The sequence below is a fragment of the Chenopodium quinoa genome, unplaced genomic scaffold (genome assembly GCF_001683475.1).
Source record: "Chenopodium quinoa cultivar QQ74 unplaced genomic scaffold, ASM168347v1, whole genome shotgun sequence".
NCBI classification, from domain to species: Eukaryota; Viridiplantae; Streptophyta; class Magnoliopsida; order Caryophyllales; family Amaranthaceae; genus Chenopodium; species Chenopodium quinoa.
The window spans coordinates 18,602,626-18,654,875 of NW_018742204.1; the positions used below are offsets into that span (position 1 = coordinate 18,602,626).

Here is a 52,250-nt window from a genome sequence, read left to right on the forward strand (position 1 = left end):
TAGTTTATTTATTTTACATGGCGCTTGAATTTAAAATTCCAAATCTTATTCTTTAATTTTGCTTAATAAAAAATAAATGACAAATCATTTTATTTATTGTTTCAAAATGTTAGTCTCATCTAAAATCTTTTAACTATTAAAAAAATGAGGGAAATCTTCTAAATTTCTCTTTGTATATAAGGAAAAACATAGTGATATGAGATTTAGTTTTATTCATTTCGATGAGTACATTTTTAATATCTAATTTTTATAATATTTGCTAGGGAGATATTAAAGATATTTACGATCAAAGGTTTACATCCATATATGTAAAAAAAATAATTATTAGTTTTTTAAATAATTTAAATTTTAATTGTTCACTATTCGTTATTTTTACCTAGGTGGCAAAATTCTTAAATCTTCGTCACTTTTTCTTAGGTGGTGAGTGAATTTTTTAATTCTAAAATAAATTATTAATCTAAAATTTCATTGGTCAAAATAATACTTTTTCTTATGTGGCGCGTCAAATGCTCCCGAAAAATGCCTACTTTATTTATATATATTAGATTAGATTGTGTCTATGATATCCTTTATTGGGTGGATGATATCCTTTATTGGTTATATAATGTCATGGCTAGATAATATCCTCTATTGGCTATATGATATATTTTTATAATTGTGTCTATGATATCTTTTATTGGATGAATGATATTATTTATTGACTATATGATATTATTTTTAATTGTATCTATAATAAAATCTATAGGCTGGGTGATGTCCTTTAATTTATTGGTTTATATAATGATATCCTCTAACAAATTATAGTATTCTCTACCAAAGATAAAATGTATATATCCTCTATCAAATACTACATACCCTATAACAAACAATACATATCCTATAACAAAATTATATGTATCCTATATTAAATAACACATATTTTCTATCAAATAATACATATCCTTATCAAATACTGCATATTATATGTACTTGATGCACGAATTGTTTGATGCGGCTTGCCATACCCAATACATTCTCTTTTTAAAAAAGTATGAGAAAATATTTATGGATAGTGTGAGGACAATTATATCCTTAAAATATTTGTTTATTTTTATATCCTTATTGATAAGATGCTAGTTGTTTGTAAGCTTTTCCTTATTATGTATTTTGATGATTTATTTCCTACGAATAATTTTTTTTGTTGGACACACAAACACAAGAAAGCTTTAGAAGAGAAGAAATCAGTTTACATCAAAAGCAACAACACTAGAAACACACACTACTAGAAATAGTCAAAATAGCGACGGACCTAATTTTCCGTCGCAAAATTCAAAAATTCCGACGGAATATATTTCGTCGCAATATATCGACGAATTTAACTTGTTTCGACGAATTTTCCGTCGTAATTATTCCGACGGAAATATTTTCCGTCGTGATTTTCTTTTTCCGACGGAATATTTCTTCGAAAATAGTTTTGCGACGGAAAATTCCGTCGGAAAAGGGAATTACGACGGAAATAAGTTCCGTCGGAAAATAAAAGCCTTTTTTTAAAAAATTACCCAAATTGATTTAACCTAAAAAAAAGAAGGGGAAAGGACGTTGCAACGCACAGAAGAAAGAGAAGGAGAGAGAAAGAGAGAGGGAAAGAGAAAAAGGTGACCACACACCGCCGCCGTCCGTCACGCTTCCGCCGCCGTTCGTCACGCATCCGTCGCCGACGAAGACCAAAACGCCGCAGACAATGTAATAGAGAAAGAGGACGAAAAGGAGAAAGAGAAAGAGGACGAGAAGGAGAAAGAGAAAGAGAAAGACAACGGTGGTCGAAGGGGCGACTTATTTTCCGTCGAGCCTCCGTTGACGCTGCTGGTTATTGTCGGCGCCGCGTCTAGGTCAGTTAACAACTTTTTTTTTCGTTTTTTTTATGACATTCAAATTTGACTTTCATCCTTGACCACCACAACCGAAGCCTCCGGCCTTCGGCCTCCTCCCTTCCCTCGTCGTGGCTGAAGCAGTATAGGAAGGCAGTTTTCATCTCTTTCTGGTAAGTTATCCTTTCCCCCACTTTTTATTTTATTTTTTATTTTTAATAATAAACCCTTATTTATTTAATTTAATTAATTTTTTTTTAATATTTTGTATGTAGGATTTGTACAATTAGATGGTTTAATTGTCAAAAAGAAGTGCAGATCTAAAGGTTAGTCACATTACAAACCCTAATATAATGTATGTATGTTAGTTCGGTTTGGTTTTGTTTAACATAACTTAGTTTAGTTAAGTTTATTCTAATATAACGTGTTTTAGTTTAGTTTAGTTACTTTTTTTTTTTTGTAAATATGTTAGTTTAGTTTAGTTTACTTTTTTGTAAGTATGTTAGTTTAGTTTAGTTTATTTTAATATAATGTGGTTTATTTAGTTTAGTTTTACTAAAGTATATTATATTAGTTTAATATTATGAAACTTTAGTTAGGTTTTGTTCGTTTTGTTTAATATGATGTATGTTAGATTACTTTAGTTCATTATAATCTAGTTTAGTTTTGTTTAGTTTAATATAATGTTTCTTACTTAAGTTTAATTTTATATAATGCATGTTACTAGATTTACTATTATGATATGTTAGTTTAGTTTGGTTTTGTTTGGTTTGATTTGTTTATATTAATGTTATGGTTTTATGATATGCTTGTTTATGTTAAGTTTAATTATGATATATTTGTATAATATTTTGTATGTTAGTTTAGTTTTAATATCTTAAAATAAATCATTTGCATAATCATATGCCTAGATACCTGTTCAAGGCATACACATTAGGAGTATGTCTTGAATAGTCCCCGGTTGGGACTGTCCTTGTACGTTTATTCTCACTTAGGTGTGAATGTATTCCTTTTTTTTAATTCTAAGGAAGATCCTTGCTTGTCATTTCTCTACAATGTTCTCTAGGTACATATATAGGTGCTTCTAATCATCTATATCGTGTACTTGGAGAACTGTAGGGAAATGCTGCTGGATTTTCCATAGAATTGAAAAAATCCTGGCATACATTCACTAGTGAGATTGAACGTCCAAGGATGGGTTAGGTTGGAGTGATAAGGACCCTTGGAAATCATTTCTCTTCTCATTTTCATTTCCATAACATTTTGATCTGTAATGAATATATATTGTGCTTTGTGACTAATGTGATTAATGGCATATGTGTTAGTTGTGTAGAACTTGTAATCATGAAACGAAAAGAACGTAGCTGGATGTACGAAAGGAAGGTTGGGAATTCTATTAATCCTGAGTTCTTGAAGGGGGTAGATGAATTCCTTAAATATGTGGAAGATCATCCCGAGAGTAGCAACCCGAATGAAGTTAGGTGTCCATGTTTTAAATGCAAAAACAAATGTCTTTGGGATGCGGATACGGTTAAACTTCATTTATATCGTAGTGGTCTTTTACCTAATTACTATGAGTGGATGTGTCATGGGGAAGGGTTTCCAGGAACTCGTGGAAGGCATTCAAATGAATATCGTGAAATGGTTTTGGATGCATTTGGTCAGTCTCAAGATCAAGGGCATTCCGAAGAGGCGGTTGTTTCATTAGAGGAGGAGCCTAATGCACAAGCCAAGCCATTTTTTTGATTTGTTAAGGGCTTCTGAACAACCGTTATACAAAGGGAGTTCATTGTCTGTGTTAGAGATGGCTTCTAGAATCACTAGCCTAAAGTGCGAGTATAATTTGCCGCACAGATGTGTTGATGGATTTGCTTCAATTCTTTGGTTAATGAAGCGATTCCTAACAACAACCACATGGCCGAGACATTCTATGAGGTCAAGAAAATTGTTAAGGGGTTAGAGCTGCCCCATGAAAAGATTCATGCATGCCTGAAAGGATGTATGTTGTTTTGGAAAGATCATGCTCAATTATCTACATGTAGGGTGTGTGGCAGCGACCGATACAAGAAGACTTCTAAAGGTAGCTTAGTGCCTTTGAATGTTCTATTTTATTTCCCTATCACACCTAGGTTGCAAAGGATTTTTGCAACTAAAAATATTTCCGAGAAAATGACATGGCATGCTAAAAATCCTCGAGTTCAAGGCACAATGGCACACCCTAGCGATAGTGAAGCGTGGAAACACCTTTATAGTTGCTTTCCTGAGTTTGCCTCTGAACCTCGTAATGTTCTACTTGGCCTATGTACGGATGGATTTGCTCCACATGGTAAGTTTGGGGGACAATATTCTTGTTGGCCTGTCATTTTGACCCCTTATAACTTGCCTCCGTCAATGTGTATGAAAAGACAGTTCATGTTTCTTTCGTTACTCGTTCCTGGTCCTAAAAACCCTAAGGGCAACTTGGATGTTTACATGCAACCGCTCATACACGAGTTGAAACAGTTGTGGGAAGTTGGGGCAAATACTTACGATATTTTGAGAAAACAGAATTTCAATCTTCGAGTAGCCAACCTATAGACCGTTAGTGACTTCCCGGCTTATGGTATGTTATCTGGTTGGACCACAGCCGGTAAGAAGGCTTGTCCATATTGCATGGAGAAAAGCAAAGCATTTTGGCTCGAACATGGTGGTAAGGTTTCTTGGTTTGATTGTCATCGTCAATTCCTTCCGACAAATCATCCTTTTTGAAATAGTAGAAATGCATTTTGTAAAAACCAAGTCAAAAAAGGTTCACCACCTCACATCATGTCAGGAGAGGAACTCTTGGAATGTGTGAAAAACCTCCCGAAAGCAACAGATCAGATGGCCCCGAGGCACTAAAACGTCTCAAGAATGCAAAAAAAGGGTGGTTCAAGCAAAGCACTCTATGGGACCTTCCATATTGGAAACATCTGCTTGTTCTTCACAACTTAGATGTCATGCACGTTGAAAATAACTTTTTTGATCAGTTGATTCACACTATAATGGACGTGAAAAAGCTATCTTGTGACACGCCATCAGCTCGGAATGACATTGCCAAATACTGTAAACGGCCCCAGCTAAATCTTCAAGAGGATGATAAAGGAAAAGAATTCATACCAAAGGCTCTATTTGCTCTTGACAAGGATCAAAGAAAGGTTTTGTGTGAGTGGGTCAAACAGCTGCGGTTTCCTGATGGTTACGCTTCCAATTTGAGCAGATGCGTTGATTTGCAATCAGGTAAGTTACATGGAATGAAAATCCATGATTGTCACGTGTTTATGGAGAGGTTGTTGCCCACTGCTTTGAGAGAATTGCTCCCTACCTATATATGGAATGCAATTACAGAGATAAGCCAATTCTTTCGCGATTTATGTTGCTACACAATTACAGTTAGCGACATGGAGCAATTGAAAAAAACATAGCTGAGATCCTGTGCAAGCTTGAGAAGGTTTTCCCTCCATCTTTCTTCAACTCCATGGAGCATTTACCAATTCATTTGACATATGAGGGAAAGTTATGTGGACCTGTTCAATACCTGTGAATGTATCCTTTCGAAAGGTAAATCAAAGGCCCTTTCTCAACTCTTACTTTCATCTCTTTCATTGTTTTTCGTTACTTATACTTCTACGGCTATATAAAAATAATTACAGGTTCCTCAATCACCTCAAACGAAAAATTGGTAATAAGGCTCGTGTTGAAGGTTCCATATGCAACGCTTATCTCACTGAAGAGATATCAAACTTCTGCTCCAATTACTTTCAGCTCTCAGTTGACACAAAAACACGAGATCTAGGTCAAAATGTGAATGTTGATGTGGAATCCACGGCTGACAACGATGAGTTGTTCACGGTGGATAAGGGTCGTGTGTCAAATGTGGATAAAACTCGGTATTTAGATGACAAGGAACTCAAACGTGCTCATTTGTTCGTTTTAAGAAATACCGGCATTCTTGGTGAATACGAAAGGTATATATGTTTAAGATAAACTTTTGAAAAACCCTTAAATTTAATATAATTGCTGCAATGATTAACCATGTGTCAATAATCTATTAGGCAGTTTGAGGACTACATTCTTAGTACTCGAACTTATTTGCGTCGAGAAGATGTCATGGAGAAATGCGAAAGTGAATTCCCTGATTGGTTTAATCACAAGGTGATAATACTTTTTGAACATTGCATATCTATTAACTTGTGATAATACAATATATTTCATTTCAATTAGTGTGACATTTTTATTCGTAACGGTTATAGGCGAGGGAACAGAAACCAAGTTCCAATGTGCTGCGAGCATTGTCTATGAGGCCTTTCAAGCCTGTTCGGACTTGGAACCAGATATTTGTCGGTGTCTTTAATTTCCACACACAGTCCTATGGCAAACACAAATCTACGATGAATTATGGGGTGTGTGTCTCAAGTGAGGACGGTGGAGAGTACTTTGGCATTTTAAACGACATAATTGAACTTGTCTACACCGGTCCCGAAAAAGAGTACAAGACTATTTTGTTTAGTTGTAATTAGATGGATTGTGGTAAAGGAATGAACATTCATGAACAATACAAGCTTGTCGAAGTAAATCATACTAAGAAATATCCCAAGTATGATCCATTTGTCTTATCTTACCAAGTGTCTCAAGTGTATTATGCATCTTACTCTAGCCTTAAACGTGATCGGGTTCAATGGTGGCTGTATTTAGAACTCAAGCAAGGCCGGTGATTGATGCTCCGGTGGATTTAGAGTTTTTGCAGGCTCCTTCACCATAAGTACATGCAACGCTTTGTCCACCAACTGACATTCCAGACTATGAACTTGATAGTGATGATGATGATGACGATGGCTTTGTTATCTCAAGCGATGAAGAAGAAGAAGAAAGCATTGACTCCAGTGATAGTGACGAAGAAGAGGACATCGATGTATTTTTAGATGACACTAGTGATAGTAATAATGATAGTGGTAGTAGTGATAAGAGTAATGAAGAGGAGAATATGTAGTTATTCCTTTAACTATTGTCTTCGAATGTTTAGTTTTAATGACTACTCGGACTTGTAATATTGCATTACATTTTTTGTCTCATTTTTTTTTTATGCCATATGGATCTAATTTATGAAATTACAATGTGCGATCATGGTACTAACAATTTTTTCAGGTGGTCATCACGGGAGGAGGAAATAAAGGAGAAACGTCCGAGAGGAGAAAGACTAAGGGGAAATCTCAGGTTGTACGTGATGACGAGGATGAGTCAATAGATGAAGAGAAGGCACATGATTTGGGGGCCTATCAAGAAATCATCAATCGGAGACAGATTCATAGGCATGTACAGGGGCAACAGGAGCAACATGAATAGGAGCTACAGGACCCGCAACCTAATGACTTGCTGGAGTTGGACCCTTCCACACTTTGGTGCGTATGTGTAGACACCCATTTCTGTCTCCCCAAAACCAAACCCAGTGATGAGTACCTTTCACGTCGAATCATAATCGAATGAAGCGAAAGTGTGGAAAGTTTAGTGTTGCGGATAGTTTTAATTTCTTTTCTCTTCTCTCTGTTTTTGAAAACTTATTTTAAGAAAACAATGAATTCAGTTTGGTTGGTCCATGATATGGGTCCAATAGTAGTGTAGTTGGATGGGGCTTGACAAGAGCTTTCCAACGATATATTATAAGCCCAATTCCGATGAATATTGAGGAAGTTATGGCCAATTTACCAAACTGGGCCCGGTTTGAGCCTTATATGTAGCCCAATGATCTAGGGGAGGGCCTAATATGATTTATCATTCCTAATGAAATTAGGAATGGTTTTAGTCTTCTAGATTCTTCAAGAAGGTTCTTTTCATTCCTAATTCAATTAGCATTGATAAATTGACTTTTGTTGACTTTTCAGAGTTTTAATTAAAATCAAAGAGCATTTTTGAGGGAAAGATACGATTTTATCCTCCTGTACGGCAAAATTTATCTGATTTTAGAAAACGCGTCAAAAACAGGATTAGCGCCCAACGCCAGCCATTGGCTCCTGGCGCTGGAATTGGCGCCTGGCGCTAGTACGTGTTGGCGCCTGGCGCCAATAAGCTGGTGCTGGCGCCAGCTCTGCTTTTCGTGCGCCAATGCTCTATTTTGTAATTTTATCTTTTTGGCTGATTTCTCTATAAATAGCGTATTAAAACCTCCGTTTTCATTCACCAATTCTCATCAATTCTTATACATTCACTAACAACCAGTTTTCATTCGCAATCATCAATTCTCTCATTCTCTCCATCTCTCTCTCCCTCATTCTCTCTCATTCTCGCTGGTGCTGGCGCCAGCTCTGTTTTTCGTGCGCCAATGCTCGGTTTTGTAATTTTATCTTTTTGGCTGATTTCTCTATAAATAACGTATTAAAAACTCCGTTTCCATTCACCAATTCTCATCAATTCTTATACATTCACTAACAACCAGTTTTCATTCGCAATCATCAATTCTCTCATTCTCTCCATCTCTCTCCCTTTTTCTAAACTTGCTTTTTACATACAAAATTCTGCATTCGCAAGATCTAGACACACCTAGCCAAATTCGAAGTTGCCTTCGCCCTAGACGTGAAAGGTTTAATTTCTGAGGGTTTGGTCCTAAATCTTTCTTTCAATTATTTAATTTAATTGTTTGTTTTATTATTTTCCTTGAAGTTACTAACGTGTGTATTTTGTTATTAGAAAGAGGTGCGAGGCATCAAAGTAAGTGCTTTAATGGTTTTTATTGATGTTATGATGTAGATATCATGTTTAGACTATTATTTTGATTCCTAGTATCATGTCTAGGGTAATTTTAATATTAAATATGATTGTTACGATCCTTCCTATGTTCTTCCTAATACTTATGATTACTAATATCATGTTAGGGTTAAAGATTTGATTTTTATTGCTTAGTGACACGCTAGGATTTGTTATTAATCTTGTTAGTATCATGCCTAGGATCTTGCTATTATTATGCTTTAACATGATTATTTTAATTATTAATATTTATAATTTTATTGTCATGATATTTATTATTTATTATGTTGCTTGATATTTTATTTTTATTGCTTGATCATGCCTTTTATGCATGTTTAAAGGGAATATTGGTACTTGTAATCACGATTAATAAGACAATTAATAATCTTGTTTAGGGTTAATTTGATTATAATTCAAGTGATCGCCAATAATAGATTTATTAGTGCATTAAAATTCAACCAACATAGATAAACAGGTTTAGGGTTAATCCTATCGATTGCATGTTAGTCAGAAAGCGCACATGAATACGATCAGAATAAAGTAGAGGCCTATTATTAGGGCAGGTTCAATCTCTTTTAGGTTGGATTTGTACCTTCATCCCCGAACCCTTATTTGGTTCTAGACCTTATGGAGTTGACGATCTCTTGGATCGTTAAGGGGTGTAACCTTCACCCTGTGAACGGTTTACAAGTTCCTAATAAAACTTGTTGGCGACTCTTTTGCTCCATCTTCTTCCCTTTTGGACGTCACCGTACTTTAGTGTATGATCACAGTGGGGTTCAAGCTAGGGGTTAACGCTTGAAATATTCCCTACCGTTTTTGGCGACTCCACTGGGGAGGATTTCTATTTTAATTCCTGAATTTGTTTCGGCAATGATTTAGAATAAGTGGATGAGACTCGAAACGTTCTAAGTATTTCATATGCGTAATTTTGATTAACATTATTGTCATATGCATAAAAAAGATCTCATTGGAAAGACCATCCGTAATGAGTTAAAAACATAGGATTTTACACGTAGGAAATTTGAGAAATATCTTTCACAACTAGGACCGAAATAACACCGCGCGAAACTGGAAAATTTTATCGATCATAGAAAGTTGTTGAGGCATGTGGGAAGTAGCGCCAGGGGCCAGAGCTTGGCGCCAGACTTTTAGCTGTAGCGCCAGACGCCAGCATTGGCGCCAGGGGCTACAGTTAAAAACTGGCGCCAGTCCCTGTTTGCTGGCGCCAACCTCCCCCAATACCGAGCCAGAAATATGCGTTCTAATTTTGACCGGTTTTCGTATTATTTACTCGATCCTACTTCCTGATTGAATTTTTTCTCATTTTTCTGAAACCCATATGTGTTCTACATATGGACATAACCCTCTGGGAATTCATGCTCCATCTACCTGATTGAACGCTCTGTGCAACAAAGGGTACATCCGAGAATGTTGAATTCACTAAACCATGGAAGCGAGTTTTTTCTAAAGCTCGTGGTGTCCCATCCACTCGCGCCAACCCTTCACGGTTAGGCTTCCGCGCGGTGCATCCGGAAAATTAACCATGGACCCTCTACTGACTAAACCATATCCCAAACTTTAGAGAACTAGAGCCATGGTTAGGTTGCAAACTCATTGCATCATATCGTGCCTACTTGACTAATTGTGCATTATTTGTTATGCATATTGTTTCGGGGTTTTTTGATGTGTCCTGCGGGAGAGTTACAATTCCAAGAATGCCCTTCGACGCCTGTGCCTGCAAAATCACGAAGACTCCTGGGGGTAGGAGCTCCGCCTCCGACGATCAAGTTAGTAAAGATACGGGAGGTAGAATGCACGTAATGTAGAAGTTACTTCTCGCGTAATGGGAGAATTCTGCAATTAATATTGCTCGGGGTAAGTGTTTTTCTTTTTGAGGAGTATTCAATGTGAACAACAAATGTTCCAGCCCCCCATTAATGAGGGTCCTTCCACTATTTATAGTGGGGAAGGGATGGTTTCCCTTTTAGGGTTTAGAGGACACGTGTCAGCAGAGGATTGGAGCCCTGCTGACCAACGGCTGGATGCCACGTGTCACTAGGCCATTGGGCCACGTGTTTAGGGTATTTTTACCCCAAACATTTGCCCCTCACTGGTGCTGACGTGGCAGGGTGCCACGTGGCGCCGGTGAAAGGTTTTTTTTTTTTTTTTTTTTTTTTTTTTTTTACAACTCTTCAGATTCTTTTTGAAGGATGGAAAAGCAGAAGGCGAAGAGTCACGACTTTTCACCTTCTGGGACAAATTCTATAAATAGGAGAAGATGTCCCCCGAGCTCTCATTTACAAACTTTGCCAAATTTCTGACAATTTGAGAGCAGCCGACAATTTGAGAGTTGAGAGCATTCGGAGTTGAGATTCGTTGAGAGCAACCGGTCTACAGACCGTCTGGGTCGTTGCAAGCTAGCCAGAGGTTTTCGAGAGGGTAATCAGAGAAACCCAGCCGGATTTTGAACCGCCTGCGTCTTCGCAAGCATCCCAAAGAATTTCCAGATTTTCTTCTAGGTACCGTCTCTATTCTTTCTAGCTTTTTCATGTATTTCCGTTTGAGTCTTTTACTCGCATTTTTGTTCATTGGTCCCATAAGTAGATGGACCCCTTATACCCATACCCGGAACCTAGCTGTGAACTCAGCCGGTTTATTAGTACGGCTGAGTCTAGAACTGGGTCTGCCGCCTCTATTCTTTGGGACAACCCTTTTTCAACACCCATATCGACCGACTCTGTGTCTGTGCAGGACACAATGGCCAGAATCCGGTCTACTGCCAGAGATCCCAACTACAGAAGTGGGAGCTCAGATGAGCAGCCGCCTGAGGTCCCAGCTTCAGGCGGTGAAGTAGAGCAAGGAGAGGTAGAGCAGAGAGGCTCACCCGGGGGCGCTCCTAGCACCCCGGGTGATAGCATTTTAAACGAAGAGAGTGCTCCCCTCCAGGAGACCAGAGAGCAGGTAGGCTCTGATAAGGAGGTCTCCAACTCCCCAGCCGGCTCTGATGCCGGTCACGTTCAAAGTAGCAGTAGCAGCTACTTAACCGAATCTGAGGATAGCGAGGAGGCGGAGAGGCCTTCTTAGGATAATAGGAACGATCCTCTCATGATCGCCGTCTCCTCTAAGGACCGCGAGCTCATGCGGGCTGCGCTGCCAGATTTTATCAAACGGCGGCCGCTAGGGGGTGACTATACAATAAAAGTCCCGGCTGCTCTGGGAACAATATGGTGGGAGGATGGACAACCGAACGCGAACGCTTGGTTCGGGTGCTACGAGGCGGCCTTCGTGGCTGGAGTCCGCTTCCCTCTCCACGACACAATAAAAGCCATACTTAGGGGGTATGGCCTAGGTCTCTGGCAACTAACCCCCAACTCATGGGTAAATATTTTAGGGTATATCGCCGCCTGCGAGATGCAGGGCCTCAACCCCGGCTGGGAGGCGTTTGCCCACATGCATTACTTGAGTAGGAGCCCAGGCGGCTGGAGAGCCTGGTATACCTTAACCACCCAGTCCAAATACCTTATGACCTTGGACAAGCCATCCAAATGGTCGGACTGGAAGCACCGGTTCTACTTGGTTAAGGCCCCAACTACGGCAGAGAACAGAGAATTCCGGATCTACAACCGGAAACCAGAACTCTTGGGGACCAAGTGTTGCCTGCCCCCTGTCCCGGAGGATGATAGAGAGACCATCCTTGACTCCGGGTTTTTTGAGTTAGTTCCTGACACCCTCTCATCCGGAGAGATAGTAAGGGTACCTAGAAACTGGGTGCCCAAACATGAATTTTTTAGGGACGAATGCTTCTTGTCCGCTTGTGGTCTAAGCAGCATGTTTAAAAAACGTATGTTTTCGGAACTCAGCCGGTTTCTTTCGAACCGGATGCTTTTATTTCCTTGCTTATTTATTATTCTAACCGTGTTCCTTCCTCTGCAGAAGAAGCCAAGAAAATGCTGCCCACCGAGAAGACACCGGCTAGGTCGGCTGCCGACATCCGGAAAGCCAATCTCGAGAAAAAACTTGCTGCCCAGGCGGCGAAGAAGGTATAACCGTCTGATCCTTCTCGTTTATTTCAATCCTTTTATCCCACAACTTATATTTTTCTCGTTTACAGGACGGGAAGCAGATGCCCCTGTCCCTTCAAAAACAGGTCAGGCCTCCGCCGACCCAACAAGAGTCTGCATCTAAGGTGCAGAAGACAGCCGACCGGCAAACTACCGGCGGCAAATCAATAAGGGTCCCAGACGGGCCTGGATCTGCGGATGTGCTTTCTGCCATCCCATTGAGGACCGCAACCGGTCCCTCTGAAGGCCGTTCGGGCCGCCAAGGTAACTTCGACCTTACACTGCTTGATCTGCCCATGCGGGTCAAGTCTTATTCACAGTCTCGATCGCAGCCAGGGGATTCTCCAATCAGCCGGCAATCTATAGGCAGAGCATATGCGAGTTTCTCACCGTCTGTTTCTAGTGCAGATAATTCTCCCCGCTGGCCGGACGGGGCACAATATGCCCGGGCCATGCTGAAAGCCGTCCCCAGGGACGAGAAGGAGGCGATCCCTGGGATCAACTCCTTTAATGCCGACCGGGTGCTGGTCGACCTGGCCGACGTATGCTCCAACAACCATGCGGTAATTTTCTTGACGTGCATTTTTAAATATGCAGTACTAACCGGCTGTATTTTTGCAGGCTATGCTGCGCGTAGAGGGGCTCAAACGAGCTTATACCCGCAAGTCTGAGGAGGTAAGGAGAAGCAAACGGGCTGTTGATGACGCCCATAATGTTGCTGACTACTCTTTGTACATGCATGGCTTAGAATCTAAATCTATACGCATGGAACAGGCGGAGAAGACCAAGGCCCTCCAACAGCAGATTGATCAGCTGAAAAACCAAGTTGACCAACTGCAGGCGTCCCTGGATGATGCCAATAAAAAGTTGGAGGAACAGATAGAGCCCCTCCAACGGCTGAGCAAGGCGGAGACTGAAAATGGCCGCCTTGCCAAAGAGAATGACCGACTGCGCAAAGAGGCGGCTGCTGCCAATGAGAACTTCAAGGCCACCTTGGAGTCAGAGCAGGAGAGGCTCATTGAAGAGAATGAGCATGACTGTGCAAACCGGATGCAACGGGCGTTTTCCCTTATCCACCCGGAGGCGGACTTCACCGTCTGGGAACTCGCCTTCAAATATTCTGATCTTGCCATTCTGGCCGAGGAGGCGAATGAGCCGGGGCCCGGACCCTATGACGCTTGGGTTAGGGAGGAGATTGCGCGACGGCAGGCGGAGGCTGCTGAAGAGGAAGAAGTTGTTCCTGAAGCCAACGCAGCCGCTCACCCTGATCCAACCCAAAACCAACCGGAATAGGACCGGTTCACTGTTCGCCTGGAGTAGCAACTACTTCCTGGCCTGCGCGCCTTGCATTATCTTGTAATAGCACCGGATGAGATGGGCTAAGCTGTAATAATTTTTATTTTGAATATTAACATTTTCACCGGCTGAGCCGACTTTTGAATGCTTTTTATGTTTCTGCACTTCAATACTAGAATTCTTGTTATTTTTTTATACATATTTCTGCGAGGATAACCAAAAGAACCCCGCCGGTAACACTACCGCTTGGGTCTTCGCCAACTAGGCGAAGAAATTTACTAGGGTTGCCAAGAAGACCCCACCGGAAACACTGCCGTCTGGGTCTTCGCAAACTAGGCGAAGAAATTTGCAAGGGTTGCCAAGAAGACCCCACCGGTAACACTGCCGTCTGGGTCTTCGCAAACTAGGCGAAGAAATTTGCAAGGGTTGCTAAGAAGACCCCACCGGTAACACTGCCGTCTGGGTCTTCGCAAACTAGGCGAAGAAATTTGCAAGGGTTGCCAAGAAGACCCCACCGGTAACACTGTCGTCTGGGTCTTCGCAAACTAGGCGAAGAAATTTGCAAGGGTTGCCAAGAAGACCCCACCGGTAACACTGCCGTCTGGGTCTTCGCAAACTAGGCGAAGAAATTTGCAAGGGTTGCCAAGAAGACCCCACCGGTAACACTTCCGTCTGGGTCTTCGCAAACTAGGCGAAGAAATTTGCAAGGGTTGCCAAGAAGACCCCACCGGTAACACTGCCGTCTGGGTCTTCGCAAACTAGGCGAAGAAATTTGCAAGGGTTGCCAAGAAGACCCCACCGGTAAGACTGCCGTCTGGGTCTTCACAAACTAGACGAAGAAATTTGCATGGGTTGCCAAGAAGACCCCACCGGTAAGACTGCCGTCTGGGTCTTCGCAAACTAGGCGAAGAAATTTCGACCCAAAACCAAACCGGATGGCGTCTGGGTAATTTCCCTTGGATAGCGGTCTGGGTCTTTGCAAGCCAGGCGACTATCCATATGATATAGCTCGAATTACCGGTTGGGACTTCGCAAAAGAATCACGCCAGATTAGGATGTCCATTCTCCGGTTGGGCTTTTACAAGCATACCCCTGAATGAATTATGGCCTAGACCAAATGTTTAGGCCTGCTCTTAGAGAGTCAGGCGGCGGTATTGAGTACCGGCTGTCCTTCCAAAAAGTGAGCCGGCTGCAAGTTTGGGGTTGCTAGCCTGCCCTTTTTTGGTGCGAAGGATCGTCAGGCGGATTTGTCCGCCTGTGTGATCGCTTAGAAAAATTTACCACCCAAATGGGAGATGTTCTCTTCGATGAATTCACCCGTATGGGTGTCACCAGATGAAAAAATTAATTACTGGTGCCGCTTGTGGTAGGCACAAGACATGGCGGCTGTATACAAAATTGAATGTAATTCTCATTAATCATTTGAAAATTTTCAAAAGATGTACAATACTTAGAAGTAGTATTTTTTGAGGTTATCTACATTCCAAGTTCTAGGCAACTTTCTTCCGTCTGGAGTTTCCAGGCGGTAAGTGCCGTCTCGTACTTCTTCAACGATCCGGTAGGGTCCCTCCCAATTTGGGGTTAATTTGCCTTGTTCATTGGCCCTACCGGTTGCCTCCATTTTGCGAAGCACAAAATCTCCTTCTTTCAAAGGTCTTTTACGAACCCGCTTGTTGTAGGCTCTAGTCATACGCAGACGGTAGATCTCATGACGCAAGGCAGCATTCCCCCTTCGCTCTGGAAGAGCGTCTAATGCCAACCGCATGGCTTCCCAGTTAGCCTCCTCATCATATAACATAATGCGTAGAGTAGGCTCATAATGTTCAATGGGAAGAACTGCTTCAGTGCCGTATGTCATGAGAAATGGGGTCTCACCGGTTGCCCCTTTTTCGGTTGTCCGGATAGCCCAAAGGACATGAGGTAATTCCTCTGCCCATAGTCCACCGGCTCTTTCTACTTTCTTCTTTATCCCGTCTGAGATCAACTTGTTAAAAGCCTCAACTTGACCGTTTGCCTGAGGACGGCCAACGGATGCAAAACAATGGGAAATTCCTTGGTCTCCCAACCAGATCTTCAGGACAGGCGTTTCGAACTGCGGTCCGTTGTCGAAAACCATGGACATTGGAACCCCGAACCGGGTGATGACGTTTCTCCAGATGAAAGAAATCACGTCTTTCGTTTTAATCCCTTTTACCGCCTCTGCCTCAACCCATTTGGTGAAGTAGTCTACTGCTACAAGAATGTAGCGGCGGCCGCCTGATGCAGGCGTATAAGGTCCCAAAATGTCCATGCCCCATTTAGCAAACGGAACCGGACTATGGATTGCCGTGAGTTCTGTTGCCGGTTGATGTATCAACTTAGCGAATTTTTGGCACTTGTCGCATCTCTTTACTAGATCCATGGCATCCGCTTCAAGAGTGGGCCAGAAGTACCCTTGCCGTCTGGTTCTTCTGGCCAGGGACCTGCCGCCAATATGCGAGGCACAAAACCCCGCGTGCAGATCTTCCAAAACTTCTCTCCCCCTATCCGGGGTTACACATTTCAAAAACGGCTACAGGTATCCCTTCCGGAGGAGTTCCCCTTGATGCATAACAAAACTTGAAGCACGCTTCTTGAGCGCTGATGCTTCTGAAGGGTCATCTGGCAAGGTACCATCCGTCAAAAAGGACCGGATGGGATCCATCCAGGTAGCAGTTCTGTCCAAGACTCCAATGGGATCATTCTGAATACTTCGTTTTTCAATGACTTCCCAAAAGACCGTCCTAGGAGCATCACCGGAGGCTGATGATGCCAACTTTGAGAGGGCATCCGCCTGATTGTTTTCAGACCGGGGCACCTGTCGCAGATGAAATTCATCAAAGGACCCAGCCTCCTCTTTGACCGCCTGCAAATATTTGATCATAGCCGGATGGGTGGCTTCGTAGTCACCAAGGTATTGGCTAACGATCAGCTGTGAATCTGAGCAGGCGTCGACCTTTCTTGCACCGGCTGCCTTACACATGCGCAATCCGGCTAGCAGGGCTTCATACTCTGCCTCATTGTTGGAGGCTTGGAACTTAAACCGTAGTGCATATTCAAACTTATCCCCTTCCGGGGAATGACAGATAACACCTGCACCACAGCCGTTCACCGTAGAGCTGCCGTCTACAAATAACTTCCAGACCTGATCAGGGTTTTCCGGGTGCACCGGCCTAGTCATCTCGACAATAAAGTCGGCAAACGCCTGACCTTTCACTGCCCGCCTGGGTTCAAAAGTTATCTCAAGGCCTTGTATTTCAACAGCCCACTTGATCATTCTACCGGATGACTCTATAGCAGTCATCGTACGCTTGAGCGGCTGATCTGTGTATACCACAACCGGATGTGCCAAAAAATAAGGCTTCAACCGCCTGACTGCTACGAATAAGGCCAACCCAAATTTTTCGATCATGGGGTACCGGAGCTCAGCATTTTTTAAGACATGGATGATGAAGTACACCGGCAGCTGAATGCCGTCTCTCTCAGCGAGGAGAACGGCACTAAGGGCGTGATCAGAGACGGCTAGGTACATGTACAGAACCTCCCGGGGTAGGGGGCTCACTAGCCTTGGCAAAGAATGCAAGTGCTGCTTAAGCCTCTGGAATGCCGCCTCTGCTTCTTCACCCCATTCAAACCTTGACCTCTTCCTGATTGCCTGGAAGAAATAGAGGCACTTGTCACCTGACCGGCTGAGGAACCTCCCCAATGCCGCCAGACAACCGGTCAACTTCTGGACCTCTTTTACAGTGCGGAGAGACTTCATGTCAATTACCGCCTGTATTTTCTCCGGATTAGCTTCGATGCCTCTTTGGTCAATCAAGAATCCGAGAAACTTCCCAGACTCAACACCAAATACGCATTTCTTTGGGTTAAGCATGACCCGGTGCCGCCTGAGTGTGGTGAAGGTTTCTCGCAGGTCTGCTAGGTGATCCATCTGTAGCTTGGATTTGACTATCATGTCATCGATATACGCCTCTACATTCCTGCCAATCTGGTTGATAAAAACGGTGTTTATCATGCGCTGGAATGTAGCCGGTGCATTCTTCAACCCAAACGGCATCACCGTATAGCAGAATAACCCCTGATCAGTGACAAAAGCCGTCTTCTCCTGATCTTTCTTCCAGAGAGGTATTTGATGGAAGCCGGAATAAGCATCCATAAAGCTCATTAACGCATGGCCGGCTGTTGAGTCGACTAGGCTGTCAATCTTTGGAAGCGGGTAGCTATCTTTTGGGCATGCTTTGTTCAGATCTTTGTAATCCACACACATCCGCCAAGTACCGTTCGACTTCTTTACTAGAACGACATTTGCCACCCAATCCGGGTAGTAGCATTGCCTAATGAACCCAGCATCCAACAGCTTTTTGACCTCAGCCGCTGCCGCTTGAGATCTTTCTCCACCATGATCCCTCTTTTTCTGCCTAACCGGTTGCTTTTTGGGATCTACGGCTAGCTTGTGGACAGCAAGATCCGGGCTGACGCCTGGCATCTCTTCCACTTCAAAGGCAAAGATGTCTTTGAATTCCTTCAGCAGCTGGAGCAAGCCTTCTCCCAACCGTTCGAAGGCTACCGTCCCGACCTTAACTGTTCTTTCAGGACGGCTGTCATCTAGGATGACATCAAGGCAGTCACCAGCCGGCTGAGGTCGTTGGTCATCTGACCTTTCCCCGGCTAGTGATTGCTATTTCTCCTTTTTGACGGGTGCCATTTGGTCCGCCTTTCTTTTCATACCGGCTGCCCTTGGAGCCGGGACTGCTGGGTCGCAGTTATCAATATCTATGGGCTCGCCATGGCCGGCTGCACCCATAGTTGTCTTGACGTCAGAGAGATAGCACTCTCTTGCCGTCTTCTGGTCCCCGCTTAGGGCACCGACTGTACCATCATCCTTTTGAAATTTGACCAACATGAGGGACGGGATGATGACAACCTTAGATGCGTTGAGGGTAGGACGGCCAAATATCATGTTGTAGGCGGACAGCTCCTCCACAACTAAAAACGTGACTATCATGTGGCGTCCTTGCCCCTTTTCACCCAGCCGGATTGGAAGATATATGCTTCCGACCGGATGCACTACTCCACCCCCAAATCCGACTAGTGGGTGAGAAGCCTGGTGCATGTTACCGGATGTGTACTTGAGCTTGGTCAAGCACTGATAACTGATTAGGTCAGACGAGCTCCCGGTGTCTATTAGGATTCGGCCAACCTTCTGGTTGGCAACCTTGCATTCGATGACGATGGGGTCATCATGAGGCCGCCTGACCTTGCCCCGGTCCTTTTCAGAAATAAGGACCTCAGGAAAGATGTCTTTCGACGCCTGGCCCTCATCCACTGAGTTGACCAGCTTCCTGATGTTGTCTTTGGTGCCCCGGATGGTGGGACCCCCTCCGGCAAAACCGCCTGCTATGGTGAAGATGGTCTCTTCATCCGTCTCGGAGTTTACTGGGCCGGTTTTTGCCGCCTGCCCTTTCTTGGCCTGGGTATTACCCCTAGCCTTGGGTAGGTAGGATTTTAGGGCCCCCTCATCTGCCAGACGGTCCAATAGCCGCCTGAGGCTATAGCAACCATTGGTGTCGTGGCCAACATCCTCGTGGTATTGGCAATACTTGCTCTTGTCCCGTTTATTCACGGGGCTTTTCATTTCAGCCGGTTTGTCGAGAGACATCCGGTCTTTGATTTCCAGGAGGATGGTGGAGCAATCTTTTGTGAACTCGTATTTGGGGACATATGGTTCTGACTTCCGCCTGATCTTCTGGGCCGGCTGTCCTGATCAGTCAGCTGCCCAGACCCCTTTTCTCTTTTCTTCCTTTCTTGCCGGCTGATGCTGTTGCCGGCTCTCTTTTTTATCAGACTTTTTAGAATCTGACGGCTGCTTAACAGCACAAAGCTCCGTCGCCTGTATATAGGCTTCAGCTTCAATTAATGCCTCTTGGAGGGTAGCAACCCTCTTCCGGACGAGGTCAAACTTAAAAGTCGACCCATCCTTCAGACCTCGAAAGAAGTCTGTATAGGCCACTTCGTCTGATAGTCCTGGAATCTGAATTCTCATCAGATTGAACCGTCTGACGTACGACCGGAGGCCCTCCCGGTCGCCCTGCTGTATTGCCCCTAGGTCGAGGCTAGTCTTTTTGGCAGGAATATTCATTGAGAAATTTGACGTAAACAAGTACGCCAAAGTTCGAAAGCTGTTGATGCAACCGGCTGGTAGGTTACCAAACCACCGCTGGGCTATGCCCTTGAGGGTAGCCGGGAAGCATCGACACCAGACGACATCATCTAACCCCTGGAGGTACATGAGGTTAGAGTAGGCCATTAGATGGTCTTCTGGGTTGGTGGTGCCGTCATAGGCCCCCACCAAAACATTCTTGATCTTAGGCGGCTGTGCCGCCTAGGTTATCTCTGGTGAGAACGCCGTCGGCTGTTCCCCCAAATTTAGCAGGCGCAGCTGCCAGTCCGTGGGTTGGAACGGCTGCTGCGCTTGCCCACCGAAAAGGCCCGGTGACATGAAAGGGGATCCACCCAACCCATTCGGTGTGCCGAATAGGCCAGGCTGGATCACTTTGGGTCCAGACCGGGCAGAAGCTTCGCCCGTCTGGCTCCTAAGGTTCGTTCCCGTACGCCTGTGTGAGACGTCATGGAAACTGTCCGGGAAGGTCGACGTTGAGGCCGACGCAGACGCCTGACCTCGCTTCTCTTGGAGAAATGTGCAGGCGTCTGAGAAGGTTTTCTTGGAGCCATCCGGCTGTACGTGCTGGATGGCCTTTCGCAGCTCCCCTTGAGGAAAACGGAGTCTGCTTGGATCAAACCTTAAGCCCTCCCCCTCCTTTGGCTTGGGATGAGGGGTAGGAACTCGTTCTTTGACCGCCTTCTTTCCAGAAGGCTTCTTGGCCGGCTGACCCTTCTTTGGAGTAGCTGACCGGATGAGGCTCTTGATCTCACCCTTGAAACTATTCATGAAAGACATGAGTTCGTTTCTTGTAACGGGGGCTGAGCCCTCCACCGTTTGGGCAATTCCAGCTGGTTGCCCGGCTGGGTTGCTGGGAGCAGCTTGGCTGATTTCCCGTTCTCTTCTATCTTTAGCACGAGGGTGCTTCGTTCTGAAAGACCCATCCGGGGCCACATATGTTTCAATTTCGTCGCCACTTTCATGGTCCGTCTGGACCTCAGGCTCGACCACAGGCCGTTTGCCCTGATTCGGTGACACAGTATCAGAAGTCATCTTAGAAGTACTCTCCCCACAGACGGCGCCAAATGTTTCGGGGTTTTTTGATATGTCCTGCGGGAGAGTTACAATTCCAAGAATGCTCTTCGACGCCTGTGCCTGCAAAATCACGAAGACTCCTGGGGGTAGGAGCTCCGCCTCCGACGATCAAGTTAGTAAAGATACGGGAGGTAGAATGCACGTAATGTAGAAGTTACTTCTCGCGTAATGGGAGAATTCTGCAATTAATATTGCTCGGGGTAAGTGTTTTTCTTTTTGAGGAGTATTCAATGTGAACAACAAATGTTCCAGCCCCCCATTAATGAGGGTCCTTCCACTATTTATAGTGGGGAAGGGATGGTTTCCCTTTTAGGGTTTAGAGGACACGTGTCAACAGAGGATTGGAGCCCTGCTGACCAACGGCTGGATGCCACGTGTCACTAGGCCATTGGGCCACGTGTTTAGGGTATTTTTACCCCAAACACATATATCCTATGTTTCTCTTTACCGTTTGTTTGATAAATTAATTACTTAAAGAACTTTGCCTAATTAATTAATTAAAGTAAATAAAGTCTAATATTTTAATCGAAATTGATCTAGTACGACTTTAGGCATACCCTAGTTTATTAATAACACCGAAAACAGTCCAAGATTGAAGCTCCAGTATTGGCGCCCAAATCTGGACTGTAGCGCCAATCTGTGGAGTGTGGCGCCTGGCGACAGCTCTGTCGTTTGGCGCTACACTACACATTGCGATGCCAGTCCTATCGTTTGGCCGACAGTTTGGATTATTGATTGAGTCTTCACCTAGTGTCTAATTAACCAGTTTGCCAATTAATTCGGTTAATTTTCACTGTCAATAATACCTTGTCAAGTCGTTAATTGAGTCTAGTCACACAGTCTAGCCACATGGTCATGACACGAGTCTTAACATATCACCTACACCCACTAGTCTTAGGACACACTTCGAGTCTATGTCACCATGACCATGTCTTAGGTTCATGCATAGGTCGGTCTTTTCCGTCATTTGAGTTGGGGGGTACATTCTATTCCTAATTCTTCATATCCCTCCATCTACATCATTTTTCTTCACATTCTTCCATCTTTCTTCACTTCCTCCATCCATTGCATGTTGAATAAAGCTTGAGTCAAATAATTAACAATGAATATCCCCAAATTCCTTTTCCACAGTACTTGGTCGAGGAGAGAAGGGCGATTAATCAAGGACAACCTCTTTATTCAGGTCTCGCTTTTTGATAAACCGATTCGTCAAAAGAGGAAGGCTAAAAAGATAATGGCAAGTCAAGAAGAAGTCAATGAGCTTAGGAACCAATTGGTTACCGTGACTGAGACACTGAAGCTCCTCACACTCAAGATCGATGATCCCGTGAAGCAACAACAAATGAACCTCATGCAAGAAAGTTTGAGCAATCTATCTAGTGACTATAAATTTCAGGGCATGAGTTCACAAGGGGTCTCGCTAGACAAGGAACTTCTTCCGCATAAGTTCAACTCCACTGACATCCCTAAATTCAAGGCAACAGATAACCCTTACTTTCATCTAAGAGCTTTTGAAACTATAATGAGCATTAAGGGTATCGATAAGAAGGTTTTCCCCTCTCTGTTCCCACTATCTCTCGAAACCGTTTGTCAACAATGGTTCTTTTCTCTCGAGAAAGAAAAACCTCTTCTTGGGAGTCGATAACAAATGCTTTCATAGATAGATATAAGTGCAACATCCAAGACGAAACAGACTGTAGACAACTTGAGATGTTAAAACAAAAAGAAAACGAAGGGTTCACTTCTTTCTTCAACAAATGGAGGGAAACTTCCGTTAATATGGTCAAGGCTCCTACCGAAAAAGAATCTGTGAGGATGTTTATCAAGAATCTCCAAGGGAAGTATTCAAGGCACTTAAAGTACCAACACAACTTGAATACTTTCAAGGCTGTCTATAATATAGGCATTGACATTGAAGATGACCTTCTGAAAGATAATAGTGCAAGAGGAAAGAAGAACGACCATCCTTCTTCTTCCTCTCCCATTAATGAAGTACATGCAACGAACGCCTCTAAACCACGAATCCAAAGATAAAAAAGGGTGTTCACTCCACTTGGTATGAGTTATGAAACGGCTTTCGAGAAGCTACATCACAAAGGACTAGTCATGCCCATAGGGCCCATCAAAGATCCAGTTCCAGAAGCCAGGCCACCTAAGTGGGCACTGCAAATATCATCAAGGAAAGGGTCACAACACTGAGCAGTGTTGGAAACTCAAAGAAGCTATTCAAGATCTGATCGATAACAATGGAACTTCTGAGATTCTAGCCATCGAAGATGACCAAGCATCCTTTGATCCGTCACTTCTTATCACACCTGTAGGAGAACCCATGATCGAGACAACTTATATGACCTCTCTCGATGAAGTGGCCATGATTGGGGAGGATGAAATTATTTTCTTAGATAATACCAGGGAAGACTCGTCAAGTCTAAAAGAGGACATTCGAAAATTACAAGATGTCGTTGCCATGCTCTTGAATGTGGTAGAAGGATTAGCAAATCGGGTAATGGCCATCGAACAAAATTCTCGCCAAGAGTTTAATGAAGAACTCAATGCTCCTAAGCCACAGGCAAAACGGACCATTGAAGAATACACACCAATAGGAATGACTTACAATGAAGCTTTTGACTGTCTTCACGATCAAGGTCAAGACCCTCCACCTGAAAAACGTTTCCCAATTGGGATCCAAATTCCTATTGTCGATACCATAAAGGTCGAGGTCACACTATCGAAAAGTGTCTCGCCCTCAAGGATCGTGTTCAAGACTTCATTGATTCAAGTCTCCTTCATGTTCCTCCGCGTGACAAGAAGGTCAAGATTAGTAACAATAGTAACAGTGGTTGTAAAGGGAAAAAGAACGACTATCCTTCTTCTTCCGGAAACACCTACTCTAGTAATAGTGTTGGTACTTTCGACCTTAGTGAGATCCTAGCCATGGGTAATCGAAAGCAACCGAAAAGGGAATTTACCCCTATTGGAATTAGCTACGATGATGCTTTCGATCGACTCCATGCCAAGGGAATCATTACTCCCATTGGACCTATTCAAGATCCCCCACTTGAGAAGAGATCGCCTATTTGGAATCCAGACGAACACTGCAAGTACCACCAAGGTAGGGGTCATGCTACTGAGAGCTGTTGGAAGCTAAAGGAGGATATCCAACTTTTGATTGATAATAACAAGCTTCCCATACCTCCAGTTAACAAGAAGAGCAAGTGGTGATAAAGGAAATAACACAAGACAAGAGGCAAGCTTCAACGACAAGATTTCGTGACCTCTTTTTTCTATTTTTTTTTATTTACCCTTTCCCCAATAAGTCTAGCATAGGCACCTTTTTATTCTCCTTAGATTTATTTTGTAGGATCATTATATATTTTCCTTTAATAAAATGAGCATTTATTTCCTTATATATGATCATTTCATTTCATTACAAAAAAAAAAACAAAAAAAAAAATCCATGTCAAACTAAGCCCAAGGTATACCAATGATTTGAGGCACCCTTTGTAGCCACATCATGTCTCCTTTCACCTTTCTAATTTACAACCCTTTCTTCATAAACCACTTTGACCTCGTCTAATGATAGACCTTTCTTTTTTCAACCCACATCTACCTAACCTTGGGATGGGATGGTGTGTAACTTATGCAATCTCAAAATCTTGAGTGATTTCAAAATATCAAAATAAAAATAAAAGCAAAAAAATAAATAAAAGTGTACAAAAGGGCAAGTGTTCCAACATCTTTGATATGAAAATATCTTCGATAAGAACACGTCTCAGATTGCGTCTCTTATCGAGTGCTCGGTACCGTGCCTGAGAAAAATGAATGCCAAGATAGAACGCATGATCGGGATTGCCCACACTTGCAAAAATAAAATAAATTCTAAAGCAAAAAAAAAAGAGATCTAAAAAAGAGTAGATACTCAAGCATAAAAATACAAAGATTCAAAAGCAAGGTTGCACACCTTGGGGCTTGTCTAGGGTTTTGAGCCTTTATCCCCTTCTTCTATAGCCTTTAGCCTAACCATGTTACAACCCATAAAAAGACCTTTTTGAGGTATACACACTTGTGCGAGGTTCGGCTAGAGCTACGTTCGGCCTGATTCCTAATGGATACGTAGGCAACCTCACATCGAGGTGCGGCCGTAATAAACATGCGTTCATATTCACTTTCACACACTTACACCACAATCATATCAAGGGATCTCCTATGCTCATCCCTATTTTCTTAGATCTAGACTTGGGGGCTTCACCCCTACATCATTAGCTTACCTAGCCTAAGAGTCACCACCATTTGACTCTTCTTGAAACAATATCTTTCCACACACTTAGCCCTTGCGGCCTAACTTTAGTGTCACTATCACACACATCACACATACATGACTAAATATACTTCCCTTAGGAACCCTTTGTCATGAAATCTCTTAACGCTGAAGCATGCCTTGTCACATCACTCATCAATCACAATTGTCATTGCATCACAAAGTATGAAGTGCTTAGCCTCCGTGCCTAAGTTACCCAAATACTTTCATCATGGAGTCAACAGTTGAGATGGCCTAGGATGGATTAATCCTTGCACCTTGAGAGATAATATCAAACAACATTTGAATAAGCTCATTCCACATGCAAAACTTCGATTCCTTTTTCGCGTCTTTCTTTTTCGAGATAAAGTCGGTACCCTCCACAAAAATAATGGAAATTTTTTGTTTTTTTTTCATTTTCGAGTCGCACAATCGTAATACAATGCACACACGGGTCACGAGTCACACGTATCATTTCACTTCGAGTCGAGTCAACCTCGAGTTAGTCAATCACAAAGAGTCAAGTTTATACCTTAAGTCGTGTCAAGTCAATGAGTCAAGCGACGTTAAACTTAGGTCAACCCTAAGATAATTTAAAGCCTTAGGTCAACCCTAAGATGATTAAAGAATTCGGCAAAGTTCTATAGTAAAAAATAAATACAGGTGCAGCAGAATAGGGAAGACCCTATTCTAATTCTTGGCGCCAGAGATATTTCAGCAGCGACAGAGCTCGAAGCCTCTCAGAAAGGTGATTTCGACCTCATACAGCAATTTCGTGTTCCTTGGTACGCTAGTTAGCCCCTATAAGCAATTTGACATGATTAAGTAGTCAGTTTGATTACAATCACAATAAGTGGTCGACCTGATGAAAGATCGTCTCACTTAGCTTAAAGCGCCTAAGAATTGGCTCATCACGGAAACACCGACATACTGGTTTAGCGGAAGCAAAGTTCAGGCGAGCTTTAGAGATCGACAAGTGTTGGTCTTCGGAAATTTTTTCTTCAAAATATTATCGCAACAAACATTCAATCATCAAAGCTCTTTGCTCCAGAGACGCGTGGGCATATTATTCAAGCTCTTTTGTTCAGAGACGCGTGAACATCTCCATAAAAGCTCTTTGCTCCAGAGACGCGTGGGCATATTATTCAAAGCTCTTTTGTTCATAGACGCGTGGACAATCCTTTTCAAAGCTCTTTTGTTCAGAGACGCGTGAGCATCTCCATCAAAGCTCTTTGTTCCAGAGACGCGTGGGCATATCACCAAAGCTCTATTGTTCAGAGACACGTGAACATTTCCATCAAGCTCTTTTGCTCCATAGACGCGTGGGCATATCATTCAAGCTCTTTTGTTCAGAGACGCGTGGACATATCATCAAAGATATCCTATTATCAAGCTCTTTGTTCAGAGACGCGTGGACACATCATTCAGAAGAACATATCAAAAGGAAGCCCTTTGTTCAGAGACGAGTGAACATTGAAATAGCAAGGTGGCGTTCCCTAGATTGTGGAAAGTTGTCACAAACAACTGAGGATTGTTTCAAGAGAAGCAATCTTCGATAAATATTACCTAGGACGTGGAATATTATCAAAGCGAAGGAGGATCGTTTCAGGCGAAGCAGTCTTCTATATTGGAAGCAGTTACAGGCGTAGCGGTTTTCAAGCGGGGTGGCATTCTCTAGCTTGCAGGAGGTCATCAATTGGAGACAGATTCATAGGCATGTACAGGGGCAACAGGAGCAACATGAATAGGAGCTACAGGGGCCGCAACCTAATGACTTGCCGGAGTTGGACCCTTCCACACTTTGGTGCGTATGTGTAGACACCCATTTGTGTCTCCCCAAAACCAAACCCAGTGATGAGTACCTTTCACGTCGAATCATAATCGAATGAAGTGAAAGTGTGGAAAGTTTAGTGTTGCGGATAGTTTTAATTTCTTTTCTCTACTCTCTGTTTTTGAAAACTTATTTTAAGAAAACAGTGAATTCAGTTTGGTTGGTCCATGATATGGGTCCAATAGTAGTGTAGTTGGATGGGGCATGACAAGAGCTTTCCAACGATATATTATAAGCCCAATTCCGATGAATATTGAGGAAGTTATGGCCAATTTACCAAACTGGGCCCGGTTTGAGCCTTATATGTAGCCCAATGATCTAGGGGAGGGCCTAATATGATTTATCATTCCTAATGAAATTAGGAATGGTTTTAGTCTTCTAGATTCTTCAAGAAGGTTCTTTTCATTCCTAATTCAATTAGCATTGATAAATTGACTTTTGTTGACTTTTCAGAGTTTTAATTAAAATCAAAGAGCATTTTTGAGGGAAAGATACGATTTTATCCTCCTGTACAGAAAAATTTATCTGATTTTAGAAAACGCGTCAAAAACAAGATTAGCGCCCAACGCCATCCATTGACGCCTGGCGCTAGAATAACGAGTCCATTTGATTGAAAACATAGAAAATAGGCATGGTTTTAGCCATATAGGCCAAATTTGGATGATTTTGGATGAGTAAGGGTCGATAATTGACATATGTGCTTATTTTTACTAATTTCTATCCATAGGCACCTAAAATTATTTGATATTGGAATGTTAGAAGAAATAACGAGTCCATTTGATTGAAAACATAGAAAATAGGAATGGTTTTAGCCATATAGGCCAAAGTTGGATTATTTTGGATGAGTAAGGGTCGATAATTGACATATGTGATTATTTTTCTTAATTTCTATCCATAGGCACCTAAAAGTATTTGATATTGGAATGTTATAAGAGAGAACGAGTCCATTTGATTGAAAACATAGAAAATAGGCATGGTTTTAGCCATATAAGCCAAATTTGGATGATTTTGGATGAGTAAGGGTCGATAATTGACATATGTGCTTATTTTTCTTATTTTCTATCCATAAACACCTAAAAGTATTTGATATTGAAATGTTAGAAGAAAGAACGAGTCCATTTGATTGAAAACATGGAAAATAGGCATGGTTTTAGCCATATAGGCCAAATTTGGATGATTTTGAATGAATAAGGGTCGTAAAGTGACTTTTGTGCTTATTTTTCTTAATTACTATCCATAGGCACCTAAAATTTCAACCATATAGGCCAAATATGCAACTGAATAATCAAGAATAAGAAACCTTACCTTATATTGTTGGTTGTTTTTTTAACAATTTTTTTTATTATCTTCAATATTTTGTAGGAGACCTACCAGAAGAAGCTCGAAGAAACAAGGATTCAGGGGATTCAGAAGAGTCCCAATGAGTTGTACTGGGAGACGGTGGGTGGGCGCAATAAGAAGGGTCGTGTGAAGGGACTTGGCCAAAGTGCAGAGCTCTACTATGGCAACTGGATGGGTCGAGCTTCCCGTTCTTCACAGCAATACGTGTCGTCTGTTGATGTGTCTATTTTATATAGTATTTTACCCCCGTACCTTGGTCATAATTAGTAGTGTTTTTGGCTCTTTAGAGCCACTTTTATTACTAATTGGTGTTTTCTAGTGTTTTCGTAGATTTGGTTGACTTTTGCAGGGATTTAAACTTTTGAAGTATTTTCCCGAGATATTTTGGAGTAATCACGAACATTGAAGAAGCACGACCAGATTTTATAGCCCAGGACCGGTTAGAGCCATCGAACCGGTGATTAAGAGCTGGGTATAGGTGATACCGGGGCATTTAGACCGAGTATTCAAGACCGGAAGAGGAAACCCATATTGGCCCGAAGAATTGGAGCCCGATCGTAGTCCAAATAGTGGCCCAAGAGAGCTGCCCGGCCAAAAAGACTGGCGCCCGGAGGCGCGCCCGGCCGGGCAGGAGAAGCTAAGGTCGGCGCCCGGTGACGTGCCCGGCCGGGCGCGAGATTCAACATTGGAGCAAAAAGGTGCGCCCAATTGGGCGGTGCCTCACCCGATCGGGCGCGTGTAATTATTAGGAGACGATTAGCGTCGTTTTAGTTTGTTTTAGTTTAGGATTTGTAATACGATTTTAGGATCTCTCTCTATCTCTCTCTCTCTTACTCTTTCTTTACTCTCTTAATTGTTTTCTTAGACTCTCTCTCTCTAAAACCTTTGTTCTTAATCCACTCTTAATTCCAGATTTGTTTGGTAACTATTTCTCTTCTCTTAATCTTAGTTGTTTATTTTATTCCTTTAATCATGCTTTGTTTTATTGCCTTGATGAGTTTAGTTTTTAATTATGTGTGAGTAGTTTTATTTATAGGGTTTATGGGGATCCATAAATAATATGAAGGGGTAATTTATTGTTGTTAATTATTAATGCTAGATTAATTTCCTATTGATTGATTTAATGCTCTGTGACTAGATTAGGCCTGATCTTTTTTGCATGAGTTTGACAATATTGATTCGAGATTCGACAGATGAGAATTGATGTTTAGGTCTAGTTTCAATAGACAGGTTAATTTATAAATGGTTAGGTCGAGATTCGAAAGATGAGATTTAATACCGGTAAATTAATTGTGTGATTATAATACGTAGCGAAAGCCCTTTATAATCTGATTAATATATGCATTGATGAATGATTATTATATTCTACCCTGGAATATTATTTATTGGTGAACTTATTCCCTAGATCCTTTTATATATTATTCTCCCCTTATTCTTAATCTTCGTAGTTTATTTGTACATTTAAATTCACATATTGGTTACCTAATAATCTAGATTATATTAGTTAATTTAGGAATAGAAAGACTTGTTTCCCTGTGGAGTTCGACCCTACTTCTCTATCTACTTTAGTTAGAGGACTTAGGTAATTACTTTTGATTAGGGGATACGACTTTACCCTGTCATCTGTCATTTCTCAGATGCAAGACCAGATGGAACATAGGGTGCAAGCTCTCCAAACTCAAATGGAAGCCGAGATGCAAAGGCGAATTGACTCCCGAATGGCTGAAATAGAGAGGAGATACAGGGAGAGTATGGATGAGATGATGAGTCGTTTCACCAACAACGACGCATGTTCCACCATTCATCCTCAGCATCGAGACCCAAGGGACGACCCGGGTAGTGGTGAAGCAGGCCAGGGTACCCAGGCGATTGCGTAGCTTAGCTTTAGTCTAGCAAAGATTCACTCTAACATAGCTTTTGTTTGGTATAGATACCAAAATATGGACTATCTTTTGTACTAGGACATAATTATTATATATATATGTAAATAAATATAATTTCGTAGGTCGGTAATTAATTTTTTTAAAACAACAGTTTCAGGTTTTGAAATGCATTTTTTTACAGAAATTTCTGGCAGGCTGGAAGGTCTTTCCGACGGAATTTTTCCTCGCAAACAAAAAACTTCCGACGGAATATTTCCTCACAAACTAAACATTCCGACGGAATAGTTCCTCACAAACTTAAAATTCCGACCGAATATTTTGTCGCAAACTAAAAATTCCGACGGAATTTTCTGTCGGAAAATATAATTTCCAACGGAAATTTTCCTCGCAAATAGAAAATTCCAACGGAATTTTCCGTCGGAAAATATATTTTGTGACGAAAAATTCCATCGGAATTTTTAGTTTGCGACGGATGTTTTTCCGTCGGAAAAGTGCGACGGACCGTCAGTTAAGGTTAATTTCAATTCCGACGAAGTTATTTCCGTCGGAAAGTAGGTTTACAACGGAAATTCCGTCGAAAAATGACCAATTTCCTACAAAGTGTTTTTCGACGAACGGTTCCGACGAAATTCCGTCGGAAACCTTCTTTCCGACGGATATTGCATAAGTTCCGACGAATTTTTTCCGTCGCAATTTTGTGCTGTTTTCTTGTAGTGACAAGGGAGGAAGCATTAGTCCACACCCTCATCTCACTAAAAGTTCTACTTAAATTGGCAAGCTAATGGGCCACCCTATTTCCATTCCTACCAACATGAGTAAAGGATAAAGAGGAGCAGCAACTAGCCATCTTACGAATGTCTTCAATTATCACTCTAACATCAGAAGAAAACTTTAACAAGCTTGTGGAAGAGGCTTTGGCAATCGACCTCCAGAATAAAATGCAGGAGAATGCAGGAGCCCAGCTTCAAGCGCAATGGATAAGGCATGTCTCGCAGCCATCGCCTCCGCAACTTCAATCTCAAAAGAGCCCACCTTAGTGCAGCACACAACAACCTTTACAGCACCCTGCCAATCCCTTATAACCGCCCCAGAGCCCACCAGATTGTTCGTAAAACACGCTGCATCAGAGTTAATTTTGTACACACCTAAACTCGGGGGAGACCATGACTGAATGCAGACACTCGAGGAGCCAATAGAGGGGGCATCAACCTCAGTAGAAGCCATGGAAAACTTACCGTCTCACCAACAAGACTTACAACTTTTAGGAAAATAGACTTAATGGGAATTGATTTTTGCTCAAAAACATAGGCATTTCTTTTCAACCTAATACCCCACAGAATGCACCAAAATAAATCCCACCAGCTCTTCTCTTTGAACAGGGAAAGCAGAGAATTAATCCAATCAAAAGCAGAGGAAGAGAGCGTATTAGAGACGTTATTATTAATATTTCCTATGAATAATATTTTGACAATTATACCTGTTGTAATATAAGAAGTATTTTCAAGGCTATATTTCTAAAATAAGAAGATCAAAAAGATGATCTTGAGAAAATGAAAGAGTACGGTGTGTCAGTGATGCAAATCACTGACTTGAAAACGAAATTCCGGCGAAACCGGGGTGCACTATTGTATTCGCCGGCACGTTCCCTAAGGTTAACACACCACTTCCACACAAAAGGCACTTTTGGGTGTAAGGTTGGAGCAAAGTAACTTATGCCCAATATAGAGTATGTGTTTAAGCAAGCTTGTGTTTGATATGTATTTCTTGTGTATCTAAAAATCAGAAAAACATCCTCCAATTTATAGAGATGAATGATAAAAGAAGATGAAAGATCATGGAGGAATCTTCTGTGAACAAAGAAAAGAAATAAAAAATATTATGGTGATTAAAACACCATAATCAACCTCTTAAATGGGGGGTTACAAGAAATCAAACAAGAAAAGGAATCCAAGGGAACCGTTGGAGTCCAACAGACAAACACGCGCCCGATCGGGCGGAGTTCGCCCGATCGGGCGGACACTCCCTTTTTCCAGATGTCTTCTCGCGCCCAGTCGGGCGGGGCTTGCCCGGTCGGGCGCCCAATCGGGCGGGGCTCACCCGGTCATGCGCCCAATCGGGCGACGGAAGTCTAGAATTTTACGACTCTTCTCGCGCCCGATCGGGCGGGTCTCGCTTGGTCGGGCGCCCATATCCGACCCTTTGAATTTCCTTTCTTTATTTCCAACAATACCTTCTAAATCTAAAATGTTTATTATTTATTTTCCCTTATTAATGTTATGTTTTATATAACTCTTAATAAAGTGTACGAACATTTATACCCTTAAATATATTTGTTTACATATTTGCTCTTATTATGTTGTCAACAACTAAAATAAAATAGCTCTCTAACAATGACAAGCTACGTCACGCGCGTCAGCTACCCTACTCCTAAATAAAAGTACAATTCAAATTTATACCAACACTGGAGCTCTTTTCACTGTTTATTAGAGGACCTTAGTCGTGTGACTTGCCGACTTAGGCTAGGGTCTTTTTTTTTTTGGTACTCGTTTGTTTTGTTTTGGGATGTTATGCAGTTATGCCCCTTCGCACACCATCATAAAATTAAAAAATGAGAGTGAGGGATAGCTCAAGTGGTTAGAGCTTCCCTCCCAATTTGGCAATTTTAAGAGTTTTTGGGATAGATTTTCACCCTTATCCTTGTTTTGATAATTAAAATTTTACCTACTTACCCCTGACCACCCTAAAACACAAAACTAAACCAGTCGTTTCTTTCTTCAAACGAACGCTTACTCATCCTCCATTGAACTGTACTCAGAATCCTCCATTAAAGCGGCTACTGAGCTTTCTCTCTCTCCATTGAAACAAGTTTTGAGGTAAGTTTTTCCTGAAGAATCGAACATCAATTTCTCTATCTAGGTTATAGTTTCACACTATCTATGATTTAACTGTCAATATACTTGAAAGGTGGGCATGGGCCGTGCCGGCACGCGGGCGGCACGAGCCCGGCACTATTTCGGCACGGCACGGCACGCCGACCCACTTGTGGGCCGTGCCGTGAACACAAATATTGAAAATTGGCACGGCACGGGCACGATCGTTGGCACGCCGACACTTTATTTATATGACATATATATATCAATTTTGTATAATATATATATTTTTAAAAATAAAAAAATCGTGGTGGCCCGCGGCACGGCACGGCCCGCCAAGCACGTGGGTCGTGCCGTGCTGTGGGCTAGGGTGTGCCAAAACTTGGCACGACCCGCCACCAAGCCGGCACGGCACGACACAGCACAACCCCACCCCTGCACGGCCAAGCACGACCCGCGACGGCACGGCACGGCACTATGCCCATCTTTAAGCTAGTGAGTGTCATCATATGTGATTTATGTGAATTATAGGGGATGAATTTATCAGCTTTTTTGATTTTGGAATTCTGTTTAACTATTTCAAAGTAAAAACATTCTGTCAAATCGCCGAATTTATACGATTGGAGGCTAGTGAGTGACAAAATCTATATTTGAAATAGTGAAACATGTTAAACGATGTCGTAGAGTTTAAGAATGAATAAAGAATGGTGGCGAAGCTCAATGATGAACCGAGCATGGAAGCAGAGGTAGAAGTACAAGGGGAAGAAGAGGAGGAAGAGGAGGGTTGGTCTAGAGGTGTTCGTGAGAAGTTGTGGAAGAGGCTACAAGGATGGAAGGGGGGAATGTTATCTAAGGCGGGTCGGGAGGTCCTGATTAAGGCTGTTGTCAAATCTATCCCAACCTACACGATGATTGTGTTCAAATTTGCCTCTTCATTTTGTGATGAGTTGCGGTCATTGGTTTCTAATTTTTGGTGGGGACAAAAGAAAGGAGAGCGCAAGATTCATTGGCTATATCATGGCGGAAATTGTGTGAGCCAAAGGTAGTGGGAGGCTTGGGGTTTCAAGATTTTAAACTTTTTAGTGCAACTCTTTTGGCGAAGCAAGCGTGGAGATTGATTAAGTTCCCGAATAGTCTTATTGCAAGAATGTTGAAGGCTCGGTATTTTTAGCAGGGTGATTTCTTATGCTCCGAGCTCGGGGTAAACCCAAGCTATACCTGGCGGGGTATATGGGGGGTGCGGTGGGTGATTCAGCGGGGTATAATGTGGAGGATTAGGGATGGATTGAATGTTCCGGTGTGGGGTAGTCCTTGGGTGCCAAATACACAGTCTAGGCAGGTAATATCACCTTGTGAAGAGACAAGGAAGAGTATGAGGGTGTGGGATTTAATCCACCTCCCTATAGCCACCTGGAACGTCTCTCTTGTGAAGGAGATTTTTTTACCGTTCGAAAGTGAAAGAATTCTCGCAATTCCCCTGAGTTTTAGGCTCCCTGATGATGAGATTTGCTGGGACTTGGAAAAAGGGTGATTTCTCGGTTCGGTCAGCTTATAGAGCCATTTTTTGCGAGTGCGATGGTGTCAATGATGCCTCGGGTTCGAGCTCCTCGACCTTGTGGAACAAAATCTGGAATGTGAAGACCTTGCCGAGAATTAAAGTCTTCATGTGGAGAGCTTGCAGGGGTGCTTTGCCTATGTTACTCGGCTAAAGCAAGCGCATCCCAAATAGAGGGGCATTGTGTAGCGTTTGTGGGGCGGAAGAGGAGTCCGAGCTTCATTGTATCAGAGATTGTGTTATAGCTCGATTGATTTGGGATTGCTGTTATTTAAAGCTGGAAGAGGATGGTTTTTTCACGAATTTGCAGATTGGGTACAAGCTTGCTTAGCTCGTTTGCAGAGGGAGGAGATTGGGCTATTCTTTACGGTCTGCTGGGTGGTTTGGTCAGCAAGGAATAAATGGATCTTTGAGGGTGAAGTCTGCAATCCTGCCATGTCAATGGAGTATGTTGTGAAGCTGGTACGCGAGGTGGAAGGGGAGACGATTGGGGAGAGGACTAGTGGGGGGCCTGCTGGTGCAAAGTGGAAACCTCCGAGGCAGGGGCTGCATAAATTAAATGTTGATGGGGGTTCTGTTGTAGGTCTTGGTGCGTCTGTTGGAGCAGTCTTGCAGGATGAGAAGGGAGAGCTAAAGTTAGCAGCTGCGTGGACAGTTGAGGACAGGTGGGAGCCCATAATAGCTGAAGCGAAAGCAGTTCTCTTAGGGCTGTAGGTAGCTGTCGAGAGTGGCTACACAAAGCTTGAGGTGGAGAGCGATAGTCGAGGATTAATGACTGCCATTAAATCACAAGAGAAGGGTGTCAGTAGCCTTCATTAGATATTGGATGATATTTATCATGTATCTAGCTTTCTTGAGTATGTGTCTTGGAATTTTGTTCGTAGGGAGTGTAATAAGGTAGCCCGCGAGTTAGCTCATTGCTTGCCTTGGGGTACTAGTAGTAAGATATGGTTGTCGGATTTTCCGAGTTGTATCATGTCTATTATTCACAATGAATCCCATATGAATGAAAGCTAGAGGCCTTTGAGGCCGTTTATCAAAATATATATATATATATATATATATATATATATATATATATATATATATATATATATATAATTGTGAACTAGACCCTCACATTATTACTGGTTGGTGAACATGGGGAATTTTTGGTTTTTTTTTTTTAAAAAAAAAAAAAATTTAAACTAATTATATCAAAATATTAATGCATTTAATAACCGTGACGACCCTGACTAGGGATGGCAACGGGTCGGATCTGGACCGAATCCGGATGGACTCAGATCTAGATCCGTTTTTGTAACAAGGATCCAGATCCGACCCGAATCCGTCGGGTCTGGAAAATGAGATTCGAATCCATATTCGACGGATCCAACGAATTCGGGTCCAAAATAGGTCCAATATATCTTGTTTAATTTTTTGCAATAAATGTAATGTTTAGGTCAAAAAATGCATTTCAAACTTTCGTCAGGTTATTACGTGCAACCTAAATTAAAGTTATACAACTAATCAACCTAAAGTAAATAATCAATTTATACACTTATATTTTAAAATAAAAATTTTAAACAACGAAAAAAAGTACGATGTTACAAAAGAGCAAATGAAAAAACAACGATGATGTATTCGATATGAGCATTCAAAATTCATCTTTTGAAAGGGCTAATTTTTATCACTACTAACAGTCTAACATCATCTAACATTTTTCATAAAGAAACAAAAAAATTTATTTTTTTTAATAGGAAAATTAAAAAAATTGAGTTAACAGATCTGGGTTCGGGTCTAAGGGCCAGACCCGGATGCAGATCCGTTTTTTCTCTGCAGGAACCGGATCCGACGGGTCTTAAATTTAAAAACCTAGATCCATGGATCCGGGTCGGGTCCGGATCCAATGCCATTCCTAGCCCTGACGGGTCATAAGGGATTAAGAGATACATAGAATTGCTCTCTGTCATGTTAGTGAGATATCCATTGAAGCGCACTCAACGTTCTCCATTGAAGCGCAGTCGGCGTTCTCCGTTGAATCTAGTTCTTGTATCCCCCATTGAAGTAACTTCTGAGGTAAGTTTGTATTTGTTATCATCATATCAAATATCTCTGAAATTATGAGATCGATAATTGAATCAAATATACCTATAATTATGAATCAAATTGTATTGCACAACACTTTAATGTTAGGATTTAACTATGAAATCAGAGCCTGGGTGTCATCATATGGATTTATGTAAATTATAGGGGATGAATTTATCAGCTTTTTTGATTTTGGAATTCTGTTTAACTATTTGAAAGTAAAAACATTCTGTCAAATCGCCGAATTTATACGATTGGAGGCTAGTGAGTGACGAAATCTATTTATGAAACAGTGAAACATGTTAAACGATGTCGTAGAGTTTAAGGATGAAGAAAGAATGGTGGCGAAGCTCAATGATGAACCGAGCATGGAAGCAGAGGTAGAAGTACAAGAGGAAGAAGAGGAGGAAGAGGAGGGTTGGTCTTCAGATTCTGATATTGGGGAGGCTTTGGATTGGTTGGATTTAAAGGACATTGATGAGGGCGGTTATGAAGGCGGTTCAATTACCCTTAATGCTCGACGGCCTAATGCTCATGGAGGGGCATTGTCTAGGTCAAGTTCTTCAACACTTCAGCCTCTCTCGAATCGTACCCAGAAGTTTACTCATCACATCCGTCCTTCTCCTCTAGAGGTATATATATCCATGTATCCGTTGTATCCATAGCTTCATCTTCTGTTATTTATTTTTGAAATTGTTGGTATACATGCGAGTTCTTTCTTGATGATATGATTATGATTTATTGAATAACCTGCCAAATGGGTTCTTTCTCAAATGCTTATTTGAGGATTTGATAAGAAGAATTTATTCAAATGTTGTCTATACATCATAATCTATTTTGGAAATGGCACTAAACTTCCTATTAATTTGGGTTATTGTTATCCTACAACTCAACTCTTTTGTTTGAGTATTAATTTGGGGTTGATGGAGAATGGAAGGGGGATTTATTATTTGAGTATTTTGATTTATGTTTCCTTGCTTTCACAGGAATGGGAGGGCAGGACAAATGTTGGCATGTCCAACTCAGTCACTACTGCAATTCGTGAGAGTGTACGGGGGATGGCTATTGGTAAAACAAAGAACACGGAGAAAGCTGACCGTGCAACTGTTGAACAGGTGGGTATATTATGGTACTACTTTTTTTTATTTCTTGAAGTGATTTGTCCAAGTTTACCTCTTTTTGGAATTTTTTTTTAACATTTAAATATAGTCCCTTTCCTTCATATCAGGTGCTGTTTTTTTTTGGTGGTACCAGTGATGTAACTTCTGTTTAACATGTTATTTGGTGTTTAGGTATCACATGGGTCAACTGATAGATTTACTACCTCTGATTTAGAGCCTTGAAAAACAACCTATATGCTTCATTGATATGTTATAGCCTGCAATAAATTTGAATTAGTTTTATTGTCTGGTTTGCTGACATTTATGGTGAATACATGGAATGATAAAACAATTAATATATTGACTCATAGGATCAAGCCTCCATTCGCAATTTATTGGCTATTTTTTCATGGTGTGTATGTTTTCCCAGGAGTACAGCCTCGGTATGACAGGAAATAAAAACTGGTTTATATGTTACGATGTTATGCTAGACACTTAGATAGTGCTGGTAGTCAGGTACTAGGGATTTTGTTATGAAACACATTTTATATTGTAGACAATACTAATTCTTAGAGCTTTAGGTTCTATCTTTCCAGCTGAACTGGCAGAACGGACCCTGGCCACCCTGCTTTCAGTAGTTCACTTACATTTTATATATGTGTTTACATTACAAGAATTTCTGAGGATGGTCCTGTTGAATCAAATATAGCTGTTACACTAGTTGAAGGTTCGTTTTCTTCTCATCACACAGAAAATCAGCCATCATGTTACTTTGTTTTTTTTTTTTTGTTTTTAGAATGATAAGCCCCTAATATTATATTGTTGGATTATACTTGCAAAAACGCTGTTGCCCTGTTTTATGTAACCGCAATCCACAAAAAAGAACTGCTGCTCTTCATAAATATAGAAAATAATGCAAGTCTACAAACAGTCACCCCTGCTCCAAACTGTTTTATGAGTGCATTTTCTGATTCTTGTGCTTTGCTGATCTTGTTATTCTGTATTCTTAATATCTACATTCTACAACAATATTATTGTATACCAGGCTATTGACCCTAGGACTCGGATGGTTCTCTTCAAGATGTTGAATCGTGGGGTTTTTAATGATATAAATGGATGTATATCAACTGGGAAGGAGGTAAAATATTTTTTCATACTCTTAAATGTAGGATATCATTTATATCTAGATTTAACCTTTTTTTGTATGTGTAATGTAACAGTTAATTATATGATTATGCTTTTTATTTTTGCAGGCTAATGTTTACCATGCAACAAAATCTGATGGTGATGAATTAGCTGTTAAAGTTTATAAAACTTCAGTTTTGGTGTTTAAGTAAGTAAAATGATATTTCGACTTTTTTTCATTTGTGAATGATCTGACATGTGAATGCTGAGAAATGTCAGTTACTATTTATTTGGGGTTTCTAGATTCTAGAAAGATTCTTGGGCTCTTAGGTGTAGTCTGTATGTAGATGGTGATGACTTAATTGCATAATATGCATTAGGGACAATTCATGCTGAACCAACTACTTGGGCATATTCAAACAAATAAATTTTGATTGAGTATGGAGCTTTTTTTGCTTTTCATACTCTACTTTTTATTAAGAAAAAGTCAGCAAGTATAAGAAAAAGTGGATAATGTAAGTGAATGTAGAATGATGGATAAGTTGTGGGGTTAGAGGGATAAGATGGACAAGAAATAAAGTAAAATTATTTAGTAAAAAGCAAAACACATAAATACATAAAGAATATGGAGGGTGTATATATATTTAAGGCCTTGCTTTTCATCAACCTCTGCTTCATAAACCTATCATTTTTATTTTTGAGTTACCAAACCTTGAATAGTTGAATTCTTAATATATTTGTATTGTTTTAATAACTGAAGCAAATTATATAACTATTGATTTTTTAAGAAAGTATCAATAACTATCACAAAGAGGAATAAAACAAAGAGGTCACAAATTTACAATCTTGAAAGAATACAAAGATACCATTCTTCTATTTGTTTGCTGATTTCAGCTCATTGCATTTTCCCCCTTTTCTAAATCAGGGATAGAGATAGATATGTACAAGGTGACTATCGTTTCAGATATGGGTATTGCAAGCACAATCCTCGGAAAATGGTCAAGACATGGGCAGAGAAAGAAATGAGGAATCTTATAAGGTACTTTGTTAATCATATTCTCGACTGGAGATAGTCTTCATTATGTTCGAGTGCTTAGTATGATACAATTCTGGCCAAAACATTTTGATTGATGCTGTATGGCTTGATTACAAATTCATAGTTCTTCTGGATGGTAAAAAATCTGTGTATATCTGTGGCTATGTGAATCTGTAGGTTCCGTATGCTAGTCAAAGCATTCCATCCAATTTGTTTCTATGTTATCCCCACCAAAATTTTAAGAGTTAAAAAATTGCCAATTTGCTATTTTGCTGACTGCTACAACAGGCTTGGTCAATATTGTATAGAATTATAGATTGTTGCAACTCATAATTGTTAACACATGGGAAAATTCATGAAATAATTGAAAGGTTATTGTGTCTGATTCGTGCTAATTTTTAAAATTTGTTAACTCAAAATTGTTAACTCAATACAGGCTGAAAGCAGCAGGATTACGCTGCCCTACACCTATTCTTTTGAGACTCCATGTTTTAGTCATGGAATTTATAGGTATTTCATTAAATTTCCCTTTTTATTTATACATAATTACATTTAATTCCAGAAATTGTGAGTTTGCTCTCCCTTGGGACTGATTGTCTTTGCTTCCAAGTATGACTTTTATGAGGCCAAAAATTGTACTTCCTCCGTCCCCGAAAGAACGACCCTTTTGGGTTGATTTCGTGGGTATTAAGAAAATTAAATAAAAAGAAGTAAAAATATATTGGAAAGATAAATTTACATGGGGTGTGTAAAAAAGTAGAGAGAGAAAGTATTAAAGTACATAAAAAACAAAATTTATATGGGAAGCTAATTTTACACAAATATTGTTGTAAATTGGTGGGTATTTTAATGCTAATAGGTCGATCATTTTGGGACTAAAATTAGGCCAAAAGGGTCGAACTTTTGGGGACGGAGGGATTACGTATTATTCTGTGTATTTGTTGCAATTTTGAAACATCCTGTGACTGGAACCTCCTAGGAATTGTTAAAATTTGCACATATAAACAGTATAAAAATTCTAAAAAAATTATCCTTGTGTGCCTTAGCTAGGGGTGAAAGAAATTCGGTGTAAAACCAAACTGAATCGAAAACTGAACCGAACAAGGAAATTTGGTTCGTTTTTTGGGAGGGTGGTTCGGTTTCGGTGTCAAAAAAAAATTAACGGGAAAATTAAAAACCGAACCAAACCGAATTAGAGGCCCAACACTAAAGTACCCTAGGTATATAATGCAAAAAAAGAAAACCCTGATTCCTCTCCGCCTTTCTCATTCTCAACCATCACTCTCTCAGTCTCTCTCTCCACTCCTCTTACTCTCATGTCTCCTCTCCGACCACCGTCCAGTACACCAGTCGACCACCGTCCACCGACAACTTTCTCTCTCTCCTGTCTTCTCCTACTCTTGTTAAGGTATGCAATTTGTGATTTTAATTTGCTTATTATTTTCACTTGTGATTTGCGATTTTAGTTTGCTCTGCTTAAATCGTTGCTACTTGTGAATTGCTTATTATTTTCATTTGTGAATTGCAATTAGTTTGTGCTACTTGCTGTCATTTAATAAACCTCTTGATTTTTATTGCCGTTGTCCTTTATCCTCGTTATAAGCTTGATTGTGTTGAGTGGATGATAAGTGAAATTTATGATTCTATTGTTGCATCAAAGTTGGTTACTAATGTGAAAGAAGCTTTGTCTAACTCTATTTTTCTATTTTTGCCGTATCCTCCTCCAAATGTGAAACAATAGAATCATAGATTGTCAACTTTGATGCAACAATAGAATCATAGATTTCAGTTATCATCCACTCAACATAATCAAGCTTATAACGAGGATCAAGGACAACGACAATAAAAATCAAGAGGTTTATTTTTTCTGGATCACCCCAATACTTTTCATATTTATCTTTCATTCTACAAGCCATAAGACACATATCCGGATCATCAATTGACACCAAATTTAAACAAATTTGAAGTGACATATAAAGAGCCAGTGACATGCATGGTCAAATCATAAAAGGCTTGCAGAAATTCAGAAAATCTTCTCACATTATTCCAATTATCAACATCAGGGCTACCATTACCATCCCTCTCAGTCAACTCAATTACATAGTGAGGGTCTTGCTCAGAATACCTCTCAAAAGCATCCTCAAGTTCGATAGCAGCATTCAACATCAAATAGGTGAAGTTCCACCTAGTGGGCACATCAAGGCACATTCCCTTTTTGTGTTGATTTCTTCATTTACGACACATTTTTTAAACCTTTGCAACGTAGCAGGAGATTGTTTGTTTGATAAACCTGACAACATGCCTTACACGTTGAACAATGTGTGCAACACAACGCATGTGAATGAAACGACCCTTAAGAACCCCAATTTTCCATCCATTCATTTTCCTTCTCATATACCCAATTGCAGTATCATTTGAGCTAGCATTATCAACCGTTATACACATGAATTTTTCAAGCCCCCAATCAAGCAAACATTTTTTAATTTCTTTGCCAATATCATCACCCTTATGACTAGAAATAGGACAAAATTCAGATTTCTTTTGTGTAATTTCCAGTAATTATCAAGTGGACAGTCAAGCACATGTAATGGATTTGTTGTACAGAAGTCCATGTATCAGTGGTTAAAGAAACTCTTGAATTACATTTCTTTAACACATTTTTCAGCTTTCATTTCTCAGTTAAATAAGTTTCAAAACAATCTTTGGCTACTTTAATTCTAGAAGGAACATTAAATCTAGGTTCCATTATACCACAAAAGTGTCTAAAACCTATACCTTCAACAAACTTAAATGGAAGTTCATCAACAATTACCATATACGACAAAGCTTTTCTAATACTACCAGCATCAAATTTGTGGTATGTCAACCCACTAGTACCACCAGCAGCACTTGGTACTTTAGCACGTTTGAATGAAAACAAACTTTGTTTTGAATCTTTAGGGGTGTTAAAGGGATACTTACGACATCGGTTAATATGAGCCCATAACACACTAGTGCCGTTTTTCTTTGCCCCACACTTGTAGCTCATCCCACAATACTTGCAAGTTGCCTGCCTTCCAGAAGGTAAATCTTCTTTAACAAAATGCTCCCAAACTTCAGACCGCTCTTTCATCCTCTTCCTTTTTGCACCTTCTTCTCTTTTCTTACTAGAGACCTGGTGAGTCATTGACACCCAGATTGGTTGCCATTGGCCTAGGACATAAAAAACAGTAGCATAAGAAGACTAGCAGAAAAGCAGACTAACACAACAAGTAGCACAACAATAGCAAAGCAGACTAGCAGTAGTACAGTAATTAAGCATTAGCCATTTAAAAAGACTAGCTGACCAATAGCAAAGCAGTAGCACAAACTAATTCCAAGTATAAGAAGACTAGCAGAGCAATTGAACATGCAAGTAGCAGATCAGTTAAGCAGAGCAATTGAACATGCAGTAGTAGAGAAATTAAGCGATTGAGCAGTTGAGCAGACTAATTCCAAGTGTAAATTAAAAAGACAGTAAGTAGCACAAACTAATTTCAATTCACAAGTGAAAATAATAAGCAATTCACAAGTAGCAACGATTTAAGCAAAGCAAACTAAAATCGCAAATCACAAGTGAAAATAATAAGCAAATTAAAATCGCAAATTGCATACCTTTAACAAGAGTAGGTGAATACAGGAGAGAGAGAAAGTTGTCGGTGGACAGTGGTCGACTGGTGTACTAGACGGTGGTCGGAGAGGAGACATGAGAGTACGAGGAGTGGAGACAGAGAGTGATGGTTGAGAGTGAGAAAGGCTGAGAGGAATTACGGTTTTCTTTTTTGCATTATATACCTAGGGTACTTTAGTGTTGGGCCAGGGGTTATTTAGGGTTGGGCCTCTAATTCGGTTTTTCATTTTCCCGAACTGAAAACCGAATTTTAATTTTTTTTGACATCGAAACCAAACCACCCTCCCAAAAAACCAAACCAAATTTCCTTATTCGATTCGGTTTTCAGTTCGGTTTGGTTTTATACCGAATTTCTTTCACCCCTAAATTTTACAGTGTATGTTTTTTGCCAAGTGTATGACAAGGGATGAATTTGATGAATGAGAGGGGTTATACATGGCATAAATGCTTTATTAGGAACACTCTTTAATACGAGTATAGATATGCAGCCAAAATTAATGCAGGATTATACATTTTTGTATATGGGAAGTGAAGGATATCTTTGTATTTGCACTCCAAAAGTTGTACATATATTCTGATCCATAATTCTTACAATGCCTTTGAACCATTTGCTTTTCAGGCAAGGCAGGTTGGGCAGCACCTCGACTCAAAGACGCATCTTTATCTCTTGACAAGTTGCGAGAAAGTTATGTGGAGGTAAAGCTTGACTCTCTCTTATCTACCCCCTTTCCCTCCCTCCCTCCCTCCCTCCACAAAATGAACCAAAAGCTGATAATGATCTTTCTAATCCTGTAGTAGTGTACTGTATCATTTTTGCTTTCTGTTACTGGTCATAAATGGTATATAGCTATGATTATTAAAAACTACAAATGTTCTTGCTCAATTATTTTTTCTAGTACAGCATTGACCACTTCATTTATGGGTTCTGTTATATTAATCAATAATTTATTATCTTTTATATTGACATTGAATGTATGACACTTTACTTTTAATGTGCCTGTTCTGTTTCAAGATTATTACAGCAATGCGGACACTGTATCAGAAGTGTAAACTGGTACATGGGGATCTCAGCGAGTATAATATACTGTATTATGAGGTACGCTTAAATCATGCTTAACTTTGAATGTCTACACCTCTGTGAAACAAAATTATATCAAATGTACATGGATTGCAGGGTCACTTGTATATTATTGATGTCTCGCAATCTGTTGACCTTGATCATCCTCATGCACTTGATTTCTTACGTGAAGATTGTCTTCATGTTTCTGTAAGTAATATAGCTGTGATTTCTTTTTGTAAAACTTGTAGTTTTTACCCCCTTTTTTTCACTCTCAAGTAAAACTTTTTGTTGAAATGCAGGATTTCTTTAGGAAAAGTGGTGTGGCTGTGATGAATATCCGAGAACTTTTTGATTTCATTGTGGATCCAACCATTGCCGATGAAGCAGTTGATACTTATTTGGAAGAGGTATACAAAGCGTCTGTTGCCACTGTCATTGTTTTAATATCTATCCTAATGCATTTTAACTTTTGTTGGTTTACTAAATAAATGTCGCAATATTTCTCAGGCACAACAAAAGATTTTAGCTAGAGGGGATGTGATGTCTGCTGAGGAACAAATTGCAGACTCTGTATTTGTTCAGGTAACCTTATTTGTTAATGATCATCATATGACGTTTGTTTACCCACAATCTATCCCATAATGCAGGCACATGCTTTTTGCATGCATTTCCTTGGTGTTTGAAATGGAAGATCACTTTCTCTCTGTTATTCTCATCATATTATGTCTGTTTTATTTGCAGTCATTCATCCCAAAAACATTAGAACAAGTCAAAGATGCTGAGGAAGATGCATTTCGATTAACTAGTGGGAAGGATACAGGTGATATGTACTACAAAACCATCACTGGACTCAAGTCGGCACTAAGTACAACTGCACAGAAAGACCAAAAGAATGAGAATCAAGTAGCAGCTACTCATTCTGATGTGAGTGTTAGCGAATCAGATTCTGAAGATGAAAGCGAAGATGAGGTTGGAAGTTCTGGTGAATTGGAAGGGAAGGAAAGCAAGCTGTCCCCGGAAGATATAAAAGCTTCCAGGAAGGAGAACAAGAAGAAAGTTAAAGAGGAGAAGAGAGAAGCTAGGAAGAACAAAACCCCGAAAGCTGTTAAGAAGAGAAAAAAGAAGCTTTCCAAATCTCACAAAACAAGGTAGTTATATTCTAGATACATGAACATAGAGCAAGTTTTGTAGAATTAGTCGTCCTGAAGAAAAAAGAACTAAACCTGAGATGGAATATACCAGTTATTATTATTATTATTAATTTTCAATTTTGGCTAACATATTTGAGCTGAAATTTGTGTTTGTTTATTGTATGATTCCGCTGCTATTACGTGATTAAGTATTTTGTATTTGATTGGCAAAACTTACTAAATTTGAATGTTACTCAATTGAATTTGGGTAAACTTGTAACTTTGAATTAAGAAGTACATCAAAATCTAACATTTCGTATTGTAGAGCTCTTTAAAAATTTCATAATTTGCACAGGGGTGAACAACTGAACGTAATTGATGGCATCAGATAAATAAAAAGATCAAACATGTTTGAAGGAAAACTAAGAGGAAACCTAGATATCAAATTAGTGGGGTTGGGGGGGAAATAGAATTCCAAAGGTGTAGATGTGCAGCTTTAGAGTTTAAGTAATCACAAGCCTAATTAAAACGCAAAAGAGATAGTCCTTTCTAGGTTGACCTGACAGTTGGGTCGTTTAGATTGGGGGCGGGTATTTTTGGCTCAATTGATGATTGGGTAAGGTTAGATTTCTAGTGAGTAGTTCGAGTCAAGTTCATATCGTGTCATTTCAGAATTTTTAGGTTAGGTCGAGTTTTGGTTTGAGACTCCGGATCAAATAGTTCAAATTGGGTCATTTAAGATCTGGTCGATTTGGTTTAGATTGAGACTTCAAGTCAAGCTCAGATCGTGACATTATCATTGTTATAGTTCAATTATTGTAAATATCCAAACTTTGTAGTGAAAAGGTGAGGCTATTTTTTCACTTTTCTTTAATTATTACTATTACTAGATAGTAGAGGCGGGGGTTACAAATGCTAACACTGAAAATGGTCCAGTACAATGTTGTTAAATTGTCCCTAAATTTATTTTTTTAGTTTATAAAAACTCCCTACGAATGTTATTAACATTTTTTTTAATTAAATTATATACTTTATAATAAAATTGAAGATTAGATTATTGATTATTAAGTTTTCTCTTTATTTGGTTTGAGTAAATTTCAAAAGTTGGGCCCTCATATTTTGTAATAGTTTCACTTGGGGGGGGGGGGACTGTGTGATTGACCATCTTACACATGCTCAAAACCATGCATACTGGATAGAGTAACAGTCATGGATGCAAATTAAAACTGCTTAGAACACGTTATAATCGATTAGATCAAAGATTTGTTATAATTCAACATGTTCTAAGTACCGTTGGCCACACATTTTAAGGAACAAAGGAACCCCCATTTCGCTAATTGAGCTTCCTCTATATTAGCAATCGAGTAATCTCTAAAAAACTAACCAATTAACCGTTGTAATACCGACGATGTATTCGTATACACTAACGAAATAATCCTAGATGGTTGGCCATGTATAAGAATCTATACTATCTGTTCCTTATGAAGTTTATGTGCCACGTGACACTCTTCTCATTTAATTTGATATTATAAGATTTGAACCCATGAATTCAAGTTTAAACTCCAACGTGTAAACCACTAATCTATTACCATATTACTTGAAATATTAATAAAGATTTTTATCATGAAAATAATGCAGTAACTCGGGGCATTGCCCGAGCCTAACACTAATTTGTGTGTTACGGAGTAAAATGAGTAACTACCCCGTAATCTAAAAGGCGGGAATTTAATGAGAATACCGTTCAACCAGCAACTGTATTACCTCCGTACTAGTCTTATCCACAACAAATCCTTTTTCATCTTCACTCTCACTTCCCTCTTCCGACAACCATGAACACTCTTATAATTCTCCCAAATTCTCTCTCTTCATCTTCCCCAATTTTCGATTTCCCAAACCCTAAACCTAATTTCTCTCCTAAACTCCCTTCAATTTCCTCCAATTTCCACCTCTTCCGCTCTCTTCTCCTCCATCAAAACCCCTTTCTCAAGGTATTCCTCTTTTTTTACTCTGATTTTTCTCTTTTTTTCTTCCCTAATTTTGTCTTTCTTTTGATTTTTCAGATGAATCGAGCAATTAGTTTAAATAACTCAGTTAATGCGTCGGAAGATGAATTTTGTGGTGATGATTTGGTAATTGAAGCGTCTCTTACTAGAATTCTTCCACCTGCTTTGACATTGGAGCATGGAGTTGTTGCATTGAAGGATGCACTTCAGGAATTTAAGCTTAATCCTCCGAATTCGGCTAGTGGTTTGATTAGATTTCAGGTATTTTTAGTGTTTTGTACTATTCTTTTAATATAATGGAATTTACTCCGTTGAATGTTGATGGCATCAGTAAAGCATTCCGTTGTTGTACGTCCCAATCTAGTTGTCACATATGCTTTCGCCACAATTTATGATTAATGAATGAAATGACCTTAGATAGAAAAGGTTTGCCTAAGAGGTATATGCGGCAACAAATTTGGGACTGTGAGTAATTATATTGTTGATGACACCAATAGGAAAAAAAAAAAATCGGAGAAAGTAATAAAATGGCGCTAAATTGAGTGTTGCAAGTTATTTTGAATCGGGGGGAGTTAATTTGGTTTTTTGCACAAGGAATCGGATTGCTTGGAAGGATGGTAAGACATACCTAATATCTGTGAGTTGTTCTAGTAAAGGGAGTTAAACTTAAAGGAGGTTATCCTATCATGTTATCAAGTTTGTTGTTTTATATCTATTATAAGAATATTTAATGTAAAATGTGGTTTATAGAGTTCATTTGGATAAAGATTCAACATTTGGAACAGTTAATGAGTTTTATTGGGGAGCCTTTTGTTTGGGTGTGAAGAGATTATATAGTTTTGAAATGGAGTGCCGCGTTAATCTGCTGTTAAGCTGTAAATGATGCATTTGGGTTCTAGTTGCAAAATTTGAAAGCTACATTGTTTTCTTGGTTTCTTTGGTTATTGAATTTATAAACTAAGTTACAGGTAGCTGTGCCCCCAAGTGCGAATGCTTTGGACTGGTTCTGTTGTCAGCCTGAGGCATCGGGAGTGTTTCCTCAGTTTTACCTGTCCAAGCAATCAAAGAATCCAACTTGTGAGTCAGCTTTCTTTAGCAAGACTCATGGGGTTTTTGGAATTGGAGCTGCGGTTTCCTTTAGACAATCACCTTCTAGATCTGATGAGTGGAACTCGTTTAGAAGGTAAACTTCAAATATCTTTTTGATTTATGTTTCTTGAAATCTTTCAGTATTTAGTTAACAATTTATGTACAATTGGTTTAAGTTTATGCTATGTACTGTTCTTCTGCCCTAGTTGATAGCTCTGAGAAGTTTCAGCAAACAGCCCTAGTAAAAATTGGCTCTGAGCACAATATTTGAGGTGAATGATGGTTAAGGTTGGAGGTAATTTTCATTACTTGAAGAGAACTGGCTCCATGCCTTTGGTGTCATGGAATATATTGGACAAAGGTATTGTCGGTGAAATCATTGCTGAACCAAATGGCTTCCCAAAGAACATAGTAAATTAGTAATAGGAATAAGCTATTGGAGAATAAAAATTAATTGCCAGTTAGTGTGGATAGTACTGGTATTACCGTATTAATGTGGTGATTTCTGTAAATTGAAGGACGAGATTAATGATGATCTCGTATAAGATTACGTTGATGCTACATGTCCATGATTGTCTTTTATTTCTACAGCTAAGTCCACTATTTTAACAATCCTCTCTGTTAGGCAGCCATTTTAATGCGTCCCTTATAGCCTTTCTACTACATAGTGACAACTGGTAGCCACTAACCAGTTGAATCTTTGAAGCTGATGAAGCTGTTTCTGTGATACTGTAATTATTTTGTGTCAGACAGTAGGAGTACATGTAACATTAGACATCATGGTTTTTTTTTTTGTTTTTTTGTTTTTTGGTTTTTGGGTTTTTTTTTTTTGTCTGTGTGTGTGGGGGGGGGGGGGTGGGGATTTAATGTAGTGAGCCATTTCTTGTTCCTTTTTTTTGTACAGAGATTCTAAGGAGGAACATGTTTGGCATATGAAGAGATTCACTTGTTTCATGGATTAAAGAGAGAAAAACCATGCTTTTTGATTGTTAATCAGTTCACTCCACAAGAAGGTTGTGGCTTACAACGTTTGCCCACAAGTGGGTTGTGGAGTAGGTTTTTTTATGTCTTCTTTATAAGAAAATCAGCCTACTCCACAAGCGGGTTGTGGCTAACAACGATTGACCACAAGTGGGTTGTGGAGTGATCTTTTTGATGTCTACATTCATTCATCTTTTGACATTCTTCTTTCATCTCTTGGATTCCCTTGCAACCTCCCATTAAAGTGGTTGTTTATGGTGATTTAATCAACTTCTTTATGATTCAATCACCCCTTTGATGTCTAGATTCATCCTCTTGAAGCTCCATCCTTGCCTATAAAATTAGCTTGGTTATTCTTCATTGTGAACATACATCATACACAAAATTAGCTAAACACATTTGTTCTTTGGGCATAAGTTTACTTTGACTCCACCTCTTGGTCTAAAGTGCCTTAGTGTAAGAGTGGTGTGTAACCTTAGGGAACGAGTCGGCGATTACAATTGTGCACCCCGGTTGCGCCGGAATTCGTTTTCAAAGGCAGTGATTTATCACGCCACACCGAATTTCCTCTATACTATTTGTTTAGACCCCTCTTATTTACAACAAGAACAACTTTATGCATTCTGCAGTTTAATTTTTGGATACCTACATACTATGTGGTTTAGAGGATGTAATTTGCTTAGATTTTATTTTATTTATTGGCTTTTTTTAGTACTCTGCAAATTAGGTCAATGTTTAGAATAGGTGAACATTTAAGAATACATTGGGATTTTGAATTGAGTATGCTTGGACTTTTGTAAGTTTTGAAGGAATGAGATATACGTTATATTACACATCAAATACAGAAATTAATAACGTCTTTCCTTACAACTGCCAGTTCACAATCTTGATAAGCAATTAGATTGTCTACCATAAGTTTCAAGCTCTAAATGCATAATTTTTCTTTTCTGAGCAATAAGTACTCCTTCATAGATAGTTAGCAACTCTGAAAGAAGCAGGACCGTAAATGTTGGATCAATCAATCAATTAAAGCCTTAATCCCATAAGCGGGCTCAGCTAAATGAACCAAAGTGATTATTCCGTATAGTCATCCACAAAGATCTTCCTCTTCCATCCCTTACGATCAAATACTTCATTCTCATGCAAATCCATATGCTTCATATCATTCCTAACTCCTTTCAACCAAAGTCATTTTCGGTCTCCCTTTACCTCGTTTAATCTCTTCATGATCCCATTCTTCCACTCTTCGTACCGATGCCATACCTGCTTTCTTGCGAATAACTTCATTTCTAATTCTACATCCATCTTAACATGTGCATTTCAATAACTTCCATCTTTTTAACGTGCTCCTTCTTAGAAGCCCAATATTCTGTATCATATAGCAACACTAGTCATATGGCACTTGTATAGTAGTAGAAAAATCAAGTTGCCATAGACCTTTTTTACACTTGATTATGTCTCGGCCTCCATCATTGTTAACTATCAATTAAAAACCATCAGCTTTTAACTTGAAAAATCCTTTTTTGTGAAGGAGCCCTAGTCCTCAATTTTACAGTGTTTATTTTTTGTATATTATAAGAAATTCACTCATTCCAATTAGTTTGTAGAATGAATGGTTGTGGGAATTAACATTTTTTTTTTTTTAATAACAATGAGGACGTAAAAATAGCTGAAAAATGAAGAGGATTTTTTTCATAATGATTACGTGTGCCGTATATGGGGTTGAAGTTTGGGACTTTTGCTTCCAAATAGCTCTTGCACAGGAGCATTTTGTATTAAAAAGGAACATGTTCTTCCATAATCTTTTCCAAGTAGATTCTAGAAAGGAATAATTGATGAATCGGTGAATTATAAAGTACAAAGTATGAATAATGAGATATTAATAGTTTAACTTTGTATTTATTTTATCAATAAATAATCATTCTTATTGATTATTAGTTCTTAATTACTCCATGCGTCTTAGAGTTAAGTTGTTGAGGTGTTATTAATTTTTA

The 52,250-nt window shown here is 40.2% G+C and overlaps 2 protein-coding genes across 3 annotated transcripts; both read left to right on the top strand.

Annotated features, from left to right (window-relative positions):
• The first annotated feature begins 12,729 nt into the window (after window positions 1–12,729).
• Window positions 12,730–30,585, top strand: LOC110682700 (tropomyosin-like). The gene is made up of 5 exons (XM_021859057.1): window positions 12,730–12,931; window positions 13,076–13,209; window positions 13,289–13,762; window positions 28,730–28,927; window positions 30,346–30,585. Exons 1-5 carry the CDS (start codon window positions 12,730–12,732, stop codon window positions 30,583–30,585), a joined length of 1,248 nt encoding a protein of 415 aa, XP_021714749.1.
• A 3,562-nt stretch (window positions 30,586–34,147) lies between these two features.
• Window positions 34,148–46,366, top strand: LOC110721082 (serine/threonine-protein kinase RIO1-like). 2 transcript variants are annotated; one of them, XM_021900212.1, is made up of 13 exons: window positions 34,148–34,220; window positions 37,477–37,715; window positions 38,070–38,198; window positions 39,229–39,321; window positions 39,437–39,516; window positions 40,234–40,347; window positions 40,781–40,854; window positions 44,613–44,689; window positions 45,006–45,089; window positions 45,168–45,260; window positions 45,353–45,460; window positions 45,561–45,635; window positions 45,795–46,366. In XM_021900212.1, the coding sequence occupies exons 1-13, from the start codon at window positions 34,166–34,168 to the stop codon at window positions 46,203–46,205; spliced, it is 1,632 nt and encodes a 543-aa protein (XP_021755904.1). In that variant the 5' UTR covers window positions 34,148–34,165; the 3' UTR covers window positions 46,206–46,366. The 2 variants fall into 2 exon arrangements, with proteins under 2 accessions (XP_021755904.1, XP_021755896.1); XM_021900204.1 differs by lacking the exon at window positions 34,148–34,220 and adding an exon at window positions 36,960–37,074 and having other exon boundaries at window positions 37,377–37,715.
• Window positions 46,367–52,250: the final 5,884 nt, after the last annotated feature.

Coding starts and splice junctions, on each gene's coding strand:
- LOC110682700 (XM_021859057.1), top strand. CDS start 12,730: ATGCCCCTGTCCCTTCAAAAACAGGTCAGGCCTCCGCCGACCCAACAA. Junction 13,210..13,288: donor TGCTGGTCGACCTGGCCGAC/GTATGCTCCAAC, acceptor GTATTTTTGCAG/GCTATGCTGCGCGTAGAGGG. Junction 28,928..30,345: donor AATACGTGTCGTCTGTTGAT/GTGTCTATTTTA, acceptor GTCATTTCTCAG/ATGCAAGACCAGATGGAACA.
- LOC110721082 (XM_021900204.1), top strand. CDS start 37,383: ATGTTAAACGATGTCGTAGAGTTTAAGGATGAAGAAAGAATGGTGGCG. Junction 39,322..39,436: donor GTATATCAACTGGGAAGGAG/GTAAAATATTTT, acceptor TTATTTTTGCAG/GCTAATGTTTACCATGCAAC. Junction 45,261..45,352: donor AAGATTGTCTTCATGTTTCT/GTAAGTAATATA, acceptor GTTGAAATGCAG/GATTTCTTTAGGAAAAGTGG.